We start from the raw sequence: 72,089 nt of genomic DNA on the forward strand, positions 1-72,089 counted from the left end.
TCAATAGACACATTGGCAGCAGTGGAACAAGCAGTGGCAGGAAGATCACAGAATCTGACTACTGAAGTCAGCGCAGTCATTCTGTAAAAGTGAAGGCACCTGACAGCACAGCCCTATTCTATCAGTGTGACTCACTACTACCACTCCAGCCCCCTGTGAGCAGCACAGAAAACAGTTTCTAATAAGTTTACAGCAATATTAAAATTTAGGGCAAACATTTAGAGATCTGTGGTAAGGGCGCCCAAATAAAATCCCGTTCAAACTCCCTGCTGTCCAAATGTAGACAGCGCCACGTGCAGGCACTCACTCTATGTAGCTGAATTGTTTGTCAGCTTGAATTTGAATTTTTTGATTAATGTGTGAATTGTTCCAGAGTAATACGGAACAACTTAAAGGGGTTAGGGTTTTCGGCCAACAGCACTGACCATGCCTGCCCTAGTATGTGCTGACTTGTAAAAGAAAATGTGAAACTACATGCCCCAGCATGCTTAGTGCAGTTGACTAATGTCTGACTGATGATCAGGATGGTTGACTGATGATTAAGATTTGACTAACTGAAAGTCACCTTTGAGACGCAGGTGAAAGGTGTGTTTCATCCAATCCTTTTCACTTAGAAGCAAGGCAGAAGAAGATTGAGCAATTTCTTTGTCATTTGTCAATTGTTAATTGAACATGTCTCTGTGTAAAGCTCTACATTGTTCGTTCAAGATCTGTGAGGTGTCATTTACATCCAACACAAACCTGCATGTAACATGGAATCATCACCCTCATTGATAGTAGCAACTTTGTACAGAATACCACCTAAACTCTCATTTGGGGAGTAAAATATAACAATAATTGGACTGCAGAGGGTCCCTGAATGCCATGGCTCTGGGAAACGATACCTCTAGGGTAGGCATGCACCCAAGTGGGAGCTGGGGTTTGGTGGAACAAGGGCTGTAGGGATGGGAAAACACTATGGATAGTGCAAGGAAAAATAGCAAACTGGTGTGCAGATGGAAAAAGGACACAAGCGAGACTGCTAAAACATACACACTCTCAAGGAGTGCTTAACACTAACAAAGTAAGGGCGGAGGGTATATAAGCAATACAACATGGGGAGGGGAGAAAGTAACAAGGATGACAGAGGAATAAGAAAAAATATATTATCACAATCACAGTGTGATCTGCAGAAAGACAGTGTTGGACCTGGCCCATTATGCAGGGTCACCTTTTTTTTGGCTTTAGGACTCTATGCCTTTTATCACTGCTAAACAGTGCTAAAGTGCTTATGCTCCCTCCCTCAAACCTGGTAAAATTGGACTACACTGAATAGATAGTTTCAATCCACTTGTAAGCCCTTCGTAAATGGTACTACATGAAACCAGGGCCTGTAAATGAAATGCTACTTGTTTAGTCCACAGCACTAATTTTGCCACCCACTAAATTAGACATTTAAAGCATGTCTTTAGCCTATCACTACAGCCTGTAGTGCAGTTTTAAACTTCTTTTTCCACCTGGCAAAATTAACCTTTTACCAGGTCTAGATCTTGTTTTTTAATACATATCAGTCATCCCTGGAGTAGACCTTAAAGGTTCATGGGGCAGGGTGCATTGCATTTAAATGTAGGTCACGTGCACTTAAGTTATACATTTTTTGGGAATGAAAACTCCTACAGTAATTTTCACTGCTGTAAGGCATAACCCCCTTGTTATGTGTTTACATTTAACCCTTTTGATGCTCATGACGGAACGGTTCCGTCATGAGCATCGGTCGCGCTGTGCTCATGACGGAACCGTTCCGTCATGACCACCCCCATTTACATTAGGGCCCAGCACCGGGGGTAAATCGGCACCGCACGGATGAGGCTAATAAGTGATAACTTTGAATTGGGAGCAGATAGAGATATTTTCTTTACAGTCAAATGAATTGTAACGTAAAACACTCTTCAATGGTGAAGTTGGATATTAAGTCACAATTCTGAAAATATAAGTTTCAGAATGGTGGCATTTTCATGTCCTAAACATTTGTGCCATCTGCCAGTATTCTGGGTCACATAACTGTAAATGCTTCTGTTGCTGGGGTTTCTGTGCTGGGTTTTGACAGTGACTCAAAAGGTGATTAGGTGTGGACAATGTAGGCCATCCTGCAGGGATGATTGGGAACTGAGATTTTACCAGGCCCATTTACATTTCAAAGGCCATTGTCTCCTGCACACAAAAAAACGACCTGACACTAGTGTTTTGTCATCCCAGACTTCTTGGAGCCTTGACAAGGGAAGTGAAGTTCTTTCCTGAACCAGATATGAAGGTAGCATAGGGAATCTTGACACTTCAAAGGGTGGTAACAGGTAAAAATACTGGACCTCCAAAGCCACTCTCCAGTACTTTCCTGGACCTGTGGACATTACAGAAGAAAGACTGTTTTTTTCCCAAGAGGCATTCCTGCTGTTTGAGTCCTGCCTTGTTTCCCAGGTAATTATCCTGTTGTTTGAGTCTTGCCTTGACCCTCATATGGCTGACCTGCTGCTTGAGGTCTGTCCTGAACTCTATGAAGAAAAACTGGACTTTTCCCCTCATGCCAGACCACCAGGGTGACTCCAAGGGTCAGCTGTCTGAGCTAAAGGGACACAACAAGCTTTAGGGGCCTCCCTATAACTACCCAGCTGACTACTACAACTTGACCTACCTGGACCTACAGGTGTACCTGCCTGAGCTCTGCTGTCCTCTGCTAGAGTGAGTTCTTGATCTCCATAACGTACCTCCCAAGGTCGTGGACCCTTGACTGGCATCACAGTGCACTTATCTACAGGAAAAAATACAATTCCGAAGTTTTTGGCTCTTCGCCACTGAGAAAGGTAACATTTGTGCGGAAACTCTGTGACCCGCGACAAATGCCAACGCGAATCACAAGCAGCTTCCAATGAACCCAGTTGAATAACAGGTGCAATGCTAGATGAGCAGCTTCCATTGTCTCCTTCAGCCAGCTTGCATCACATGCATTCTGTAATACAAGCTGTCTGAAGGAGACAATGGAAGCTGCTTCCTGAAAGCACAATGTACTGAATATATTTTAAAAGAAATGAACAGAAATTCATATGACTAAAGCATCTAGCATTGCACTTGTTATTAAACTGGGTTCACTGAAAGCTGCGGATTAAATAATGATGTACAGAATGCATTTAAAAAAGGAACTTATTTTGGGATGATTTAGGCATCCAGCATTGCACCCGTTTTTCAACTTGATTTTGTGATAAATACCCTTACTGAAGTTATGTCACCTAGTGGATATCAATACTCACTTGACGAGTATTGACTTCAAACACTCTATTATCCCTATTAGCCACATTTATATATTTTTATACATAGCACATATGCACTTTTTCACTATTGAGCACTCTCACTGCGCCGCTACTTAAGAGGAGCACCTTATCTTTTTAAAGATAGAAGTAATGCATAATAAACGCTAAAAATTGATATGTATATTCATGACAGAGAAGATACATAAACATAAATGCACTAAACACAGATTTTAAAACCTATTCCATTTTAACAATCTTTATTTTGCTATTTCATACATAGCATAAAAAGCATTTGCACACAATTGAATACATTTAAACAAAAGTTAAAATAACACATTAATGAAATTCAATAGCTATTTGTAATCCATAAAATATATATTAAACATTTTAGACACAGAAACTGGTTAAATTTAAATGTATTCTGTGTTTAATGAATACTATTTTGCACCCTAGTTCTTCAACTTCTCCGCTTTCAGTATTAGGGATGCCGCCTTCTCCTTTTTTTAGCACATCATTAAAATGAAGCTAAACAATGGCATGTTTAACATCTGTAAAAAGTATATGACTGGGTGACATTTTGTAAACTTAAGCATGCTTAAAAGCGGGAAAAAAATAAAATATTTTCCTTTCCTCTGTATACAGTTTGCCAAACAAGTCAGACTGGTGGGATTGTTTGTCACACGGACAAACAGGAAGGTCCTCCAGAGAGTAGGTATCAGTGGGATAACCTAACATAAACGGGACATAAATCAACCGAAATCTAACTAGAATCAATCTATGTTGAAGATTTGTAACAAACGTTAGGTAAGAGGAATTATCAGTGATCATTCTGGGGGCTAACTGAAATTGTCTAACTTTGGCCTTATTATATTAGGTTCCCATCTGTCTCTTCCCAATTTAGCTAGTAGTAATTCCTTCAATTTAGCCATCGAGACAATAAAACAACTAAGGGTGGTCTCAAATAGATGTTGGTGGCCAATAGACTTTAAAGTACTCTTAATGTATCACAACCAACTAATCTTTCCTACTTGATCAAGCTCTAAAAAATCTTTCGGAATATCTGGGGGAAGGTTTAAAGTTTGCCTTCCCCAAACTGAGTGCCACAGCAACATCTGTGCTATGCAGATTTTATCAGTAATGTGGGGAAGGTCAGCTTGGTGTGGTTTTGGGGAACAGCCACCAATCTTTTTAGTAAACCATCCTCTGTGTGTTGAAGAGTTGATATGTCTGCTGTCCCTCACGCGGCTGCCCCGTGCATAGCAACAGAGATAGATGTTGCCACATGTACCATTTTTATTGCTTCCAGTGGATTGGATCCTTTCCTTTTTATAAATCTGTAGATGTTTTTTTCCTTTAGGAACCCTCTGTTGAACACCATATTATGAAAAGTGTTCCAGCTCATGCCATTTAGAGTTCAAACAGCTAGAAATGGCGGACGTGCTTTCTCCTACATGGCACCATTTCTATGGAACAAACTTCCTTTAAACATACGTAAACCATCGAACACATGAGTTTTTGAAAGTTGTTGAAAACATGGCTTTTTAGTTAAGCCTCCACTTGTAGGATCATTTACTTTCCTTTTCTGGGATTGTACGCATGCGCCATGACACTCCCTCTGGGGATGTGATATGTTTGCGCAATACAAATATCCAGACTAGACTAGACTAGACTTCTTCTTGTCAAATAAGACCCCTAAATAGGAGGAGGTATCCACCACCTCCAACCTTCTCCCGTCATTTTTTGGAGCTTTCTTCATTCTTGATCCTTGTCACAAGTATGAAAGATTTCGAAAATTTAACCTGAACTTCCAAATTACTCTGCAGTGTGTTACCAGTCCTCACTAACAGCACTTCAGCATCTGCATAGAGGAGTATCCTGACAAAGGATTACTTTTCTTTGGGGACATCTACAGTAGACCCAGCCATAGCCACTTCCACACCATTAGTGTAAATCAGAAAGAGGAATGGCACGAGTACATAACCCTGTATGACAACACGAAAGATGCTGAAAAGTCTTGTACATTGCCTATCACTCCCAAAGCAAACACAGGCAATAGCTTGTGAGTATATTTCACGTATTAACCTTAATATTGTCATCTCTATTCCCAGGCCTCCCATAATTTTCCATAACTTTCAGTGGGATACACAGTCAAAAGCAGACGAAATATCAATAAGGTCATACAGAGATTGCCTTTCTTGGTCACGGTATACTTAGAAATAAGCAGGTTTAAGTTAAGAAATTGATTGATTGTCCCTTTACCTATTTTAAAAATGTAATGTGAAGGAATTAGTATGTTCCTCTCTCAAGCACATATCTCTAGTCTGTTCAATAACAGTTGACTCATTAATTTTGCTGTTTCATGAAGTAACGAAATGTGTCTGCAGTTTTAGGTGAGGCCTTATACCCCTTTTTATAAATGGGGATTATTACTTTATTTTGCCAGTCAGGGGGAGTGCCCGATTTGGCTATGGCATTAAAAGGATTTGTCAATAATGGGACACAAAGCCCCAGGTTTCTAAAAAGAAGTCAATGAGAACCCCCATCAGGACCAGAGGCCTTGAATCTGCTACACCGGCCTAATCCCTGTCTCATCTTTTCCAGATCAAAGGACATACTGTCCGCAGAAGCCATCTGCTGGGCACAGGATAACTGGGGTGGTGAAGTGAGCTAAAGAATGATGATAGATTCAACCCAGATCTGTGACTGGGGTGAGTGTCTGAAAAGTTTCAGCACTCCATCCATAATCTCCTTGTGTTTGGTTTATTCGCCCTAAGTTGGCAGGGTATGCCCAGACATGGGTCCCTTGCTCACTTTGCCACTGAAATCAAGCTAGCCTGACTGGTGATGGGTGTTACCCCGAAACCGATCCCAGGATGCTTGTTTCCGGTCCAGGGAAGACTTCATCTGGCAGTTAGGCTGGACTGTTCCCATGAGGCACAGGGTCAAGACTGATTTGCATATAGCTGGGTCTGAACTGGGATACTGGGGTAGTGAAGTGAGCTAAAAACAATGAGGGATTCAACCCAGATCTGTGACTGGGGGTGAGTGTTTGAAAAGTGTCAGCATCCGTCCATCATCTCCTTGTGTTTGCTGGGTACAGGATAATGGAATATTTCCTTCCTCTGACTTCCCAAAAATCTTTTCAAAATGAGCTACCCTCATTCACATGTAGTTTGGGATTAATATCTGTGTCAACTTTGAAGTGTGGGGCGTTGATGACACTCCAAAATTCCCTGCTATTCTGTGACACCACTGCCAGTTTTAACGTATCCAAAGCCTCCTCCTTCATGGCTCTCAACATAGCTTCACTTGCCACTATATATAGATGGCGCAGCGTCCTTACTAAAGAGATGTCTCTCGGCTTAGTCCTTAAGACTTCATAAAGATTTTGTGTGCCTTTGCACAGGCACCAACAAACCAGCATAAACTTTTGGACCTTTTGGGGCAGTTGGGCCTGAGCAAGTTATATTGTATTACACGTAAAATATGCTGAAAAGCTAGCGGTATATTCCTTTCATCAGGATTTCAATCTAGACAGGTCATTACCTCCTGATTCATTTTAACTATGATTCTGGTGGTGAGTTCCATTCGGTCAATCTATCCCATTTCAGGACTATCCCGTTCGTTTTGGCTATAGAGGCCTTTATTATTTTTTCCACAGGAGGGTTTTGCCTATTTCCTTCATTTGGGATGTAATGGCTACATGATTGCTAAAAACAAAGAATTTGGTCCCAGGACAGATAAATTCTCCTCTAAAGGATTCCGAGACAAGAATGTACTCAATGGTCGAGCCATAAGATCGGGAACAAAACGTGTGCTCTAAGAGGCCTGTATTAGGCTCATAAGTATTATTTATCTCCAGATTGTTGACTGTTAGTAATCTGTTAAGCACATTGTCATATTCATTGTGGGTACAATTGGGAATAGCTTCCCCTTCCTCATCAGTCAAACCCCAGACTGAGGTACCCATCTTATTGCAGCTATGAGCATTGAAATCACCCAGTCATAGTATATTAAGACAATTTTGATGGGCTTTTATAAGGATGATGATATCCTTCTCCAGTAATTCTACCACTGTTGCCATATTGGCTTCAAAATTATTGTTATAGAAATTAATCAGGATCCAATCCCATCCCTTTTGACCTTCACAGAGCAGTATATGATAGTAGGAGGGACATTTAAAAAATGTAGAACCTTGAGCCTAGTTGTCTTAGCTATTAGGGTTATTATGCCCCCACTTGAGCGACCAGCTCTCGAAGGGGCCACTGAGCTCTGAAAGGAGGTAAGGCCATCCATATGGATCTGGCCTATTTCCCAAGATTCATGGAAGCACAGTATATCGAAATTCATCACCAAAGCTAGCTAATTTGGATTGTCCATTTTCTGTCTATAACCTGCCATATCCAAGTAATTATTTTTCATCTTTCAGTACCCTCCACTAATAGCTTAATTCCCTTCTGTAGTTTTAAAGCACTACTAATATTCACTGATGAAACAATTGGGGCTTTGGCGAGTCAATCGCATGCTTCAAGACCTTCTAATAAGGCATATCTATTACTCATATCTATAGTCACAGTAATGGGATCAGAATGGAAATTAGGGAGGTGGAGAGCCCTAGCTAACCTATCCCTATTCCGATCAATAGTGTTAGGCCTTAGCTGTTTATAGAAGAAACCTAGGGGAGTGTGAAAATGTGACTGCCTGACGAGGGAAAGTTAGGTAGTGTACTCAATAGGTCCCGTACCAGTCGTCGGCTATTGAAATATACAATTATTCAGTCTCCCCTTATGGATTTTGGTGGGTGACTCACCCAACTCGCTCATACAGCCACAATAATGTGACTCTAAAGCTATTGACTCCCCGTATTGAATTTAGTCCGCCAGTGTAGAGCCTTGGCCATTAATTGATATATAGACTTTAGTTTGGTGTTTCCTCTGCAATTTCGTAAACCCACTAACAGGTCCATCAACCCTTACCCTTCCCTCTTTTTCAATAGTCACATTAGGGGTATTTAAAGCCCTTATCCCCCTGTTTGAAGCTCCTCTGATGTTATGGAAAACTGCTGCTGTGAGGGGTAAGATATCAAGGGGGGAATTATTAGGGTCCTTTGAAGGCTCACAGCCTGCGTTTGTCTAGTTAAATTATTAGGAAGCCCACCCTGCCCCTCATATACCCTTGCTGTATTTAGCCCCCTTGAAAAATGAGTAGGGGCTTCCTGACACCCAAGAACTGATTGGCCTTGAGTATTTCTTTTCTTAGAGCGCTCCCTGCTCAACACAAACCCCCCCTTCTTGGAGAGTATAGCTAAACACTCCTCTATTTTAGTCAATCTATATAGTACCAGTTTCAAAAGTAATGTAATAACCTATTCCAATCTTTGGCAATGTTTGTCAAAACAGAACAGAGGGTTGGGATTAACTGTAGGTTACGGCTGAAGAGTTTTACTGGACTTAGATTTGGCCGGCATGGAAGTCTCAGTGTTCACAAAGTTCTTGGTATTTCCTCTTTCCTTTTTGCCCGGGGGTTCCGCGAAAGGGCTATTGTCAGCATCAGGAAGGCGTGGAAGAGCCTTTGAGGGTCGAAAGTCTCCCAGAGTCAAAGTATTGAAGCGTCACGGCTCAGGTAAACTACACAGTCCAATAGAATCGGGGGACATTTATACCGCTTCATTTGAAGGGTGGCGTTTGGTCAGTCGATTTCTTTAGATAATACACTCGCCACTCAAGTCAAAAGAAGTCCAGGGTGTTGATGATTTCCTCTCCCTTGCTTGGCTGCTTTGGCTTAACGTTTGCCCATTCTTGCATTGAGAGGAACCCAGGAGCAGAGGCGAAAATGATAGAGGGGTGGCCCGGCCTCTTCCAGGTACTGACTGGCATGGATGGGCCTGCCCTTGTGAGAGGTTATCTCTATCTCTGTTTTTATACTATTGCAATAGAAGTCAAGGGCTACACTTCCCCAATGGGGACCACCTTTAACATATTATCCTCCGATGTTTAGCCCTCCCCGAGTACAGCGCCCAACTTATTTTAAACCTAGGCAGCAGACTTTTGTATACATTGTTTCAGGACACCTTTATTTATTTTATTTCAAATGGGGATGTCATCGCACCACACATTAGGAGTGCTGTTGTTTTAATTAGCGCCAAAATGATGCGAGGCATGAGGCATGTCATTGTATGGCACAGGTGACGTATTGTTAAAACCGGCTGTCTCTAGTTGGCAGAGGTATACACTTCTGACAAATAGGGACACACCTTTTCTAGTCAGGGCAAGGGGATCACACCCTTCGATAACCCCTGCTCACCCCCTTGGTAGCTTGGCAGAGCAGACAGGCTTATCTCAGAGGCTGTGTGTTAAGCATTTATGACCACATACAGTAATAAAGTGAATACACTACAAATGGACACGACGCAGTAGTATTATAAAAATAAGTATTTTTATATAAGGCTTAGCACAAGACCAAATAACGACAAAAATGTACACAATCTTAATAAATACTCTGGGAAGGGAAAAAATAGTTCAAAGGTAGTTTCTTCTTTAGCACAAAGTCTTTCGTATCAAAGCAATCTTCTTCTTGGAAACACAGTTCTTAGCAACAGGGTAACCCACACGGGGGTTACACGACGTCGAGGCAAAGTTAATCCAAAGGTTCGGCGTCGACCGCGAGGAGCGCTACGTCGAGCCCGGAGTCACACGGACCCCCAACAACACAGTACCTTTAGGAAAATGAAGCACACGATGATCAGCGGCGTCGAGCAATCCCGCGTCGCGTCTTCGGTGTCGATCAGGCCTCAGCAGGCGTCGTCGTCGATGATGCGGTTGCACAGAGTGAGCAGCGCTCACGGCGTCGAGAGGGCACGAGGGCGTAGCGATCAGCAGCGGTGCAGACACGAGGTCCCTTGGAGCTGGAGCCGTACTCCCACTCACTGGCGTTGCTGCTGGCATCGGTCGGGCCCGGCGGTCGTCGAGGAAGCGGGACACTGGGGCCGTTACCCACTACGTCGAGCTGGATTCGGCGACGTCCGTCGGCGTCGAGGTTGCTGGCTCTTTCAGAGGTGCTGGATTCACAGGTTCCAGCAAATAGCACTGTAAGCAGATGAAGTCCTTTAGCCCTTTGACTTCAGCAGGAGACTGGCACTCTTCCAGTCCTTGGAGATTTTCTTAGCAAGCGTGAGAGTACACACACAATTCCTATCTCCTGGTTTCCTTGGCAAAAATAAAGAAGCACTGCAGGATTCTCCCAACAAACAGCACACTGGCAGAAGGGGTAGGCAAGTCCTCAGATCAGCAGGCCTCTTGTCCTTGGTTACAGGGTTCCTTGTCAGAAGTGATCTAAATTCTTGGTTCAGGGGTCCTTCTCTTATACCCCTTTCCGACTTTGATCCCTTTGTCCATGCAGGGGAATTTCCCAACATCCTGGGTCTGTTGTGGGCGGAGCCAGGCAGAAGCACCTGGCCTATTCACTGAGCAGGGCTGGGTCCTCAAAAGCCCAGCTGGAGGTGGAGCCAGCATTGACACTGGCAGGAGCAGAGCTATCGGCCTCCTGGCAGGAGGTGGGGCTAGGATCGTCCCTGGCAGGCACAGAACCATCAGCCGCTTGGCAGGAGGTGGAGCCAGCATTGTATCAGGCAGGGCAGGCTATCAGCAACTACTCTCCCCCTACTCTCAACGCAAATGTCCCACTCATCCCACACTGACTCATCCAGACCTGTGGAGACACCCAGCTCCTGTCACACACACGCAAGACCAGCAGAAACCAGATATGGTTAGACAAGAAAATAGACACTTTCTAAAAGTGCTATTTTCGAACCCAGAGTCCAAAAACCATCCACACCAACGGATGCGTAATTAAACCCCGAGCTCAGGGATACCAAACTCGACATTGCACCATGCTCCCCGAGCCAGCTAGGATCATAGCGTTAATAATCCTGGCAGCCCATTCTAACTAATGGAGAGCAGGCGACCTCGCAACAGTGAAGAACGAAGATGGCTGTAATTCACTATTAGGACATGCCAACTTGGTCAGGCGTGTCCTACCTTATACTTACAATGCACCCTGCCCGCGGGCCTACCATAGGGGTGACTAACATGAAGTCAAGGGAAGGTTTGAGGGGCTGGCAAGTAGGTATACTTGCGCAGCCTGCGTGACAGCACTAGGCTGCACGTGGGTCTCGCAATGACCGACCCTTAGACATTCTTTTACGAGGCCGCTCCTGTGGGTGGCACAACACGTGCTGCAAGCCCACGAGCGGCATTTGTATTTACAAGCCCCGGCACTCCTGGTGCACTAGACTAGGGACTGACAGTAAACCAAATAAGCCAAACATGGATACAATAGATACATCAATTTAACCTAGGTAGCACTTGCGCTATGGCACTGATCAGCAGTGGCACGGCGCCCAAAGCATATACCAGCAAAACATCGTAAAACAGTGGAGGCAAAACAGAAAAAATGGAGGAGAGACTCAAGCCAATGATGTCAGGTCTGAAACGTGTCCCCTCCAGCTGAAATGTGGGGAGAACTACCCTTGACCTAGGGAGTCCTCTTCACTAAGGCGGAAAAATCTGGACAGACCATCAGCATTGGCGTGATCGGTACCAGGGCGGTGTTCCACCGTAAAGTCCATCCCCTGTAGGGAAATGGACCACCTCAACAGTTTCGGATGCTCACCCCTCATCTGCATCAACCATCTGAGGGGCCTGTGGTCTGTCTGAACCCGGAAGTGAGTCCCAAACAGGTAGGGTCTTAGCTTCTTCAGCGCCCAGACCACTGCAAATGCTTCTCTCTCTATCGCACTCCACCTCGTTTCCCTGGGAAGTAACCTCCGACTGATGAAGGCTACAGGCAAGTCTCGGCCCTCTTCATTTACCTGAGCTAGAACAGCCCTCACGCCATGCTCTGAAGCGTCCGTCTGGACAATAAATTCTTTTGAAAAGTCGGGTGCCTGGAGTATAGGTGCTGTGCACATTGCAGTTTTCAGGGTGTCAAAGGCCGTTTGACAGGCATCAGTCCAGATCACGTTTCGTGGCTGCTTCCTGGAAGTCAGCGAAGTCAAGGGGTGCACAATGTTGCCGTAATCCTTGACAAACCTCCTGTAATAACCCGTGAGTCCTAAGAAGGCTCTCACCTGAGTTTGGGTTTTGGGCGGCGCCCAAGCCAGGATGGTATCAATCTTGGGATGCAGGGGGGCAACCTTGCCGCTCCCTACTTGGTGCCCCAAGTACACCACAGAACCCTGCCCAATCTGGCACTTACTGGCTTTGATTGTGAGGCCTGCTCCGCGCAGGGCCAACAACACTTCCTGGAGGTGGCGCAAGTGTTCCTCCCAGCTGGCGCTGAACACTGCGATGTCGTCCAGGTAGGCGGCACTGAAATCCTCCAGTCCAGCCAAGACCTGGGTGACCAACCTCTGGAAGGTGGCAGGGGCATTCTTCATCCCAAAGGGCATCACCCGGAACTGGTATAGCCCATCTGGTGTGGAGAATGCGGACCTCTCCTTTGCCCCATCAGTCAAGGCGATCTGCCAGTACCCAGACGTTAGATCAAACGTGCTAAGGTACCGGGCAGCCCCCAACCGATTGATGAGCTCATCAGCTCTGGGGATGGGGTGCGCTTCAGTCTTCGTGACCAAATTGAGTCCTCGGTAATCCACGCAGAACCGGAGTTCTCGTGAAGCACCAGGCGCTGCAGCCTTCGGGACCAAGACCACTGGGCTGGCCCAAGGACTGCTAGAGGACTCAACCACCCCTAACGCAAACATTTTGGAGACCTCCTCCTTAATGTATGCTCTAACCTTGTCAGTCACCCTGTAAGCCTTGTGCTTCACAGGAGGGCTGTCTCCGGTGTCAACGTCATGGACACACCAATGAGTGACACCCGGAACCAAGGAAAACAGATCCGGGAATTGTCCCAACAGGTGGCGACAATCCTGTTTCTGCTCAAGGGTCAGTGTGTCAGAGAGGACCACACCATCCACTGACCCGTCTTGCTCTTTAGCACACAGGAGGTCAGGAAGAGGCTCACTCTCCTCCTCCATTCCAGCATCTGTAGCTAGGAGCATGCCCACTTCGGACCTCTCTAAGTGGGGCTTTAAACGGTTGACATGCAGGACCCGCAAGGGGTTCCTGGGAGATTTCAAGTCCACCAAGTAGGTGACATCGCTCTTCTTCTCCACAACCTTAAACGGTCCAGTCCACCTCTCCTTGAGCGCACAAGGTTCCACAGGGGACATGACCCACACTTCCTGACCAGGCTGAAGCTCTACCAGAGTGGCATTCCGGTCGTACCATCGCTTCATCTCCTCCTGGCTGGCCTCCAGATTTGCCTGAGCAAGTTCTCTGAAGCGCCGAGTCTGGTTCCGAAAGGCCAGCATGTAGCTGTATACATCCTGGGGAGGTTTCCTGGGAGATTGCTCCCAGCCTTCCTTGACCAGACTCAAAGGCCCTCTTACCGGGTGACCGTACAAAAGCTCAAAGGGGCTGAACCCTAGAGACTTTTGCGGCACCTCTCGGTAAGCAAACAACAGGCATGGCAAGAGGACTTCCCATTTCCGCCTCATTGGTTCTTCAATACCCATGATCATGCCTTTAAGGGTCCGGTTGAATCTCTCAACCAGCCCATTTCCTTGAGGGTGGTAAGGAGTGGTGAACTTGTAGGTTACCCCACATTCATTCCACAGAGACTTCATATAGTTCGAAATGAAGTTGGTGCCTCGGTCTGACACCACCTCTCCGGGGAACCCCATCCGGGAGAAAACACCCATCAGTGCCTGTCCCACCACGGGGGCCGTCACTGTTCTGAGAGGGATGGCTTCCGGGTACCGTGTGGCATGGTCCACCAAGACCAGGATGAACCTGTTGCCCAGGGCTGTCTTGGGGTCCAGGGGCCCAACAATGTCAATACCCACCCGGTCAAAGGGGGTGCTGACCACTGGAAAAGGTTGGAGGGGAGTCTTCTGCTTCCTCCCGCTTTTCCCACTTGCCTGGCAAGTGCGACAAGTCTTGCAATGGATGTCTACATCCCTACGCATCTGAGGCCAATAAAAATGGGTGACAAGCCTGTCATAGGTCTTGTCCTGCCCCAGATGTCCAGCTAACGGAACGTCATGAGCCAAACCCAGTAGGAAGGCTCTGAAGCGCTGGGGTATCACCAGCACACGGGCTGACCCAGGCTCAGCAGCCTTAGGCTCGCTATACAGGAGGCCGTTCTCCCAGTACACAAAATGTGACCCTGACTGATCACCTGAGGATTGGGCTGAGGCCTGCTGCCTCATGCCCACAAGAGAAGGGCACGCTTTCTGTTCCGCACAGAATTCTTCCCTGGAGGGACCACCATCCTGCTGCCAATGGGTCAGCTCGGGCAAGTCTCCCAGTTCGGCAATTTGTTCCCCTGTGGGCTCCAGGGCATCCCCCTCAGGGTCTACCTCCTCCTGGACCACGGGAACTACGGGGGCCGGTTTCCCGCGCCTCCTGCCTCTTCTCTTCACAGCTGGGTCCTGGGCCGTACTTTCAGGCTCCGGGACCCCATCAACACCCTTACTCGCTGTCATCGAACGAGTGGTTGCACACACCCACTCTGGCACACCCAACATTTTCAAGTGCGCCTCTCTCTCCACCTTAGCCCAAGGGGAGTCTTCTAAATCATTGCCCAGGAGACAATCGACAGGCATGGCGGGCCTCACAGCAACCTGAAGAGTACCTGAAACTCCCCCCCATTCAAAGGAAACCTGAGCTACCTCACACTCTTTCTGGGAGTTGTCGGCAGCTATCACAGGGTAGAAAGCGTGGGGAACCACCTGCTCTCTGGACACCAAGTGACACTTGACAGCTGTCACACTCGCTCCGGTGTCTCTGAGAGCTTCCACTCTATGGCCATTAATGGTCACCCACTGCCTATATTTACTAGTGTTACTAGGCAGAGGGGGTGGAGGGACCATTTGCATGTCTCCTAGCGAGACCAGGGACATCTCTGCGGGACCCCTCCCACCATGGACAACCATCTCCTCCCCTCCCAGGGCTACGCTCGCCAACTGACGGGGGGGTGCACTCGGCGGTGCATTCGATTTCTTCATGGGACACTGGGGATCGTAATACCGGTGTCCCACCTGCCCACAAGTGTAGCAGGTTAGGGGCCCCTATGAACAGGTTTACCCGTCGGGGCCACTGGCTTCTTCTCAGGGGGAGGCTATGAACCTTTCCCTTGGTTCCCTTGGGGATTACTTTGGGGCCCTTTCTGGGACTCCTTCTGTTTACCCTTGTCCCCCCCACTCTACTGCTGGGGACCCTGCCCACCTTTGGCTGAGTCTCCAACTGGACCCTTGTGGACCCTGGTACTGACCCAGCGGTCCGCTTCCTCAGCAAGTTTTCTAGGGTTAGATATCTTTCTATCAATAAGATGCTGGCGCAGCTCTGGAAAACAGTTATTAGACAAATGCTCCCAAGCAAACAAATCATAAAGAGCTTCATAACTTTCCACTTTGCTGCCCTTTACCCAACCATCCATGGCTCTGCAAAAATAAGACACATATTCAAACCACGTCGTACCAGGCAACTTCTTACATTCTCTAAAAGCTTGTCTGTACTTCTCGGGGGTTAGGCCATACCGCAACATTAAAGCATCCTTCATATGAGCATACAACATCCTATCCTCAACAGGCATGTCTAACAGGGTATCTCTCCCCTCATTCACAAAGCGACCCCACAACCCCGCTCCCCAATTCTTCTCAGGGACCTGGTGGGCCAACAATGCTAGCTCATATGCTTTAAACCACTGACCAATATCTTCGTTTCTATGATAATCCTTTATCACATCTTTGGGAAAGTAAAACTTACTTTCTGCAGGCCCAGATGGAATGCTGCCACCAGAGGGATTCAATTCTAACTTCTTAGCCTGGATGTCGTACTCCCTCAACTTGGTATCACGCTCCAAAGCTAACTTCTCTCTCTCAAAATCTAACCTTTTGGTCTCCAAATCAACTTCCCTTCTACCTCTTGCATTTTCTAATTCCAACTGCCCATTTATCTTTAGCCTTGCCATTTCCATGTTGTATGCGCGCTCCTTCGCCCTTTCTTCTCGTTCTTCAGGGGAAAGACCTTTGGAGGAAACACTGCTTCCGGGAGAGGACTCAGGCCCATTCGCTGGCGCCTCCTCATCCCCTTCCACTGGCGGTACCACCACCGGATCAGTGGGATCTCTGGACTCCAACCAGGCCTCCAGAGCTTTGAGATATTCCTCCTTCAACGAGAGGCCCTTGGTGGGAACTTTAAACTGCTTGCAGAAGGATTTTAGTTTCTTCAAGCCGTAGTCGTTTATCTTCGCTCTGTCGAATTCCTCCACAACAACAACAACAGGGGCAGTGACTCCGGTGTCACTCATGGTCAAAACTGGCAGTGTTCAAAAAATCAAGCTTCAGAAAAGCGGAGAACCAAAAATAGGATCCTTCCAAATTAGATTGTGACTGCGTTATGGTCTGCTTTCACTATGTAGCGCACACTAATCACTGCACATGGGTCATAAATGCAAGGTCCAAATCCTCACCGCTGCATCCAATGTTAGAACCAGCTGTCTCTAGTTGGCAGAGGTATACACTTCTGACAAATAGGGACACACCTTTTCTAGTCAGGGCAAGGGGATCACACCCTTCGATAACCCCTGCTCACCCCCTTGGTAGCTTGGCAGAGCAGACAGGCTTATCTCAGAGGCTGTGTGTTAAGCATTTATGACCACATACAGTAATAAAGTGAATACACTACAAATGGACACGACACAGTAGTATTATAAAAATAAGTATTTTTATATAAGGCTTAGCACAAGACCAAATAACGACAAAAATGTACACAATTTTAATAAATACTCTGGGAAGGGAAAAAATAGTTCAAAGGTAGTTTCTTCTTTAGCACAAAGTCTTTCGTATCAAAGCAATCTTCTTCTTGGAAACACAGTTCTTAGCAACAGGGTAACACACACGGGGGTTACACGACGTCGAGGCAAAGTTAATCCAAAGGTTCGGCGTCGACCGCGAGGAGCGCTACGTCGAGCCCGGAGTCACACGGACCCCCAACAACACAGTACCTTTAGGAAAATGAAGCACACGATGATCAGCGGCGTCGAGCAATCTGGCGTCGCGTCTTCGGTGTCGATCAGGCCTCAGCAGACGTCGTCGTCGATGATGCGGTTGCACAGAGTGAGCAGCGCTCACGGCGTCGAGAGGGCACGAGGGCGATGCGATCAGCAGCGGTGCAGACACGAGGTCCCTTGGAGCTGGAGCCATACTCCCACTCACTGGCGTTGCTGCTGGCGTCGGTCGGGCCCGGCGGTTGTCGAGGAAGCGGGACACTGGGGCCGTTACCCACTACGTCGAGCTGGATTCGGCGACGTCCGTCTGCGTCGAGGTTGCTGGCTCTTTCAGAGGTGCTGGATTCACAGGTTCCAGCAAATAGCACTTTAAGCAGATGAAGTCCTTTAGCCCTGTGACTTCAGCAGGAGACTGGCACTCTTCCAGTCCTTGGAGATTTTCTTAGCAAGCGTGAGAGTACACACACAGTTCCTCTCTCCTGGTTTCCTTGGCAAAAATAAAGAAGCACTGCAGGATTCCCCCAACAAACAGCACACTGGCAGAAGGGGTAGGCAAGTCCTCAGATCAGCAGGCCTCTTGTCCTTGGTTACAGGGTTCCTTGTCAGACGTGATCTAAATTCTTGGTTCAGGGGTCCTTCTCTTATACCCCTTTCCGACTTTGATCCCTTTGTCCATGCAGGGGAATTTTCCAACATCCTGGGTCTGTTGTGGGCGGAGCCAGGCAGAAGCACCTGGCCTATTCACTGAGCAGGGCTGGGTCCTCAGACGCCCAGCAGGAGGTGGAGCCAGCATTGACACTGGCAGGAGCAGAGCTATCGGCCTCCTGGCAGGAGGTGGGGCTAGTATCGTCCATGGCAGGCACAGAACCATCAGCCGCTTGGCAGGAGGTGGAGCCAGCATTGTATCAGGCAGGGCAGGCTATCAGCAACTACTCTCCCCCTACTCTCAACGCAAATGTCCCACTCATCCCACACTGACTCATCCAGACCTGTGGAGCCACCCAGCTCCTGTCACACACACGCAAGACCAGCAGAAACCAGATATGGTTAGACAAGAAAATAGACACTTTCTAAAAGTGCTATTTTCGAACCCAGAGTCCAAAAACCATCCACACCAACGGATGCGTAATTAAACCCCGAGCTCAGGGATACCAAACTCGACATTGCACCATGCTCCCCGAGCCAGCTAGGATCATAGCGTTAATAATCCTGGCAGCCCATTCTAACTAATGGAGAGCAGGGGACCTCGCAACAGTGAAGAACGAAGATGGCTGTAATTCACTATTAGGACATGCCAACTTGGTCAGGCGTGTCCTACCTTATACTTACAATGCATCCTGCCCGCGGGCCTACCATAGGGGTGACTAACATGAAGTCAAGGGAAGGTTTGAGGGGCTGGCAAGTAGGTATACTTGCGCAGCCTGCGTGACAGCACTAGGCTGCACGTGGGTCTCGCAATGACCGACCCTTAGACATTCTTTTAGGAGGCCGCTCCTGTGGGTGGCACAACACGTGCTGCAAGCCCACGAGCGGCATTTGTATTTACAAGCCCCGGCACTCCTGGTGCACTAGACTAGGGACTGACAGTAAACTAAATAAGCCAAACATGGATACAATAGATACATCAATTTAACCTAGGGAGCACTTGCGCTATGGCACTGATCAGCAGTGGCACGGCGCCCAAAGCATATACCAGCAAAACATCGTAAAACAGTGGAGGCAAAACAGAAAAAATGGAGGAGAGACTCAAGCCAATGATGTCAGGTCTAACACGTATGTACAGTACCACTCACTATGAGGAAAATATGCTGTTTTAACAAGGAACTTTACTGGCAAATTTCAACGCTGACTAGGTTGAGTCATGTGGAACATTGTGGTAAGCTGAACATTATCAGTAACTTCACCGGTGCCTCCACTCAGAGCCTTTCCACACTCCCTGTGCAAGTTTGGGGCCATTTTGTCGAAGCAGTCACTGCAATGGGCGAACTTGTGGTTTGTGGAGAAGGCGTTGAGGGTTCTGCTGTGCCTGTGGGTGACCAGAGCACGAGTCTGGGTACCACGCGGGTGGACGGCGTCCCCCACTTATTTTACCAGGGGGATGCCGTCCCCCCTGACAAACAGCTGGACTTCACTCTTTGGCCTCTCTGGGATGAGGAGCTCAGCACCTTTCTTGACGTCACTTCCTGTCGTGAGGTCACTTCCGGTGACAGCGTCCCCCACTTCTTTTTTAGGTCTCGCCTGTCGATGCGCATGCGCATCGAGCAAGCAAGACTATGGGGGCTTATCCACTCTTTATCCACTGCAAGGAATCGTGGCGATTCCTTGCAGTGCCCGTGACTTTTAAGCTCAATGCGCATGCGCATTGAGCTTAAAAGCGCGTGCACGTCCGTCTTGTTTTACCCGCTCCGCCCCCTCCCCTTCCCGCCGTGTCGCATTTCTCATCCCCCCTCCCCTCTCCTCCGTCCGTCTTCTTTGTTTAATTTAACCCGCTCCGCCCCCTCCCCTTCCCGCCGTGTCGCATTTCTCCTCCCCCCTCCCCTCTCTTCCCTCCGTCTCGTTCGCATTTCTCATCCCCCCTCCCCTCTCCTCCGTCCGTCTTCTTTGTTTAATTTAACCCGCTCCGCCCCCTCCCCTTCCCGCCGTGTCGCATTTCTCCTCCCCCCTCCCCTCTCTTCCCTCCGTTTCGTTTTTTTCGTCATTGCGCTGATAATTACTGAGACTTCTTTTGGCATCATTGCATATTGGGCATAGATGAAAATTATGCCCATGTTACGCTTGGCGAGGGGAGCTGCTAATTTACGCCGGGGCACCTCTACTAGAAGTTAGGAGCGAGAGAAGAGGGCTGACCTAATACTCCGCCCTGCAAGAACCCCCCGACCACCCCATAAGGTTTAATCAGGGGAAACCTCGCCTGCTGCACTGAATCTACCCACGCACGACAGCGCTCACAAAGCGCGTGCCCCTCAGCGTAGCATCTGTTTACCCAGTAGCCGCGGGTGCACGCATTAACTGTGCGGGCAACAATGTTCAAGCTCGATAAAACGAAATCTCTCATACAACTATCCATACAACTTTTGAAGACTGCTAAATAATAAGCGGCTTACCTGGAGGACATGGTGCTACCATAGACTGTAACCCTTTGTTCGACTCACTGCTGAGCAGGATGCACAATGTAAACGTGACACTTTTCACAGTGGGCGGGGCGCCGTGGGTGTTGGCGCTCATTTGCATCTTTGTAGTGAAGTGTTCATTTTGCATAGGAGTCCTATTGGCCAATCACCAGGAGCGTATGCCAGCTGGACTCCGTTATATCACTTTTCGAAGTGAAAGAACATGCAGAGTCTGCATCGTTGTTCTCGCGAGATCTCTATATAACAGAAAAGTCAAAGAACGCTGTAGCTATGTATTCTCTAAGCATCTCCGGACGTATAGTTAAAGATGAAGGGAACTATTGTTTTATGACCCTCATGTGACTAAAAAAATGGAGGCGCTGTTTGCTGTCAGAGACAAATTGACAGAATACAGAAAGCCGGATTGGGTACTAGATTGTACGTGGGTAAGGTTCCCAATTGATTCTGAGTTATCATAGACATAATATTTTAAACGCCGGCCAGTGTCCTATTTTGCAAATATTTGTTTTCACGGGTTTTGTCCAATTGGCTCATTGAAATAAATGGCTAATTCCCACAAAGTTTTAGCATACTTGCTAAGACAGTAACAACAACACCCCTCACACACACCCTCACTCACGCTCTCACACACCACCTCACACACCCCCTCACTCACCCTCTCACACACACCCTCACTGACCCTCTCACACCCGCTCAGCCTCACCCTCACTCTCCCTTACACTCCCTCACCCCCTCACCCTCCCTCACCCTCCCTCCCCTCCCCTCACCCTCACCCCCCTCACCCTCAACTCCCTCATACTAACCCCCCTCACCCTCACCCCCCTCACCCTCACCCTCACCCTCCCCCCTCACCCGCACCCCCCTCACCCTCACCCCCCTCACCCTCACACCCCTCACCCTCACCCCCCTCCCCCTCACCCTCACCCCCCTCACCCTCACCCTCACCCTCACCCTGACACCCCTCACCCCCCTCACCCCCCTCACACTCACACCCCTCACCCTCACACCCCTCTTCCTCACACCCCTCACCCTCACACCCTTCACCCTCACACCACTCACCCTCACACCACTCAGTGCTACAACACATTTTGGGTTACAATATGTGTCAGATTTACGAAACATAAAACTATTGGCATTGTAAATAACAAAGCAATTAGTTTCGCAATTTAAAAAAAAAAACATCCTCACCCTCAAACTTTCACCCTCAACACCTCACTCACCCTCACTCTCACTCACCCTCACTCAGCCTCAACTACTCCCCCTCACCCTCACTCACCCTCAACACCTCACCCTAACTCACCCTCACCCTCACTCACCCTCAACACCTCACTCGCCCTCACCCTCACTCACCCTCAACACCTCACCCTCAACGCCTCACCCTCACCCTCACTCACCCTCACCCTCACCCTCACTCACCCTCACCCTCACTCACCCTCACTCTCACTCACCCTCACTCTCACTCACCCTCACTCTCACTCACCCTCACTCTCACTCACCCTCAACACCTCACCCTCACTCACCCTCACTCACCCTCAACACCTCACCCTCACTCACCCTCACCCACCCTCACGCTCACCCTCACTCACCCTCAACACCTCACCCTCACACAGTGCAATAGGTCTCAGACCATTTCAGTTAGAGCTTTTAGAAATGTTTATGGCTTTTTTTATTTGTAATTCTTTAGCATTGGCTACAGGAAACAAAAATGCTAAACATTTACCAAAAAAACCCATAAACAATTCTAAAAGCACTAACTCTAATGGTGCGGGACCTATTGCATTTCCAATGCTTGTTTACGACTTGTGCCCTGTGGGTGACACTGACCAAGCATGGATGCATCGGCCATCATGTGGGTGTGCCTGCTGTGGCATCCCAAGAAGTCAGGGATGTGCCCTCACACACCTGGGTCTCCCTGTAGAATGAAGCCCCAGCAGTCCATGACTAGTGGTCAGCTGTTGTGGCATTTTAGCTTTGTAGGGTGCATTGCACATATTCTTTGTGACTTTTATTGCGTCTGTAGTGTTTTTAAATTACCCCATTAGACCCTGCATTTTAGTCACACACGTTTTTGCTGTTAAGCTGATATATGAATGAAGATCCACTTTCCAATGTACAGGAAATGCATTTTGAATTAATTAAAAAAAAACATGCAGGTATGTGAAAGATCATATGAGGACTTAAACACTTGTTAATAATAATAATTATGATTTCTTTCTTTATTTGGATAAAAAGACATTCATAAAAGATACACTTATACAATCATACAATATAAAAATCATTACATATGGATAAAACAGTACAACATTAATGAAAGAACAATATGAGCTACTTAAACCTCCAAGATCTACGGCTATACTCTCCATCGCACCAGCAATAACTTCATAAGTACGAAATATTGGAAATCAATCAAACCTGGATAGCCTAGATCGATAGGCTGCCCGCAAAAAGCTACAAAGTAAATTTTATCCATTTTAAAATATGCCTGGGTCATGGTAATGGTAGTTCATGTGTCAACAGAGAATACAAAGCCAAACCTTCTATTTTTACAAATTTTTATCTGGGCTGTTAGTCCATTTGGTGTGATTGTAGTGAAAGAAAACTACAACCCCACAATGCATTGTTTTGCTAAATAAACGTACGGCGCTGGACACACGGAAAGAGCTGGCAATCTGAGAGGGTCTCACGGCTGCGCTTTAAAGTTAATCTCTACCAGGAAATATTGGCTCTTGCATGGATGTCTTTTTTTAGGGACTGTAAACAAGGACCATCCAGTTCCACCATGCCCCCTTATTTCCAGTCCCCCTTACCAATTCCTGGGTCCTTTTGAATGAACTACAACAAACCAGGCTAAACACATTGGGGCATCTTTTCAAGGAATTAACACCAAGTTAACAGCACTTTATCGCAGCCAAAGTGGTGATAAATGTATCGCCCCATTCACAAGCTAGTGCTAACAGCTGATATCACCAGTTTAGCAGCGATAGCAGTCGCAAAAGACATCTCCACAGACGACCCCGGTAACTATCGCTAATGAGATGCAGAGTAGGCATTCCCGTGCCAAAAGCTGTGACAAAACCACTCCGCAACATTCTCAACGACCAGCCAGATCGGCGAAAAGACCACAAAACATGCGATAAGGCCGTTAGCGGCAGGAAACTAACACCTGTTCTGACCTGGTATAAAGTCAGATAACAGCCTGCACCACAAAAGGGAGGCCAGCCCAGAGCCACACATGAAGAACAACAGATGATATGTTGCCACTGAACATGCGAGCCGGACACCCAAGAGGTCCACAACACCCACCGCCACCACCCCAGGACCCGTCCACACCCCTGGACATCCACGCCCCCCAGCAGCACCAACCTCCCAGACCCAACACCAGAGAATGTCATTGCCGACTAAATGCTCAAACAGACGACCCACCTCTGCATCCTGACCACCATTGTCCACATGCTGACGGTACCAACACAGCAGACAACCAACATCCCACCTCAGACAAAGCTGCTGGCTGTGATGCACCTGTTGGCCTCTGGTACCCTCCAACTAACATCTGCACAAGATGGAGGAGTCACATAGTGAGGCCAATCCAAGTCCTTCCCAACGGTCATGGATAAAACCATCATCTTGGTAACCTACTATCTATACTTCCCCCAGACTGTACAGGAACAGCTGGAGACTAAGCAAGCCATCTACGCCATAGCTGGCTTCCTGCATGTGTTGGGGGCAATTGACTACTCACATGTCCTACTCGTGCCCCATGCCGACAAAGCACACAATAAGCGCAACAGAAAGCCCATGTACCCTACGAATATGCAGGCACTAGTGGACCACCGGGGAATATCCGCCAATGTCACCGCCAACCACCCAGGCAGTGTGCATGATTCATACACCTCTGACAGTCCATCATCAACCTGCTCTACCAGGATGGCACCCACAGAAATGCACTGCTTGTTGGCCAATACCAAATTCACACACCACACACCTCAACTTCACAATCATGCAACTCACAACACAGGAAATCCACACGTCAGAAGCTCACATACAACATGTACACCCATCAGACATGACAGCACAACTCACTGTGGGAATGTGGCCCAGCCATGTACATTAGCCATCAACGGTATGGCGCCTCAGGCACACAATAGCAGAATGTCGGAAGAGGTGGGGACCAGGCATTTACGAAAGAGGCAAGTGACCGAGGCGCACAGAACTGCTTTCTTGTTTACGTACTATACCGGCTGACACAGCGGACTAGTAGGTCAGACATTTGTAACTGAGTCTTGATTACACCATGGCAGAGCACATTTAGTATAGCTGAGTTTATGTCACTATTATCCATTTGATGTGGTGCCACCAGGTCTTAGTAGTGCATCACAACTGCAAGATTCTGTGGGCCCACGCTGACTACTGGCATCGGCCTACGCTGCGCTCGAGTAGGCCACACAATTGGAACTGAGCATCATTTTTTCAAAGGCAGAGTACATATCATTGCACGCAAGGAGAGGTGTAAGAGAATTATGCTTTGCATTTGGGAGGTAAAAAGGATCATCGTTACAGAGGTGATCGAACACTACAACAACTGCCCTGGTGTCACTAACTCCGTGCATTGAGAGCCTACGACACGTGGCTGTTGGCCACTGCAGACTACTGCCTCCAGCCTACACTGCGATCCAGTATGTTGCAGAGCTTTGATTTAGCAATGGCGGAGTTCATAACAGTGTACCAACATCATCGCAATCTGCATCTCCTCTCAGCCCCGACATTCATGGAGACTCTCTGGTCGAACATTGGTGGTGTCTGACTATATGAACTAGGGGGTAGTTTTCATCCTCATGTAGCTGATACCAAATTGGTGGCAGCAATGAGGCTGAGGCACTCCACTCCTCCATTTGCTGCTTAAGGATAGCATCTGCCCTCTGCATCATGCCCTGGAGAACACCTTCCACTGTCCCCTGCAACCCTCTGCCACATTCACCTTCAACATCGACGGGGACCCACTCAGTCTGCGTGGCCCCACCTCAGTGGATCGCAAGTCACCATCCCGTGGCGTGGTGCATGTGCCGGCCACTGTGCATCTGGGGCCACTAACTCCGTGCTGCTCAAGTCAGGGGCCCTGTCCAAATGAAAATATTGGATGACCTCTGTGATGGTGATTTTGGGGTCATCAACGACATGTGTATGTGGCCCTGCACTGTTCGCTGCCTCCGGCCCCTCCCCCACTCAGCACTCCAGGTGCCACTGACTCGATGCACCGCAACCCATTGACCGTTGCTGATAGAGTTTTGTGCTGTGGAGAGGTTGCGCAGCAATGTACCCTCGGGCAGTGTGAGAGACCTGGGACGTTGATGATAAGATGATGCAGGTGTAATGCATTCCACTGCATATGCATCAGGAATATCCCAAATAGATTCAATCCTGGTCATTTTCATCACATGAGCGCGCTCAGCTCTAGTGCCCCAACCTCAGTGCACTGCAACTCATAGACACTTCTGTTTGCATGTTGAGTGACCTCTGTACTTGCTTAAGCTCCCTCCATGTTTCTCAGCAGTTGACTCTGTTATCCAGGTGTTTTCAGTTTCCTTTGCACTGGTGACCACTGTTCAAGTTGTTGCCAGCACCAAGCACTCCGTGCGGGCTTGCTTACACTCACCCCACACAAATTCAGCACAGGTGTCACTGTACATGAGGCCCTGCCAATAAAGGGGCCAGGTGCACGTGCCCGTAGCCGGTTCAACATAATATCTGCGGGTGTCCCTGTGGTATTGCATGTATGAGGGCTCTGGGCCCAACGACATTACATTGTGCTGTGTACAGCATGCGCAGACATGTCATAAGGGGAGTGACCTGGGCCATCGTACACAGAGCCAATGTGGGTGTGTGACTGATATTTACATGCCCCTTGGCGTGGTTCTGTACTGGGAATGTGCATATGCATGTGTCTCTATGGCAGTGTGGGTCTCCATTGTGGAGTGTAGGTGGTTCCTGAGGATGATACACACCCATGTATGTGATCTAGTTTGCCTTCCATGGGTTCAGACCCCACCCACACCTGTTCGGCCACATCTGTTTTGCGTTCTGACACCTCGCATTGGGGTGCCAAGTGTGAGTCGGTGAAGTGTTGTGAGCCAGCTGTGCTTGTGGGTGCTCCAAAGGTGTAGTGGTCCTCTCCGGCATCACTGATGTATGGTCTTCTGTGCTCTGTTGTGGGTGTTGTGTGTCCCTCTGCAATGTGAAGGGGAGATGCATGTTGACATTGCATTGACATTTATGTTGGCGTATTGTTCTTGTTTACATGGAGACTGTATGACAATTTACATTGTGACTGTTTGGAAGGTGCAGGATTTGGATGCGGGCTGTGTACATTTTAACTACAAGACCGATGTGAGGTTGTACTATTACATTATCATTTCACAGTTTCCAGCTCTGCCAGATGTAGCAGGCCTGTTTGTGCTCGTGTGCGGAGCCAGTTGTGTCCTCTGTTCTGCAGTGTCTGGTTTGCGCATTGTACCACATTGTCGTCAATGTGGGTGTGCTCTTCTTGCAATATGTGTGTGCTGGAGTGTGCCACGGGGATCAGGAATATGATCCATGGTCATGGTGGGTGTGCAGTGTGCTACACCTGATTATGTATGCCTGCCATTGTGCCCATCTCCCCCGTTCCCCCCAATCCCTGGTCGTCAGGCACCCTGTTGATGTTGTTTCAGGTCCTCCGAGCTGTGTCGGGACTCCATACTCCATGCACCGTCTCCACACTGATGACTGTGGCCACCATTTCCTAAAGCTCCTCCTATGGCACAGGACTCCCACCTTCTGTCGCCGTTGCTGCCTTCCTGTTGGTAGTGGCTTTGTGCCTAGTTTAGATTGTCACATCATGCAGCGCCTCTAGGCCTCCTCGATACTCCGATTGCATTCCCGGTGGTCCACTTGTGGGTCAGTTGATAGTAGTGTTCCGTCACCTCTGTGACGCAGATCTGGTTTTGCGGCGGACTGCACCCAGTCTTCCTCTCCCTCTTCTCCGTGGCCATCCCTGTCCCCGTTGTTCCTTGCTGGTGGTCTGTGAGGGTTGTGAGGTTAGTGTTGGCCTCTGCGCTCGGTTAGGGTGCATCCAAGTTGCTACACGCTTAGGATTGTTTCTGGTGTGTTGTTTCTGTAATTTTTATTGTGCATTTTCCCGCCAAATGCATGGGATTTGCAGGCCTGTTGCTAGTTTTCGCTGCTTTTTGTTCCACGATTGGCCTCATCGCAGGATTTTTTAAATTTGCGTTTCGCATTTTTGCGGCGTGGTGTTGATATTAATGGGAACATTTTACATGTTATCTGGAACTATTGCATGGTACCGCCTTGTTGAGAATGCTTCGTTAACACAGCATAATTTTCCAGCAATAGACTGCGATGTTGGAAGTTGCGTTAAGTTACTTTTGCAATGGTTATTACACATTCTTGAGAATATGGCCCAATTTTTTATGGTGGCTGGGGAACTTCCATGTGATGCTGAGTCACATGATCTTCTTCATACTGCAACCACTTCCCATTCATACACAATCAAAAAATATATTTAAAAAATCCACAAAACTGCTGTCTCGCATGTAAACAAGATACTAACATGCACATATGGTAGACGTGTTAAATGCAGTGGCAAGGCAGAAAATTTATATTTTTAAACATCGTAGGTGTGCAATAAATTCTGTAGAACAAAAACGATGGAAGCAAACTCCCTGAAGCATTCTTGCAGCAGGAAACATTTGAATCAAAATACAGCTTTGGGTTTTAGCAGGGGTGGGGCGATCATAAGAAAAAATGTATACAACTCCGTATGGTATAATGTAAATATTGAAAACAGATGATTGAGTAACAATGGAAATCAGTTTTATTCTACCATGAAATGTGATCGAGAGGTGCAAGACTTCATTCTGCAAGGCTTCATTCTGTCGTGGTATCTCCGTGCCTTTATTTCTTCTTGAAGATGAGGTAGGTGGCATAGGTATTGGAGTAGCGTTCTATTAGCTGTCCAGGGTAAAACCTCTTTGTTCTGCCTACAGTGTGTAACCTGTAAGGAAGGAGAGCAGCCAATCAATGTATATACCTTGCTTGCTTAGTTGCAACATCAGAAGTCACAAAATGGTGATCTCGTAGAGTAGACGCAATTCCTGGTGCCTCTTGCCACGGCTCATAATACCGTTGTCTTACTCAAGACTCATGCAGGAGTAAACTTGGTAGCCGGGTTTGTTTAAGGCCTATGAATGTCTTCTGTGTTGTCTTCTTGTGCCCCAAGTTCAAAGTGTAACCCTGTCTGTCCTGACCCAGTGCTTGCTGCAACCTCACTTTTTTCCCATACAATTTGAATAGGATTCATCATCTTCCCACAAGGTCCCAGGTTACTGTGACAAGAATTAACCATCCATACCCTCCACGTCTCCTTTGTGGATTCTATGTGTTGTTTTTTTCTGGAATTCTGGAGGTTAGCTTGGTATTTTCTGTTGTTTTAAGTTATTTTAATACATTGAATCAATTTACGGTGATAATCTTGCGCAAAAAACATCTCATTTGTTTTAAGGACTCCGCTTCATAGCACGGTCGTTCTCAGTCTTTCCCAAGTGGTAATAGTACGGTTTCCCAGGCAAGGGTTCAAACTCCAGTTTCAGGAATCACCGTGCTAGTAACTGATTCAGGTATTGCTTGCACTAAAGCATTACAGTTTGTTTTGGGTATTCTGTGAGAGCCCATGCTCCCCTTTAGTAGCTTTCATGTTATAAATCGGCATCACATCGGCGTGAGCGTTATAATGCTGCTAGTGTTGTAATACAATGTGGCCTCTGATGACATGTTGGTTGGATTTACATATTACTTGAGATAATGTTGGCACCATGAAAGGACAGATGTTCACCTGTTCCTCCATGTTTATGAAGGGGTTTCACATCTAAAGAATGTGTAGTATGGGTGTTGTGATTTTCTTCATTAACTAACATTTTATTTCTGTGGAAGAAGCTTAAGCACAAGCTGAAATACATGTTCTTTAGCCTAAACAGACTGCAAAATCCAAAGTGCTAGTAGGTATGTATTATGCATAGGGTGCTCAAAAGTGTGGCGTACAACTTGATCAGACAGGGAAGGGCACGATCAATTTGCAAAGCCACACTTTTGTTGAGTTCAACATGGAGATGAGCCATGCAGGTCAGGTTTGAACCTTAATAGACCAGGAGCAGTCTGTAGAGGCATACAAATAAAAAACATTCACATTGACAACGCCAAAAGCTCAGAGATCGGCCACTGTTGACCTATATACTTTGCCAATGCTTGTTGTTTTTATAACTGCTGTCAGGAGCGCCGGAGACAGACATGGTCTGTGAAAAATTATGTAAACTTCTTCCCCGGTTAAGCTGTAAAAGCTGGGGGTTCAATGTGTCACTGGTAAGGGTTCATGGACCCTAGCGGGCACCGAGCAATACCACGGTGCGCTGCATGGGTGGTGGTCGGGTTTGGGCCCCTGGGGGCCGTTTTTGTTACAGTGCTGTTTTTGCAGCATAGCTGCAAAATCGGCCCTGTACCATAATCATCTGAAAACCAACCCCGGGAAAGAACACAGTGGCACCTCCAACCTCCCCTGAGTAGGGAGTGGGGGGCGGCCAAGCACTTTGCCAGGGCCGGTTGTGTTTCCCAGGTCGGCCCTGACCTTAATGCAAGCAGAGAAATGGGACCTTCTATCCCCGCTTACGTAGTAAAATACAACTGCAATTGTGGCCCAGAGGGCCCATCAGACTCCTGTGCCTGGTACCACTGCACCTGCTGCAATAATGATAGCTACTTCACTGGGTCTTTCTCTGACTTGCATTAACTTACATAACGTTGCCAAAGACTCCTACTTTCAAATCCTACTTGTGTGGACATATTTGAAAGACTGTAAGACTTCTTATTGTTTAGTCGATAAAAGCCATAACAACCATACAGAAATGTGTAATAGAATACATTAGTAATAATAAAATTGCCTGGCCAAAACAACAGAGATCAATATACCTGTAGTATGTTTTCAGGTGCAGGAGCGCATAGATGGAACCTTGCTAAAAACAAAATGTACTTTCCCTCTAAGAGGTACTTAAAAAATGTTTTATCAAAATGCGTTATTAAGATACAGGGCGTTAGTGAAAGCCATTCCTAAAATATAAAGAACAGAACTAACATTGCAGTTATGCCCTTTTTAAACTGTTAGAACTAATTCAGTAAGGCTATTAAAAATGTCATGTTTTACCAAACTAATAATGTCTTATTACTTACCAGTAATCTTCATTACCCCGATTAGGTTCCTCCCTGTCCCAGTCCATACTACGCGAGGGAGTCCTGCCTCTACCCAGCCAATCACAACACCAGTATTTCCATACTACATAAGCCGCGCCCACCTACCGCCATGCCTGATATCAACAAGACTCAGCGCAAACACAGCGTGAGGAAGGGAAGAGGACTGGGACGGAGAGGACCCTGATGGGGGTAATGAAGATTACCGGTAAGTAATAAGAAATTACCCCCTCATGGGTCCTTCCCATCCCAGTCCTTACTACGTGAGGAACTCACAAGCAGAGAACCAATGAAAAAATACGCAGGACACCAGGGATCCATGCAGAGTAAAAAACTGTAATCAATAAAGATCAATGAACAACATTATTCAAGACGCCAACAGAAATACTGTCAGCAGAGGCATGTAAAACATCAAGCTGATAATGTCGCACAAATGTGTGATGAGACTGCCAGTTGGCCACCCTACAAATCTCCTGGATAGAGACCCTCCGCCGCCTCAGCCCAGGAAGCAGACACAGAACGCGTCAACGGACCCTGCACATGAGACGGAGGAGGCAAATCCAAAGACTTGTAAGATTGACAGACCACCAAACTGACCCACCGACTGACCGTAGACATGGAAATCTTCTTCCCTTTAGCCAAACCCCCACAGGAGACAAACAGGGCAGGAGAACTCCGGAACCCCAGGGAACATTGGAGGTAAATTTGGAGAGCCCCGCGAACATCCAAAGAAGGGGGAACAAGGGAATCCCCCTAATCAGGCAAATCAGGAAGAACCACCTCCTGCTGCAAATGAAAACTCGAAGAAACCTTAGGCAGGAATGCCAGATCAAGCCGCAAAACAACCTGATCCGGAAGGAACTGCAAATAGGCAATGTAATGAGCAAGGCACCCAACTCACACAACCGGCGAGCGGAGATAATGGCCAACAGGAAAGCCACATTAGCGGACACCCACAACAAATCTGCCTCCATCAAAGGCTCAGAGGGGGCAACTGCAGACCAAGCAAAACAGTAGGCAAATCCCAAGAAGGAATGAGAACAGGAGAAACCGGCCGAGGAAGCCGAAAGCTCTAAAGAAGCTGACTATCCAAAGGGGCAACACCCTCCAAGGAGGCCCCAGGACCCCGACAAGCACGAACCGCTGCTCACTTAGCAGACAATGTGGAAGGGGAAAGGTCTTTAAAAAAAAACATCTCTGAGAAATTGCAACACAGAAGTGGGAACCCCCAGTACAGGATCCACCCCATGAGAAGAACACCAAGAAACAAAAGAACCCCAAGGACGACCATAGCAGTTAAGGGTCAAAGGGCGGCAAGACAACTGGATGTCACGAGTCATAACCAATGAACAACCCAAAGACTCCAATGGCAACCTCTCAAGAGCCAAGCCGTCAGCTGCAAACGATGAAGACAAGGCAGAAATAGGAGTGGAAACTGAACAGGAGACAGACACAAACAAAGCCGGACAAACCGACCCTCCACCAGCCGTAACCAGAGAGGAAACCAAATGTGGCGAGGCCAGAATGGAGCAATCAACAGGACCGAAACTTTCTCTTCCCAAATCTTCTGCAGCACTCTTGGGAGTAGGGGAATGGGAGGTAATGCATACAGAAGGCCCGAAGGCCAGGGATTTGAAAGAGCATCCACCACCCAAGCCTGAGGACACTGCACCTCCGAACAAAACTGGGGTAGGAGAGAGTTGTGAGGAGATGCAAAAAGATCGATCCAAGGAGTCCCGAACCGAAGGCAAAGGGACAGGAACAGAGGAAGATAGAGATGGTACAGAACAGAAGATGGAAGGTTGTGGCTCAAATCGTCCGCATGACAATTCAACCATCCTGGAATGTACATCACCCTCAAGGCCAATAGATGAGATTCTGCCCAAGCACAAATCATGGTGGTCAACATGTTCAGAGATGCGCACCTCATCCCTCCCTGACGGTTCAAGTAACAACGAGCCACCTGGTTGTCAGTACGAACCAACACATTTGCCCTGAGGAGAGGAACCTGAAATAACTGCACCGCCTTCCAGATAGCCGCCAACTCCTGCCAGTTCGAGGAACGGGCGCTGTCCCCCTGAGACCACCGACCCTTGGCTTCCAAAGACCCCCAAAGTGGCCCCCTAACCCCAGAGACTGGCATCCATTATCAACAAAAGGGGAGGAGGAAGACAAAACCACACCCCTTCTCCAGATTGGAAGTGCAAAGCCACCAGTTCAACTCCTGCATCAGAGCAGGAGAGAGAGGAATCAGAGTCTCGTAATCTGCCTGGGAGGGGCCCCACCGAGCCAACAGATGAGTCACTAATGGCTTGAGATGGAGGCGAACTCAAGGAACCACAGCAGTGGTCGCAGCCATCAACCGTTGGAACCGCAACCAAACACGAGCTGGGGCAGAGGGACGACTCAACAGATGCCGCAACAGAGTTTGTAAGGAAAGGATTCGAACAGGAAGGAGAAACACCACCCCCAGAGAGGTGTCAAACAGACCCCTGATGAACTGAAGTCCCTGAACAGGATCCAGATGAGACTTGGCCAAATTCACCATGAACCCCAGCTCTGGAAAAGGGACAACATAGCCTCTACCACCAGAAGAGCCTGAGGGAAAGGGGAAGCAGAAACCAAACAGTCATCAATATAGGTAAACACAGAGAAACCCTGATGTTACAAAACCCCCACAGCAGGAGCCAATAGCTTGGTAAAAGTCTTGGGAGCAGTGGAGAGGCCGAACGGCAGAACCTGAAACTGGAAATGTATCCCCTGGACCACAAATCTCAGGAACCGCTGACTGGCAGGATGGACCGGAACGTGAAAATAGGCGTCCTCTAAGTACTGGGAATCCAAAAAATCTCCCTCCTGGATGAGGGGAATGAAGGACTGCAATGTGACCATCCGAAAATGATCCAACCGCACCAATTTGTTCAGGGAACAGAGATTCAATATGGGGCAGAAGAAACCATTGGGCTGTGGAACCAGAAACAGATGGAAATAGAATCCCAGGCCCTCTTCCTCCACTGGAACTGGCACTACTGCCTCTTCCCGTAACAACATGGCGACGCCGGAAAGCATGGCAGACCGTCGCACGGGGTCTCTTGACAAAGGGATAATGAGAAAACAATCGTGAGGGGGAGGGCCCCGGAAGGGAGTCTGGTAACCCCACCTAATGACAGCCAAGACCCATTAGTCGGAGATCAGAGCTGACCAATGGTCCAGAAACAAATGGAGATTAGCCCCCACAGTGGCATAGTCACTTTTATCCAGCACCAGAGGGAGGCTGCTGCTGTTTCTGCTGAGGCCCGTATTTATAATGGAACCCCTTGAAACCCCTACTTCTGGAAGAAAGACCTTTTCTTAGGAGCAGGCTGAAAAAGGCTTCAACACCTTCTTTTCCACTGCAGAGTGCTGCACCATCATATTCAAGGCATCTCCAAAGAGACAGAGACCCTCAAAAGGCAGTTTATGGACTCAGGGCTACTGTGCAGCTTTAAGACGCCAAGGCTTTGTCCACAGAGACCTCCTCCCAGCCACCCCCACCCCAGCAGCAGAGGAGAAAGCCCACAAGGAATCAAAAGTGACATCCAAAAGGAATTACGACAAAACTTCCATTTGAGCCAACACAGGAGTAGGGTCCCCTTGATCCTGAAGACAGTCAAACAGCTTCTCGAAATCCTTGAGCAGGACCTGTGACGCATTGGCCCCATAAGTACTAGCACACATCCCAAAGTGAGAAGGGGCGTAAGAACGTTTGAGCGCAGACTCCCCCTTACGATCCACCGAATCAGGCAGGGAAGCCTCCTCCGAAGATAAAGAGGAAGAGGAGGAAGCCATGGATGACAAAAGAGAATTAACCTTCGGAATCGCAGGAAACTGGGAATCAAAGTTCGCCAGGCGATCCCTCTTCCCCACGGAATACCCTGTTTATCCACCTCAAGCCACTCTTTCATGAGGATATCCTTCAGGACATCATGGAAGGGGAGATCATCCACCACAGAGGAACTATACTGTGCGTAAAATCCCTCCTCCGTCAGGGATTTAGGGTGAAACCCAAGCACCTCTCAAATATGGACCAGCATTTCAGAAAAAACTTTGCCCTGGACGTACTTTCCCTTAGGGGAATCGTCTATGTCTTCCTCATCATCCTTATCCAGCTTAGTCGCAGGCTTCAGCAGCGCAGACTGGACCGCAGAATTAATTAAGTCCTGCAAATCAGCCCTAGAAATCTACAAGACGTCGTCCTCCTGCAGATCCTGAACATTATGCTGCTTGGAAACAGCCTTAGCCGGTACAGGTGAAGAAGCCCCTTCACTCATGGCGAGAAAACCCAGAAGCAACCAAACAGGAAATCACCACAATAAAGGTAGTGCCCAGGAACCTGCAGTAAATACTGCCCTCAATCACTGAGTCAAGCAACGTGAGACTGAATTTACAAAAAAAAGGAGGGCAGCCCTGAAGTCTCCATCCACAGCCACAGTTTTAAAGAGAATGGCCCCAGGGGCTGGGCGCTGCGATAGTGCAGCAGCGCCAGAATGGCCCGAGGCCAGGACACCACCAAAACATCCCTTCTCCTGTCCAGCACAAGAGCAGGGAGTGCACCTGACCCCAGAACAGGAGCTCCGCCGACCGGAAAACCAGAGCGGCCACGCCGTGCATCAAGAAAGAAACAGCACAATGCACATCAAAGAAACACACAAGAAAAACTCACAAAACTGCAGCCAAAGGAAACTGGATCCAGGGACCGGAACCCGGAGCACCAGCGTTCCGACTGCCTTCGGAGCAGAAAAAAAACCAGGCATGGTGATAGGTGGGCGGGGCTTATGTAGTATGGAAACACTGGTGTTGTGATTGGCTGGGTGGAGGCAGGACTGCCTCACGTAGTAAGGACTGGGACGGGGAGGACCCATAAGGGGGTATTGGCCTTCTATTAACCATCGACCTTAAGCTAGGTTGGCTAGCGGTGGTGTTTGTGCTTTCTATTCATATCACCTCTGGCAGCCACACCAGTACTTGCTTTTATAAGTTATTCATTCCTAAACCATTAGACAATTACTCTTTTTGTGCCAAAACGCCCCGACTTCTGCTCAGTTTGCTTTCTCCCATCAGCCCTGGTGCGATTGATCAGTCCCTATTAGGTGGACTACTGATGTATCGGCTTTTGGAGTTTCTTTTGGCTGCGCATGCTGTTGGATTACATGTGAAGTAGGGCCCTGATTTCCTCAACAAATGTCTAATATCTCGTCAATACTAATGGAGCAGAGTGTGTAAAGCAGAGCGTGGATGCTTTCTTACACGTGCCTGCTGCTTGGGCAAGTAACATCCCCTTCAACAGTAGCCTCCTTGATGTATCGAATTTGGGGCAAAGGTAGGTGTAACCACAATTCATGTCTCTAGCTGCACAGCCTACATTCCCTGGACCCTCGCTGGCTGGCGCGTTTAAATGCTCTCACTGGTAGTCGTAAAAGCCGCTTGTACAGGATCTTCCTACGGACCTGCAGAAGCTATGGTTGTGGCTTCCCTAACAAGTAGCTGTCTAGCGGATGTACGATGCGAGTTATTTAATAGCCTTATATCATGATCCTTGAAATGTCCCTCAGTTGTCTGTTTATTACTTTTTTCCATGCTGTGTAGAATATGTCGATGTTCTTTAGAGCCATTTCCCCTATTTGAAGAAACACAGTGGAGCCTTGCAGATAATGATGCTACAGATTATCCAGGGTCTCAAAGATGAATTTCAAGTGTGCTTTAGTTAGTTAGCTGGGGCATTCTTAATCCTGATATAATATTTTAATAAGGCGGCTTTACAAACTGATTCACCTTTCCTAATTTCAGTTTTAATCTTGACCGTTGAATACAGCATGGCAGCTGGAATATTTTCCTTTAGGCAGTACAATTAATGTGCTCCAAGACCAGTGCAAAGACTCCTGGATAAGCTTGATCCCATACTGCAGCTGGCAGAAGAATAGCATTCATGACCCTGAGTACAGGGGTAGCTAATGGACTACTGACTATTGAGATCAGTTAAATAATACCATAGGTAAATGCTGCTCCTTTTTTTCAGAGTTTTCACATGAGTGGTGATGTTAGTATTTTCTGGGAACCAAACTCCAAGATGGTTATATTTCCTGGTGGTGTTAATAGCCATACCACCCAAGTGCCAGGTAACATACATTTGTCTTATCTTGGTTTACCTAAAGGAGAATTTTGACACTTTAGATGTTTAGGATGTTCAGCACTCATTGCAGTCTGACCTTGGTATGGTCCATTATCAGAGCATCATCTGCATATTTGATGATGTGGGGTTTAGTAGACTATCTCTTAGGGGGTACTAGGCAACCAACTTCCATGAGCTTCGCCAAATCGGCAGTAATACATAAAAAGGGAATGGTGAGACGATGCACCCTTGTTTTAAGCCACAGGAGGTATTTATTTTGTGTGTGATGCTGCTGACTCCTGCTTTCACATTGACCCATGTTCTCATATACAATGACATTGTAGCCCTTAATAATTGTGGAGGGATGCTCCAAACCTCAAGCTTCCTCCATAATGTTTACCGGTCAACCCTGTTGAATGCTGCACAGTAATCAATAAAACAGCAAAAAAGTGGTGGTTCAAATCTGTGTGCCGCTGGATGTCTCAAAATGACTATCCAAGTAATGTCATCTGGTGTAGAAGCTGCCACCTAGAAACCAGTAATAGGAAGGATTTCATGCTTTAGAAACTATGCCTCTAGTTGAATAAGTAGGGTGCAGGCATAGGCTTTAGCCTCCAAGTACCGAAGAGCACAATTAGGTGGTAGTTTGATGCTTTGGTCTAGTCCCCTTTCTTATTTTTAGGGAACAAGATTGAACTGCTCGATGCATCCTGTAACATTGCTGTTAAAAAGGAGTGATTGAAGACATGAGTTAACAACCCAAACCATGGGCCCGATTCACAGAATGAACTTAAGACTCAATCCTAAACTTACTACTATTTTGGTATTCACAGAATGCACTTACTACTTTTGGTATTCACAGAATGCACTTACTACTTTTGGCATTCACAGAATGAAATTACTACTTTTGGTATTCACAGAAGTTAGGATTTTGTCTTAAGTTTGTCTTAAGACAAACTTAAGACAGACTTAAGACAGACTTAAGACAAACTTAAGAGAGACTTAAGACAGACTTAAGACAAAATCCTAACTTCTGTGAATACCAAAAGTAGTAAGTTAATTCTGTGAATACCAAAAGTAGTAAGTGCATTCTGTGAATTCCAAAAGTAGTAAGTGCATTCTGTGAATACCAAAATAGTAGTAAGTTTAGGATTGAGTCTTAAGTTCATTCTGTGAATCGGGCCCCATGTTATTAGTTGCAGTATTGGAACTTGATTACGATATGCTGCTGACAATGCAGTATGGTGGTATGCAAGGGTCCGGTCTGTATACAATTCCTTCACATGCCTTACCCAGGCCCCCTCCAAGACTTTGTTTTCCCTTGTGAATTTACAATTTTTTTGTTTGTTGACATGTTCCCAAAAATGGGCCTGTTTTTTTCCTTGAACATTATGCAGATGCTAGACCAATACTTTTGCTCCCAAACAGTTTCTTTGTGCAGCATTGGTATACGGTTAACCACAATGATACTCTCCATGCATATAATTAGATGAGTGCATTAGTAGAGCCTGAGTGTTACATCAGTGCAAGTGTGTGCCTCAGTATTTCTATGTCTAAATAGGTTGTAAGTGGGTGTTTTTTGTGGCTGCATATGTTCTGCACAAATGTTATAATGATTGCATAGTTACAGCCTTGTAAATTTAGCAATATATTTAAAAAAGTGTAGGAGAGATATAGGGAAACATAAAGAACGAGATGAGAGACTAGTTGATAAGGCCTTTGCTTTAAAGAGGAAGCTTTTCATTTTGATTCTAAATAGAAAGACAACTCCCGACAAAATAGTGTGGTGCATGAGGAGACAAAACCTGATGAAAAGATTATTGAAAAGAACTAGCTGTTGTACAGTTTTTAGTATGGAATCAATACATACTTCTTGTAGAGAGCCTTTCCTTAATGAAGGATAGCATATTAGTTCATGCTATTGATTGAAGCGGATGATGTTATGAAATGAAGAGTGGTAGGCCTACAGCAAAAGAGATGATGGTACCTAGAAATGTAGAAGAATTTTTTCTGAAGAGGTACAAGGAAGGCGTAGTTAGGGTATTGTATACAAATGGAATTAAGCTAGTGTTTCTAGTATTAGACAGCAATCCATTGATATATTGAGAAAATTCCTATGTATCTTTCCAAGGCTAAGTTAAAAACACAAAAAAAGTTATACCATTCGACAATGCAAACTTTAGGTAGGAGGCTTTATTATGTGAAAACTCCTGCTTTATGCTTAGGAGAAATGAATGGAGCACGTTTGCATGGTAGTGTGGCAGACGTATTAAAGGTTAGTGGTGATGTGCAGTGTTTTTCTTTGGCCCTGAGCAGAATTGTAGGTAAAATGAAGAGTTGTTAAGAGGAGGAGTTGCAGAACAAGACATTACAGTTGATATTTTTAAAGAAGAGAATATAAAATGTAACACAGTATTGTCTAAACAAACCAGAGTATGTTTGTATATGGTGTCAGTGCACTTACTGGCAAAAGTCACCTGTATATTTATTTGTAGTGGGATGGTCTGACTTGTCTATATGGCAAGTTTTATGCAGGTTGTATTACAATAAATTAGAAAATGATAAAATGAATAATACATACATATTAGATGCCATTTAGGGTCAGATGTAGGTAAATGCATGTTTGCGCGATTCCTTGATAGTAAATTTTAGGGAATCGCTATTAAGGAATTTTCCTTAATATACCTTAATTGTGAATCACAAATTGTGATTTGCAATTAGGGAATCCCTTCCCATTCAATCCTATAGGCCAAGATGCCCATAGGAATGAATCGAAATTCCTCATGCAATTTGCGAGTCACCAAGAGGCACTCGCAAATTGCGGGAGCAATTTTAAGAGTGCCAGTCTTCCAAAAGGACACCCTGTTGCACCCCTGTAATGTGTATGTGTGCACAGGTGGCACACATACATGGCCTGGCTAATTTCCACCAACTTGAAGTTGGTGGTAATTAGCGATTCCTTAAGGCTAAAGTGCATTTTCTTTTGTGCTACTTACATTGCATTTAAGGCTTCGGAATATGCAATTCCTTAAATGCAGGAGTAAAATAAGGAAACGCAATTTTGCGATTCCTTATTTTGCTATTAGGTGTCAACTTACGTACATTGCTCGCTGCCAAATAGCGAACGCAAATGCTGAAATGTTGCCAATTTTAGCGACAGCGCTCGCTATTTGGCACCCTACATCTGGCCCTTAGTGAGATAGTAAAATGCCTGCTAATGAAGAAAAACTATGAGGAGCCAAAAATAAAACAAAACATCAACATTTATTATTTTTTGCAGCGTTGCGAAGGGCCATTATAACCTACACTCCAGCACTAAGTACAACTCCACAATCCATGCAGTGTGACACCATCAGGGAAAACTGTGGAGTCAAAATCTTGAAGTTGAGATTGGACTTTAGAATGGACTCTCTGCTTCAGTGTTTTTGTGCTGCTATTGAGGATGAGGGTACTTCACCTTTGAGTTGCCTTCTTGCTGCTCACAATGAACTCATCTTATGAACTGTTAAAAAAATATAAGAGCTGGAAAAAATTACCATGTCTGATTTTTGGCAATATTGCGAATAGCGCTCGCGCACAGCTCACCAGCTTTTATAACAACACTAGAGTCCATGCAATTTGTGGTCATTCTTGAGAACTCTGGAGCCTTATCTGTCATTGTAGTCTGTACCTCTGAAGGGACTTTCTATCCAGCCATTGTTGCTGCAGCCACTGATGTAGATGGTCCTCCAGCTTCCTTCTGCTTCATCCGCAGTTGGAGAGGTTTTCTATGACAAGTTTTAAGACGATATAACATGAACATCATCTTACATCTTACATGAGCCCCAAAAATGTCTCCAGCCAAAACTCTTCTACCTTTTCACAATAAACTTCTGGAAAAGAAGATGATTCATTTTACTGAACAGTAAATTATCTAATGATAGTTCTTACTTTTATGGTTATGTGATATTTTCAGATTGTTCATTCCCCTAGTCTGGCAAAAAATGTTAATTCCCCATGAGTGATTGGTGTTGTAGTTATGTTCTATTTGTGACTTCAGATGTTGAGTTATTTTTGATACTCTTCTTTTCCATAAACGTGTTGTTAAAATAAAGTTAAACCAATATGTTAATAAACAGCTAGACTCAAACTTTGAGTAAAATATGTCTATATGTATCGGTTTTCACTTTGTCATTTGTATTCATGTCTACTGATGTCATTGTGATCTCGGGTGTTGCTTTGAAAAAGGAAAATGCATTTTTGATTTAGTCATTTTGACAAATGAATAGAAACGGAAAGTTAAATTAGTATCTTACTAAATAGCTACAACGAAACCTTATGTAAAACATTTCTAAAAATGTCTACATATGTGTTTTATACTTTGTTAAAAACACCAGGTATTCACAGTCTGTCCTTGGCAATGACACTTATAGAATCATACATGCACTATTTGTGCAATCATCAAAGATGTCCTTCCTCCATCGCTCTGCAAAGGTGTCTCCTAAAATAGTACTAGTTAGGTAAGTCCCCTTGGCTATTGAGGGTATTTGGGGGCCAAGTATCCCTCCAGCAAGTTCCACACAGTCAGTTTTCTAACAGGTCTTTGGAGGCCACACACCCTTTCGGCACCACTCTGCAAATATGAAAAAACTAAAGGTTACAGGTAAGTTATAGTTAGGAATTAGCTTTTCATAAACCTTGTGATGACCAGTGATATCATTTGAGATGTCATCAGTGATGTCATGATAGATGTCACTGACCATGTCATGAGTGATGTAATATGTGAGGTCATAAGCAGTGCATTTATTTATTTTTACAACTTATAAAGCGCGAGCAAATGCTCGTAGGAGTCTTGGCGCTATGATTTCCTACAACAATTTAAGGACCTGCGGGTTGACACTGGGTAATAAAGTTATTGATTAAACAACCATGTCTTCAACAGTTTCCTAAACTGCAAAAGGCTGGGGCTGGTTCTGATGTTAATAGGCAAGGTATTCCATATTTTGGCTGCGGAGACCACAAAACGTCTGTCTCCCCAGGACACCGTTCTGCTGCGGGGAACCACAAGTTGGTGGTTAGCTACCGATCTTAGCTGTCTCCTGGGACAGTATGGGATTAGTTGGTCTTTCAAAAACTGGGGGTCTTGATTGTGGAGTGCTTTGAAAGTGAGGCACATGGTCTTGAATTTAATGTGATTTTTGATTGTGAGCCAGTGGTACTCCCTGATAATTTTACTGATGGACGCAAATTTGGGGGTTCCCAACAGGAGCCTCGCTGCGGCATTCTGTACGGTTTGCAGTTTAGCAGTCATTCGTGCTTGAGCATTGATAAACAGCCCATTACAATAATCCAGTGATGCAAGCACCAAAGTACTTACCACTGTTTTTGCTGCTCTTTTTGGGAGAAATGGCATGATTTTCCTAATTATTCTTAGTTTTTGAAATGCCTTTGCTGCAGTTTGATTTGCGTGAGACGCAAAATTAAGCTTGTCGTCAAAGACAACCCCCAAATTTCTCACCCTGGATACTGGGGAAGGGGGCGTGCCAAAGGACATTGGCCACCAAACGGATGACCATTCCGGAACAAGGTTTCCGAAAATGATAACCTCAGTTTTTTCTGAGTTTAATTTAAGACAATTACTTGTCATCCAGTCTCTGATTGCAAGCATGCCTTGTTGGAATCTGGCTGCGACCTCATCCCCATTGTTCTTAACTGCGAGTACAAGCTGGGTGTCATCTGCATAGGAGGTCAGGGTCATCTGATGTTCTTTGATGACCCTGGCTAAGTCCGACACATAGATGTTAAAAAGTGTCGGACTTAGCGACGATCCATGCGGCACCCCACACGGTAGCATCAGGTTAGGTGACTTATAAGAACCCAAAGCTACTGCCTGTGCTCTACCTAGGAGAAAGGAGGCAATCAGGTCCCTGGCTTTAGATTGAATGCCTAGGTTCCCGACACGGTCGATCAAGATGAAGTGATCGACCGTGTCGAAGGCCGCTGAGAGGTCAAGCAAAATAAGTATTGCTGTCCCCCCTTGATCTTTGATGACCCTGATGTCATCCCCCGCCTTGATCAAAGCCGTTTCAGTGCCATGAAGCTTTCAAAAACCAAATCGGGTGTTATCCAATAGGTTATGTTGTTCGACATGTTGTGCCAGTTGACAGTTCATGGCTTTCTCAAAAATGTTTGAGAGGAACGGAAGTCCTGCAATAGGCCTATAATTTTTAAGCACCTCTTTATCAAGGGAAGGTTTTTTGAGAAGGGGTTTAAGTAAGGTGTTTTTTAGACTGTCAGGATAAATTCCTGTCTCAAATAGCATATTACAGATTCTTGTGATAGTGTCTATAATAGACTCCTGGACTGGTAACAGAATCTTCAGAGGGCATGGATCAAGGGCCGATCCAGATTTAATTTGATTTATGATATTCTTAATGGCTGTATTGTCCATGTCCTTAAATTGAGCTAGGGCACAGTCGATCTGTTCCAGTCTTACCCGGGTGGTGTCTGCATTAGTCCGTGATGAGAACTCTGAATAGATATCATTCACTTTAGTGAAAAAGAACTGAGCCAATGAGTCACAGAGTCTGGGACAGTGGAGGGGCTAAATCCAAATTTTTGTCCGCCAGCTGCTTCACTACGTCGAAGAGTTGCTTACTTGAATGTTTGGCCAGTTCGATCTGTTGTCCATAAAATTCCCTCTTAGCCTGATTTATCATTTGTTTGTAGCAGTTTAAAGTCTGTTTGTTTTTAATTCTGCTGTCACTATCATAAGATCTCCGCCACTGTCGCTCCTGCTGTCTACATATTTGCTTTTGTATTCGCAGTTTCTCATGAAACCATGGGGCTGAAGGTCAGACTCGGTTTTTAGATATGGATTTAGTAGGTACACAGATATTAATGGTCTTTTCAATCCAGGCGGTGTATTGATCTACTGCAACATTGGGTCTAAGGATATGTCTGGCCGGGAGCTATCCAAATAGTCTTGGAAGACCTTATAATCAAGATCTTTCCACATTTTGAAAGTGGTCTGTTTGACGGTTGGTAATATATTCTCAGAGGGGGGTGTAATTGATAAACCTGCTAATATCAGAGAATGGTCTGACCATATTACAGGGATGACATCCAGTATCCTTAATTTCTTAATATTAGAGAAGATGCCGTCAAGCATAAGTCCTGCCTCATGAGTGGCAGTTTTTATCCCAGATGAGAGTCCTAAGGCCTCGAATTCAGCGAGCAGGTTTTGGGTATCCAGATCATCAGTTTTTTCAATATGAAAATTAAAATCACCTAGGACAATACAATCCTCCTCAATGGCCACTGATTCCAGCAAGGAACCAAGGTTAGACAAGAAGTTAGTGCGGGTGCCTGGGGGCCTGTATATAAGAATACCCTTAAGGTTAAAAGTAGGGGTTAGTAAAATGGAAAACTGAAGAGCTTCGCATGCTAAAGAAGGGATGTGGGCTGTTCTTACCGAGAGGGAATTTCTTGAGATAATGGCGATACCGCCACCTTTCCTATCCTTTCTGTCCATTCTCTGAATCTCATAGCCTTGAGGTAACATTACCACTAAATCGGGATCGGCGGCATCATCCATCCAAGTTTCTGTCATAAACAGAATGTCTAAGTTTTTTTCCAAGATGAGATCTGCAATGTCTTGTCGGTGCCTGCAAGCCGAGCGTACGTTAATAAGAGCAAGAGTCACTTCTCTAGTGCTTTTGCCAGTGTTTATGCCTGTCATGTTTTTATTGAAAGGTAAATGACCCTTACAACCTATACATATGGTCCTAGTGTTTCTATCGAGAGTGGCTGGATCATAATGAGAACAGCGATTATCGTGGTCAGGTCTTAGCTGGTGTAAGAATTCGGCTTTATATTTGATGTGGGGGTCTAGCCTAAATTATCCAGGCGTTCTGGCCCTATGCCCGGATACGGCGCGCGCGCCTTCGGCGCGCCGCCGGCGCGCCCGCTGCGCCCGCCCGCCCGCTGCGTGGGCGACATGACCTCATCCTTTTATGCGATGTTAGGAGGGTGGGATGCGCCGAGCAACTGGACCGCCACCCTAACTCCTCCCAAGATGGCGTCAATCACCGTCCCCAGCAGCGCCTGCAAATAACTCTACTGCGCTGTGTAAGTGGTATGGTGTGGTGGGTCCCAATGAGTAGGAGTGATATAAATGTTCCCTAAAGTTGCCACAATTTAAAAATACGAAATGCACACAATTTTTAAAAGCGATAAAATTGTAGCAATCACGCCAGTTCCGGCTATCCGGCAGTACAGAGTCAAATGTTGTTAAAGAAATCAGCCCGCTCGTGCTAATTAGCGGTTTAAATACCCCCGGGAGGGCGGGATGCGTCCAGCAATTGGACCGCCACCCTAACTCCTCCCAAGATGGCGTCAATCACCGTCCCCAGCAGCGCCTGCAAAGAACTCTACTGCGCTGTGTAAGTGGTATGGTGTGGTGGGTCCCAATGAGTAGTAGTAATGTAAATGTTCCCTAAAGTTGCCACAATTTAAAAATACGAAATGCGCACAATTTTTAAAAGCCATAAAATCGTAGTGATCACGCCAGTTCTGGCTATCCGGCAGTACAGAGTCAAATGTTGTTAAAGAAATCATTAGAAATCATAAGGAAATCATTAGAAATCATTCATTAGTCCTGCCCATTGCAGGGGCAGGACTAATGAATTTCTTTCTTTTTGTACAAGTGAAATATTAGCCTAACTATAATAGCCCTGCAACCTTTGGATTTCTCAGTGTGTGTGTGTCTATATATATATATATATATATATTCACTGTAAAAAAACATAGGTTTTACAGACGTTATAGTTAGGAATTACCATTTAAAAAACCTTTGAAAGTCATTAAAAAACCATAGGTTTCAGAGATGTTAGTTAGTTGGACATTTGACTCACAGAAACATGTCATGAGTGATGTAATATGTGATGTCATCAGCAGTGCATTGCGGGCGCATGAGTTATAGTTAGCTCAACTATCTATAATATCTATAAAGGGCGAATTTCTCTGGTTTTATATGAGTCAAATGTCCAACTAACTATAACCTCCCTGAAACCCATGGTTTTTTAGTGAATTTCAAAGGTTTTTTTAAAAGCTAATTCCTAACTATAACATCTGTAAAACCTATGTTTTTTTCAGTGAATTTTAAAGGTTTTTTAAATATTAATTTCATATTTTAATATTTATAAAAGCTATATTTTTTCAAATTTTTTTGGTAATATTATAGAACGCTATTATCCTTTTTTTAACTTGAAAAATTATGTAATATTTTATTTGTATCTTCAAAGAAAAATATGTATATATATTTTTTTTTTTTTACAAAACCGGAGCCCCGTACTGGTAGTGTACCAAGCTCCATCAGCATGCGAATTCTATCCGCCATATTGCTAACCTCGTAAATGATGCGCATTTCGTATCCAACATGTTTACGGCTCTGTGTCCTGCGTAACATCGTATACGTATGAGGTCACGCCAGCTGCTACTTTGGTATGCGACGGGTACGCAGTACCAAGGTGCATCATGTATGCTGCGTGTTGCATATGCGATGAGTGCAGGCTGCCAGGCCCTGTGTTACTTCATAGACGTATGTTGTCACACCGGGTATGCCTTTCCCTCATTTTTTTAATGTATCAAAACTATATCTAAATAAGTTTAAAAGTGTATATGAGAGCAAGCCATAATCTAAAATACTTTAAACATTTATATATTTCTAATTGTATAAATATTATGGTAAATATATTCTCTCAAAATTGTGTTGGGTGCGGCCTCCTTGCATTCTCGGTGGGCGATTGCCATGTGACCTTAAAAAAAACATTTGATTCATAAAAGTTCCCATTGTAACAGTTGGAGGACCCCACCCATTTTAGTCATTCTCTCTACAGCGTTTGATGAGAGACACCTCTTCTGCTTAAAGAGCTTTTTTGAATTTTTTTTTGCTGTGTACACATATCTTATACTACACACAACATCAATATTCATGATCTGTCCAGTAGCCTTCCACGTGTGATGGGCCTGCATCTGAAACGTTACATCAAAAAACAAATGTGTGTTACACAATGCCCCTGGTGTGTGTGTGTGTGTGTGTGTGCGTGTGTGCATTATTGTGCTGCATTCCGGCCTGGCTATTGGTGGCTCGAAGGGGTATAATCAGCCATGGGCAGAGTCCACATCCTAGATCACATGTGACAAACAGTAAAGTGTAATGTGTAGATTTGTGTTGCAGTATGCTCTTTTCAGGCTTTAACAGTATGGTAGTGTGTCATATGTGAGACTTTCAGATTCACGTTTGACATGCACTGCTTGACTGTAATGAGTGTTATCACTGTGTATGATGTAGCCTCACTGCTGATCCTCCCTCCAGCTGAGCACATTCACATGTGTGAGCTTTGCGAAAGCAACAGTTTCAATATTACCGCACACCATTGACATGCGTCCAGGTCCCCGGAATAATTATTCACACCCCTACGCTGGCCTGGCGTATGCAAACCCAGCCCACTCTGCATACGTATAAATAGGATAACGATGATGCCACATGTCCCAGTTCTTTCAAATTGCCTCAGGCGATATGGCCGCATTCACCTCGCATATCACAATGCGCAATAAAAAAAGGGATCCATGAGGTGTACACCATCCTCGCAATTAAAAACTGGATTTGAGTTGTGAACCCTGCTGGCCGTAGTGTTTGGACACACAACAATGACAGCAGGTGAGCAGTGGGGCCAGGGTGCATAGGGACTGCAATTGAGAGTGGTGTTGCGGGAGGGTTGGGGTTCATCAGCCTGGGAACGCAGGTGTGAATAAGCAATGTTGCTGTGCGTAATGATGTGATATCTGACCTCAATCAGTCACATCTCTGTCTCATTTTAAGGACATACTGGACCGTACTGTAGGCCTGAACCAGTGGGCAGCGCTGCCCTACAGACACGTGGCATTGGCTTTTGGGGCACTGTATTGATAAGTGTACATGCACAAAGGCTTGCACCACTGCATTACACGCAAACATTACGCTTCTAGCATGCGCTCTGTTCCTTTGAATGTGAACATTGGCATAACATAATATTATTTAGCCTTGTGTATTCTCGTACACTCAAAAATCTCTTTGAACCGCGATTACCACTAACAGTTGGTAGATCGTACTTCAAGAAGGAAGGATGCACTTAACTGATGTTCTTTATTAAGCTTGAAATAAACCTTCATTTACCTCAAGATGTTTCCAGCATTATATTATTTCTCCCTTTTCACACACTGAGTTAGTTGCACCAAAATGGGCGGAGCGGGTGCTCAGCCCACGACGATGCCCTAGCATTCTGACGCCTTCTATCGTGGTATCAAGACATCGTCCCAGACCGGAGACCTGCTGTGCCACCTCAGAGTCGGAGCTTGCACCGGCACGTCGTTGAAACACAGAGCTGGTGGCAGGTGAGCAGTGAAGCCTCAGTGCGCAGGAGCTGCAATTGAACACAGTGCGGGGGAAGGAGCTGGGGTGCAGCAGACTGGGTGCACAGGTGCAGGCAAGCGATATTGCCATAGATAATAATGTAATATCTGGCCTCATTCATATCTCTGTTTCATTTTAAGGACTTACTGGACCACACTCTTTCTCGCGGAGCCCAGCGTCTCAGACACAGGGGTGACAGAAGTTGAACAGTGAGGGCTGGGTGCTGGAGGCAGACGCTCTGTATCTTCCTCCCTCTGTTGTTTTGTCTCTCCTTCCCCATCTCTCTTCCACCCACTCGCTCAATGTCCCATTCTCACTTTCTTCCTTTCATTCTGACTACCTTTCTTTTTCTCTTGGACATGGCAAACATACTTATGTTTCTTATTTGTCTTGCAGGTTTTGTACGCTGCTTCTGGAGGAGCCCCACCCACTTATTTCATGCTATACTGTTGTTTCTTCGAAAAAAGCTGTGCTTCCATTTATTTGTGTTGTTTTAAGAAAGGTTATTTTTTTTACCAATAAATACGTGATTGTATGGCTCTTTTTTTTCTGACAACACTTGTCTGTAGTTTATTGTGAAAATCAGCTGTTTATAGGAGGTTATGAGGGAAAACATTTGTAATTTTGCGGTGCACCTACCAAATATAAACCAACAGACTATTACTTAAATGAAGCCTGCATTATACTACAACTGCAAGGGTTCCATGAGTGTATCACTTTATAACACCATGAGGACTGCCCCTGTGTTTACAGAACCAATAAGGCACTGCCTAAGGCTACCGAGGCTTCGGGGACTGGTGAGGCCCACCCTGCATATTTAAGTAAAGCCCCAGAGGGTGGCGATCCCCGGGCTTGAATTGGCCTCGAAGCCCCCCAAGCAAATAGTAAACAATACCGGGGGAGGTGGCGATACCCTAGGCTGCGAAACATCTCAGTGCCCTCCCGCGCCTAATTTACATGTGAAATTAAGGTCCCAAGTGCTGCAGAGACCCCGAATTATATTAACAGGATTAGCCCGGTACATTACCCACCGGGGTGCTCATTTAAATGAACGGGTGAGACCCTGCTACATTTTTTTTCTCCATTTTTACCATTCGGATCCGCTTTATTGAAGCGATAAGAGGTTTTCCTCCTCTCGCTTCAACGAGGCAAACAAGGATTTGCTATCACAGGGTGGAAGCCATACTCCTGCCCTGTAATAGCAAACATAATAAATGTCCCACAGATGCACACCCCAGATCACTATATGAGCTGTGCATGGGACGTGGCGCCTCATAGGGCCATGATGCATTTGTTACTGTAGAACTACAGAATTAGTATAAACGCATACTAACACTATTTGTACATGTGTAGTATAGCGACCAGAGTGTAGTGAAAAGGGAGAGGAAGCCCAAAATTTTAAAATATAAATCCTACCAGAGGTCGGATGAAATAGTTTGATGAGCAGACGACACTGGGATGAGTTGAAACAGCTTCACAAAGAAAATGGGTCTTCAGCAGAACGCAAGAAAGCTCAAAATATTGGTGCGTGCTGCCTTCTTTTTACCTTCTCCTGCTCGTCGCCAAATTTATGTAGTGAAGATGCAGACATCAGTGGATCCTATAAGCAGATTTACTTCAAGAAAAGAAGACAGCTTAAACAGCCACCAACAGAAGCAGACACCAAGGCAACTGTCTTCTCTAGCATTGTATACAAACTCCCCAAGATTCCCCTCATGACAGCCCTACATTCCAACATTGCATACTTACATTCTAGTAGCATTACATACTAACATTCTACTATGACTTACATTGGAATACTACACAGAGCACATGACTTTACAGCAATGAGCTCATGGTTTCATCCACGAGTCTTGAGGCCAGTAGGGATGAGTAGTTCACTTCCCAATCCCTGTATTGTATGTAATGTAATGTAATGTAATGATGATACTTGTAAAGCGCACTGTTACCCCATCTCGGGGTGTCCTGGCGCTGAAGACCGCTGGGGAACCCGTCCAGGCTTTCCCTGTGAGATGCTCCCTTCTGGGTATCTCCAAGGTGAAACCAGGCATCCCCGGCGTCTGTGGGGGGCCGTTGTAGAGATGAGGCAAGCTTAATGCCCAGAGTTGCCGAGTGTGATCCCTGGTTAGAGTAGGCACCAAAGCGAGAATTATCGAGTCCGTTGACCCTTGTCCACAACCCTGCCGCGTCGGGAATTGAACCCTGGTCCCAGGCCGTTCTCTGCTTCTGGGTCTGCCGCCTCTAATCAGTGAGCCACACCAAACTAACGCAAACTAACACTACTTCCCCAGGTATGCTTCTGCGCCCAGACCACAACACTTTACAGCAATGAGCTCACAGTTTAGGCTCACGGTTTAATCCCTGAGTATTCAGACGAGTAGGGATGAGTAGTTCGCTTTCCACTTTCTGTATAGTATAAACGCACACTAACACTACTTATACAGTTATACTACAGCAGCCAGTATGCTACAGTGCCCAGAGCCCATCACTTTACAGCAATCAGCTCAGTTTGATCCCTGAGTCTTCACACCGGTCGGCGTGAGTACTTCGCTTCCCACTTCCGGTATAGTATAAATGCACGGTAGGAGTGAGTAGTTCGCTTCCTACTCCCTGTATGGTATAAATGCCTACTAACACTACTTACACAGGTATGCTACAAAGACCAGAGCACATCACTTTACAGCAATGAGCTCACGGTTTAGGCTCTTGGTTTCATACCCGAGTGTAGCAGCATCTCATCTCAGTACCATGTCACTCTGAGCAACACAACACTTTCAGACCGGTAGGAGTGAGTCCTTTGCTTTGCACTCCCCCACAGAGGTTACATTGCTCCTATCCTCCTGTTTCCTTCTGTTTTTGCCCTTTTTTCCCTTTACTGTTTTCAATGGAATCACAAAATGGCTGCCAACACTTCCTAGTGGAAACAGCTTTCAGCCAATAAGCAGCAAACGCATGCTCGTAACGCCTCAGCCAATCAGATGACAGAATTCCCAAATATCAATATCTGTACATTTTGATATTTCTCTAAAACTACCGAAAGGATTTACACCAAAGAAACAAAAGCGTGCTTTCTAGACCAAGACCCTTTTACCTGCCAAATTTGGGGTAATTCAGTTCACCCGTTCCGTTCGACCTGTAGCCTGTAGCATTTTTTCTCCGCCCCCCCCCCTTGACGAATCACCCCCAAACTTTCAACATAGGAGCTGATATGAACAAAGAATTAGTTTGGAAAGTTTCATGAAGATTAATTTCAAATAACACCAAAATTATAAGCAAAACAAAAAATGTTCTTCCTATGGAAACTTGGTCCTAACTATAACTACCTACTAGGGACCGATAGGTTATACATTTATTGTTGCAGATATTTATGCATACGGTAGAATTATGTATTCATTTTAGCAACTGGGCGATTATTGTGAATATTTATTGTTTTAAAACGGATTACTAGCGTAGTTGTTTTTAACATTATTTATAATTGCCCCTTATGATTCTCCTATTTACATAAGATTTTACAAATCTGAGGGTCTGCTATCTTGAATTTAACAATTTACATTCAAACATTTTATGCTGTTTGTTATTGTAGATCACCTTATCTGGGTCCTCAAAATGTGAAAGTATTTCTTCAATTTCCATTATGTAAATTAGTAGTGTGCACTTTAAAAAGGGTCTTCAGCCCTCATGACAGTGTCATGTGATCAAGGCTTGGAGAAGCCGAAACGCGTCATGTCGGACTGGTGTTGGGTCTCTGAATAAAAGAAATTCTGCACTACCTATGGGTCTTGCTTCGTCTATCCAGCTGCTGGTTTTTGGATGTTTCTACATACCGAATATATATATATATATATATATTCACTGAAAAAACCATAGGTTATAGACCATATATAGTTAGGAATTAGCATTTACAAAACCTTGAAAATTCACTGAAAAAACCATAGGTTATAGACCATATATAGTTAGGAATTCGCATTTACAAAACCTTATTTTACTCACACAAAACCATTGAAATTCCATATATAGTTAGTTGCACTAACTATATATCGCGCACCCGCAATCCACTGCTGATGATGTCACATATTACATCATTCATGACATGGTCAGTGACATCACTGATGACATCACTGATGACATCTCAAATGACATCACTGATGACATCTCAAATGACATCACTGATGACATCACTGATGACATCTCATTTGACATTACTGATCACATCACTGATGATATCATTCATGTGATAATACGATGTACCTCTTCAGACTAATATAACCTTAGATACAATCAGTGTAACCAGACACTTACAGACTGTCACTCATCCATGGAGTTACTCACACACCTAGTCAGTCATGCAAAGAATCAATCACACCTCCATTTCCTCAACTATACAGTTATACAAACTTTACTTATTCAAACATATACTAACACATATTTACTCTCTTATACAATCCCTGATACAAGTCCACAATGATCCATACAGCCACTCACACATTCACTGGCTCTTATGCACAGTTATTTATATATGTCAACTCTCACATGTACTGTGTTTTACATATGTACTTACTTTGACATGTAGCACTGAGATATCCATTCACTCACCAATACACTCATGCACACAGTCAACCGCCCATACAGCTGTTTCCACATGCACTTTTGAAACCATACATCTAGTGAATCAACTGCTCACACATCTATGCACAGAGTCATACACCTCCCAGCCACCCACACACACACTCAGTCTCCCATACAAATACTTGGGCAACCAATCAATAACCCATATAGTTACTCATATAGCTACTTATCAACACATGCAACAGTTTACAGAACAACAGACATAATGATACACAAATTAAGACAGTTTAGTCACTAACCCATGCACTCAGTGTGACACATTTAATCACATTTAAGCACCTACTAAATCCTTCATCCAGACACTTATACATCCACTCATTCTTCAATATGTAAGACATATTTTAACTTTACAGAAACATACAGTCACTGGATGTTGTCATCAGTGATGTCATCAGTGATGTCATTTGAGATGTCATCAGTGATGTCATCAGTGATGTCACTGACCATGTCATGAATGATGTAATATGTGACATCATCAGCAGTGGATTGCGGGTGCGCGATATATAGTTAGTGCAACTAACTATATATGGAATTTCAATGGTTTTGTGTGAGTAAAATAAGGTTTTGTAAATGCGAATTCCTAACTATATATGGTCTATAACCTATGGTTTTTTCAGTGAATTTTCAAGGTTTTGTAAATGCTAATTCCTAACTATATATGGTCTATAACCTATGGTTTTTTCAGTGAATTTTCAAGGTTTTGTAAATGCTAATTCCTAACTATATATGGTCTATAACCTATGGTTTTTTCAGTGAATATATATATATATACATATATAAACATATATCATCTGTATATCTATATAAATACAAACATAAATGCATGCATACATATACTTATATGCATACAGATGCATGTTATTTACATGAAAGTTGAAAAAACACTAATAAAAGCAAAGCTAAAAAGCCACCTCATTACAAAAAGAATGGCTTTAACTTAAACGAGGGCGAGATCTATTGCATTTTCAATGCTTGTTTACTTTGGTTCCATCAAGAAGGCATTCAGATGTGTCACACATTTGCCATAAATTCTGAATGTTAGCACTCTAGTTGCACATTAGATCACTGTAGTAAAGCTACTGCTCACCAGGGACGTCTGCTGCTGGTATTCAAAGTGCATGTTTCTGTTAGATCCCCAACCGGCCCGAACACTGCAGGGATGTAGCATGCACCAGTCCCCTTCTCCTGCCCACTGGACACCCACAGGAACACACTGTGGGTGCACCTATGGACCTGAAAAGAGGGTGGCTATATGAAGAAGACACCAAGTCTGCCACCCTTGACAGCACCAGGACACTGCTCCCACGATCTTTGCGCTTCTGCACCTGCAGCACAAGTAGGGAAAAACAACACGTTGTACATCTACTGGGCACTACTGATATCAACCCCCAATGACCATGCCTTGTTCACCAGTTCCCCTCTCACCTGTGTATTATGCAGGATTGGCTTCGCAAGGATACTGTGCAACACGAAGAAACACACGTGATAAGGATCAGACTGCTGTTAAAACAATAGCAGTATCAAGGTGGGAGCAGGGGGCTAGACACTGGCGCTTTAGCGGTTAACCGGGGAAAAAGGTCAGGGAAGGCAAGCAACCTCTACCAAAAAACCCCGTTAGGGGACTACGTAAGTAAAAAGGGGCAGAGACAAGGGAACCCTCCGTGCGCTTTCCAAACAGCGCTCTGTGTACTCTGAACCGCCGCGGAGTGACCCGAAACGTCACTTCCGCAAACAAGGAGGCGGATAGCGCTGAGGAGGGGACGCGCTACAGTGTAGCGGCGGTTCTCAGCCCTACCGCGATATGCTGGCAGGCTCGCTAGAGTGACCGGGAGCCCCCGGTTCACTCAATAAACAAAACGGAACGTAAACTAAACTCCCCAGTGTATAACAGAGAAACGAAAGGGAAAAAAGGGAAGGGATTACCAGGATACCTCTAAATACCTAATAGTAGAGAGAAAAGACGGGGAAGGGACGGGAACAAGGTAAAAAAAACAGGAATGACCCTTCTCACGAGCCCGTGAGAGGGTACAGCTCAGCAAACAAGGGAAAGGACCACAGAGAGGGAAAATCAGCTCTGCAGCCTCCAGCATCCAACAACCAGGAAGGGAATCCAAACACTGGCAATATCGAGCAATGAGCTAAAGGTAGGACTGACTATTTATCTGCCTACCCCTGGTCACATGATCGCAAGGCATGGCCATTGAAACAGGACTAGCTCGATTCCTAACAGTACCCCCCCCGACAACCCTCCCCACCGGTCTGGGCTTTGAGGGGTGTGATCTATGGAATACACGAACCAACCGCGGGGCGTGAACCTCCCCGGCAGGCTCCCAGGACCTGTCATCTTTCGTGTACCCCTTCCAATCCACGAGATAGTACAAACGTCCCCTGACGCGCTTCGAATCGAGGATAGCCTGGACCTCATACTCCTCCTGTCCGTCAATCATGACCGCAGGGGGGGGTGGTAGCACCTGTTCAGTTGGCACATAGGGCTTAAGCAGTGAGGTGTGGAAAACAGGGTGCACCCTGTACTCCGATGGTAACTCAAGCTTCATGGCCACCGGATTGATAATCTGGAGGATGGGATAAGGCCCCACAAACCTGGGCTGCAGTTTACGTGGACCCTGTAATCTCAAGTTGCGGGAAGACAGCCACACTAGATCCCCTATTTTGTAAGTAGGCGCGGGGACTCCGTGCTTATCCGCCTGCATCTTCATAGCCTCCTTTGCCTCCAAGAGACTAGTCCGCGCCAAAATCCAAACTCCCCCAACTGCTTACATATACTGTCAATGGCTGGCACGCGACCCGTGGGTTGTATCGCCATAGCCCTTGGATGGTACCCCAGGGAATAGAAAAAAGGGGACATGCCCAAGGCGGAGTGCACACTGTTGTTATAGGCAAACTCCGCGATGGGCAATGCAGTGACCCAATCGCACGACAAGGATGTTATCAGACACCGTAAGTATTGCTCCATCGTCTGATTGGTGCGCTCAGTCTGACCGTCAGACTGGGGGTGGTATGCTGAAGAGAGACAGATCTTGGTCTTAAGCACCTGACATAACTCAGTCCAGAAGTGTGAAACGAACTGGGCCCCTCTATCAGATACAATCACCTCCGGTAGCCCATGCAAACGCACAATGGAGGACATGAACACCACTGCCATCTCCTTTGCGGTAGGAATCTTGGGAAACGGGATAAAGTGGGCCATCTTGGTGAATAAGTCTACTACCACTAATACAGTAGTAAGACCTGTGACCGTAGGTAGATCTGTTACGAAATCCATGCTCAAGGAATGCCAGGGACCAGGTGGTACTGCTAAAGGCTGTCAAAGTCCTGAGGGTTTGCAATGCGAGGGCTTATTCGTTACACACACTGGGCATGCACTTACATAACCCTGAACATCTCTTGACATGGACTCCCACCAAAACCACCTCATGCACAGGTCCTTCGTCTTTCGTATACCCGGGTGAGCTGCCAAGGTTGAAGAATGACACCACTCCAACACCTCATCCCTTAGCTCAGGGGGAATAAACAACTTGCCCTCCTTGTACAACAGACCATCCTTCATCTCAATTTGTGGCAGGGATAACCAAGGGGCCAGGTCCAAGTGACTTAACTGATCTTTCACTACCGCAGGGAAGTCTTCCAGTGTCAATGCCCCTACGATTCTCTCCGGATCTATCATGTTTCTACTGGCACTCAAAGATTCTTCTTCCTTCTTATCCACATGTATTCTAGAGAGTGCATCAGATTTCACTTGTTGGGCTGCAGGTCGATATGTTATAACGAAATCGAATTCATTAAAAAACAAAACCCATCTCATCTGACGCGGTGTCAATGCCCTTGCAGAACGAAAGAATTCTAGATTCTTGTGATCTGTGTAGATGGTGATCACATGGCGAGCACCCCATAAGTAATGGCGCCATTCTTCAAACGCTAATTTGACCGCCAGCAGTTCTCTCTCAGCCACCGTATAATTGCGTTCTGCTGGCAGTAGAGTCTTGGAAAAGAACGCAATGGGATGCATATGGCCAGTAGCTTCGTCTCTCTGCGACAAAACACCCCCTACCGCACACAAAGACGCATCTGTTTCAACAAAATACGGCAGGGCAGGATCAGGATGCACCAATACAGGGGCAGACACAAACTGTTTCAACAACATCCGGAAAGCCTCCTGAGTCTCACCAGTCCAAACAAAAGGAACGCCCTTTCTCAAGAGACGAGTCAGGGGGGCCACTATCTCGGAGAAATGGAGGATAAATCGCCGATAAAAGTTAGCGAAACCTAAAAGCATCTGAATTTGTTTTACATTCGTCGGCACTGGCCAGGACACTATAGCTTGAATCTTCTTTGGATCCATACGAATGCCTGATGCTGAAATAACAAATCCCAAGAACTCCACTTCAGAAGCCCCAAACTGACATTTCTCTAGCTTGGCGTACAAATGATGTTCCTGTAATGTCCCTAACACCTGTCTCACATGCTCTGTGTGATCAAGACCTTTTTCCGAATAAATGAGGATGTCATCCAAATACACTATGACGGTTTGGTCCAGATATTTACCGAGTACTTCATTTATGAAGAACTGAAACGCCGCGGGCGCGTTGCATAGACCAAACGGCATCACAGTGTATTCGAACAATCCGTACTTTGTCTTAAAAGCCGTCTTCCACTCATCCCCTGGCCGGACTCTGATAAGATGATATGCGCCCCGCAAGTCCAGTTTAGTAAATACTGTAGCCTTGCGGAGTTGGTCCAGCAACACGGAGATGAGCGGAAGAGGGTAACGATTTTTAACCGTTGCGGAATTCAAGGTGCGGTAGTCCACACAGGCCCTCAAGGACCCCTCTTTTTTGGGAATAAAAAAGATGGCTGATGACACAGGCGAAGAAGAAGGGCGTATGTACCCCAACGACAACATCTCATCTATATAGGTCTTCAGATGAGCCTCTTCTGGTTCAGATAATGCATAAACCCGACTACATGGCAGTGGGGCACCCGGTATGAGGTCGATCTTACAATCGTATGATCTGTGGGGAGGGAGTCCTTGGGCACACTCTTTGTCAAACACCTCCTCATAGGTTGCATACTGTGGAGGGATTCTACACGTCTCAGTAGCCGCACAGGACAAAGGGTTAATCTGCTCTGCCGCCACTACATAACAGTTCTTTAAGCAGTGTACCGAATCTAGGGTGACCAATCTCTGTACCCAGTCAATCCGGGGGTTGTGTGTTTGTAACCACGGGACCCCCAGAACTAGGCCAAACGAGGGGGCATCAATCAGATCGAAAACCACGGACTCCACATGCCCATTATCACATACTAAACCCAAGGGCTCGGTCTGTCTGGTGATACACCCCGAAGTCAACTCGGTTCCATCAATGGCCCTAACTGGTTCTGGTTGTTCCTTTAGCTGACAAGGAACCTTCAATTTATCCGCCATTGATATATCCATGAAATTCCCGGTTGCCCCGGAATCAAGCAACACCGACACCGGGACACGACTCTGCGCGGATATCAATAGCTGCGCATTTATCACAAAATGCCTAGGGGCCTGATCAATCGCCCCCACCACTTCATATTGTAAAGTCTTTTCCTTCTCCAATTTCCTTTCTATTTGTATACATGCCACCTTTTTCCCAAACCCTGCTCCAGAAGGTTTCACGGGACAATCCCGAGCGAAATGCCCCCCTTGTCCGCAATACAGGCACAGATTTTTCTCTCTCCTTCTCTTCTTTTCCTCTGATGTCAATGGGCCTCGTACACCACCTATCTCCATGGGCTCTGGTGTGGTTTTACTCTCGCCTCCCGCCTTTACCTCTGGTCTCACATAACCACCTCTTGAGTACTGAAATCTGCTACGCTCACCTCGCCTTTCTGTCACCCTATGGTTAAGTTTCACTACCAAGTCTATGAATGCCGCACAGTCTTCTGGAGGATCCACCACTTGAGACACGATGTCCTTCAATTCTTCATTTAACCCTTGATAGAAGAGGGACGTCCTCTTTTCAGTCGGCCAATGCGTCTCGGAGACCAAGCGATTGAAGTTGGCGATATATGACAACAAGTCCTGCCTGCCCTGCCGCAGTTTCAACAGCTCGGCGTCACTGGCCTGCATAAACGCATGTTTGGCAAATAGACTATGCATTAAGACTTTAAACGCCTGGTAGTTGTACAACACCCGGTCGTTATTTTCCACTAACGGGATTGCTCATTGGGCCGCGTTACCAGCCAGATATGACAATATAAAAGCGATTTTAGCGGAGTCGTCAGGAAAGGCATTAGTTCTGCACATAAAGTGCAGTTGACACTGGTTCATGAAGGTGCCAAATTTGTCACTGTCACCTGTGAACCTCTCCGGGGGGGCCAAGGGCACTGCCACAGGAGTGGAGACTGTTACCGCTATTGGTGAACCGCCGCTAGCTGTACTAGATCCCGCTCCTCCAGTATACTGGAAGGTAGCTGGCTGAATCACTGGAGCAGCGCCCCTCTGCTGTGACTGTTCTCGGGCTCTTACTGCTACTAACTCCTGCTTCAGCCCTACATTCTCCTGCTGCAACTCTTGCACCTGTGCCTGCAGGGTATGAACAGCTCCCATAATATCCTGCATTGAGGGGCCCCCCGTTCCCCCCATGGGATTCCCATCCTCATCCATGCTAAGTCCGGGCAGTGTTATATTAACGTGGGCTCGATATTCTGTTAGATCCCCAACCGGCCCGAACACTGCAGGGACGTAGCATGCACCAGTCCCCTTCTCCTGCCCACTGGACACCCACAGGAACACACTGTGGGTGCACCTATGGACCTGAAAAGAGGGTGGCTATATGAAGAAGACACCAAGTCTGCCACCCTTGACAGCACCAGGACACTGCTCCCACGATCTTTGTGCTTCTGCACCTGCAGCACAAGTAGGGAAAAACAACATGTTGTACATCTACCGGGCACTACTGATATCAACCCCCAATGACCATGCCTTGTTCACCAGTTCCCCTCTCACCTGTGTATTATGCAGGATTGGCTTCGCAAGGATACTGTGCAACACGAAGAAACACACGTGATAAGGATCAGACTGCTGTTAAAACAATAGCAGTATCAAGGTGGGAGCAGGGGGCTAGACACTGGCGCTTTAGCGGTTAACCGGGGAAAAAGGTCAGGGAAGGCAAGCAACCTCTACCAAAAAAAACCCCGTTAGGGGACTACGTAAGTAAAAAGGGGCAGAGACAAGGGAACCCTCCGTGCGCTTTCCAAACAGCGCTCTGTGTACTCTGAACCGCCGCGGAGTGACCCGAAACGTCACTTCCGCAAACAAGGAGGCGGATAGCGCTGAGGAGGGGACGCGCTACAGTGTAGCGGCGGTTCTCAGCCCTACCGCGATACGCTGGCAGGCTCGCTAGAGTGACCGGGAGCCCCCGGTTCACTCAATAAACAAAACGGAACGTAAACTAAACTCCCCAGTGTATAACAGAGAAACGAAAGGGAAAAAAGGGAAGGGATTACCAGGATACCTCTAAATACCTAATAGTAGAGAGAAAAGACGGGGAAGGGACGGGAACAAGGTAAAAAAAACAGGAATGACCCTTCTCACGAGCCCGTGAGAGGGTACAGCTCAGCAAACAAGGGAAAGGACCACAGAGAGGGAAAATCAGCTCTGCAGCCTCCAGCATCCAACAACCAGGAAGGGAATCCAAACACTGGCAATATCGAGCAATGAGCTAAAGGTAGGACTGACTATTTATCTGCCTACCCCTGGTCACATGATCGCAAGGCATGGCCATTGAAACAGGACTAGCTCGATTCCTAACAGTTTCAGTCTGCATGTCAGAATTTTTTTTATGAAATAGAAGAGGATTTGAGAAGTCACTCAAAATGATCCCTAATTTTTCTTTCTGAAGCACTAATCATACTTTCTATGGCAAAATTAACCTCCTCATGTTGTTCCTTTTTAAATTGAGTGTTTTCAGACTTACCACTTCATTCCAATCAAGATGGCTTCTGGTGTGCCATACTTTTGTCATAAGTAAGACTGTTAGCGCTCTAGTTGTTCTTTAGAACACTCTGGGACATTCTGTCATTGGGCTATACTTGGGCTACATCTGGGTGATATTTGGGCTACATTTGGGCTCTTTTGTCTCTGGTGGCCATTTTGGGAGACTGCATGTCAGAATTTTTTAATGAAATAGAAGAGGATTTGAAAAGTCACTCAAAATGTGCCGTAATTTTTCTTTCGGCAGCACTAATAATACCTTCTATTGCATAATATACCCCCTCATTTTGTTCCTTTTTAAATTAAATGTTTTAAGAGTTACCACTTTATTCCCATCACGATGGCTCCAGGTGTGCTATACCTTTGTAATAAGTAGGACTGTTAGCGCTCTAGTTGTTCTTTAGAACACTCTGGGACATTCTGTCATTGGGCTATACTTGGGCTACATCTGGGTGATATTTGGGCTACATTTGGGCTCTTTTGTCTCTGGTGGCCATTTTGGGAGACTGCATGTCAGAATGTTTTAATGAAATAGAAAAGGATTTGAGAAGTCACTCAAAATGTGCCCTAATTTTTCATTCTGCAGCACTAATCATACTTTCTATGGCAAAATATACCCCCTCATGTTGTTTCTTTTTAAATTAAATGTTTTAAGAGTTACCACTTTATTCCAATCAAGATGGCTTCAGGTGTGCCATACCTTTGTAATAAGTAGGACTGTTAGCGCTCTAGTTGTTCTTTAGAACACTCTGGGACATTCTGTCATTGGGCTATACTTGGGCTACATCTGGGTGATATTTGGGCTACATTTGGGCTCTTTTGTCTCTGGTGGCCATTTTGGGAGACTGCATGTCAGAATGTTTTAATGAAATAGAAAAGGATTTGAGAAGTCACTCAAAATGTGCCCTAATTTTTAATTCTGCAGCACTAATCATACTTTCTATGGCAAAATATACCCCCTCATGTTGTTTCTTTTTAAATTAAATGTTTTAAGAGTTACCACTTTATTTCAATCAAGATGGCTTCGGGTGTGCCATACCTTTGTAATAAGTAGGACTGTTAGCGCTCTAGTTGTTCTAGTTGTTCTTTAGAACACTCTAGGAGGCTGCAGTAGAACACAAAGGAATCAACTGACAGTCTCTGTCCTTGTTGGATGTACATGTTTTACTGAGAATGTCAGACTTCATTTTCACATGACTGAGAAAGATAATTTGAATTTACAGAAAATATGCTTTCAGTTTAGCTTATAGATCCCCTTCCAAACCACTGTGGGAAAATCATGAGATATTAGTTTTCTTTCAAACAATATTTATGATATCACAGCAGAAGGTTTTTTCACATGGTAAAATCACCTTAGAACCCACCACAATTCCTAAAACGAGTATGGTACCATCAACAAATGATTTATAATGTAACTAAAGTCCTAAAACCCTCTATTAACTACAATGCTTTTTAATGAGGTGCTATCATGTATATTGTTAAGTAAAGTGAGCTACCCAGTAAACCTTTGGGGGCTGGGTGAAGAGTGATCAAATGGGTAAGAGGGCCTCCAAAGGAGTTTGTTTTAAGATTGACTTGGGTTGTTTAGATGAATTAGATATAGATAACTGAATTATCCTGGGATAACTTAATTTCAATAAATCAAATGGCTCAAACTAACTAGACACGACAATACTCAACATTAAAACAAATATTGACATGAAAACAAATAGACAAAACAAGAAGTGGCCCCCCCTTGATGAAACCCCCCCAAATTGTCAGGGGCTGCTCAGAAACAAAATGTTCAATTTTCCTGAAAATTTCAGCCAATTCCGTCCACAAACGCCAAAGTTATTAGACATAGAATTTTCAAAAATCCCATAGAGAAAAAATCCTAACTATATATACCTACTGGTACCACCAGTAGGTAATATATATATATATATATACATATATATATACATATATATATATATATATATATATATATATATATATATATATATATATATATATATATATATATATATATATATATATATATATATATATATATATATATATATATATATATATATATATATATATATATATAATATTACCTACTGGCGGTCGCTATAGTTATAGTTAGGACCTATTATCCATAGGAAATCCACAACATTCTATTTGAAATAACTTTGGCCCCGGTTGAAGAATCTTCGCGAAATTTTTAAAACGTATGACCCGCTCCAGTTCACTCCTATCCTGGAAGTCTTGGGGTGATTCGTTAAGTGGGGCCGAAAAAAAAGGGGGTCCCAAAACGTGTTTTCCCCGTGCAATTACCCATAGGAACCTTTAGTTGCAGTTACAGTCCGAACTGCTGACTGGAATTACTCCAAATTTGGCAGAAAGGTAGACCTTGGTTCAGAATTATGCCTTTTGGTGTAAATCCGTTCAGTAGTTCCTGAGAAAATCAAAATTAATATCACATATATATATCAATGGCCGTGGTGGATTTGCGCACCCTAAGCGCACCCTGCTGAGCACGAGCTGTATGTTATTTGGCTGTCAACACTCTAAACCAGGAAGGGTTGGCAGCCATCTTGTGCCTCGGTAGAACCGAAGCACAGGAAAGCAGAAGAAAAAACACACAGAACACAAAAAGGGGGCAGGTTAGAAACACTGTGACCCCCTAGGCCTGCTCAGGGGGTCCCACAAGGACCCCCAAGGCCCCCAGGGCTTGTTATTCAAATGTTGGGGTGGGTCTAATGCCCGCAATCCCCGAGGACCGACACCTCCCCGGGGCTCAATTTAATTTTGATTGCGGGGGATCGCTCCCACCTGGGGCTTGTTATTCAAATGTTGGGGGGGCTCTAACACCCCCCAAGCCCCGGGGACCACCCCTCCCTGAGGCTCGAAGTAATGTTGATTGCGGGGGGCATCTTAGCAGCTCCCATGTGGAAAAGCAATGCCGGCTCACAAAGGACGCGGGGAGCCGGTAGGACCGTGGGGGGATTGGGGACCCTCCCAAGGTCCCCAACGGAGAGGGCCAGCCCCAGGGGATGGGGTACCCAGGGCTACAAGTGGCCTGGGAGGGAAGGCCACGCGACCCCCTCCCCAAAAGTTAAAAAACAAAAAAATAGAAAGACTCGCACCGGGGGATGGCGTCCCCGGGGCAATAAGTGGCCCGGGAGGGGGGCCACGTGGCCTCCCTTCCCAAAAGTTTAAAGTTTAAAGAAAAAGGCCATGCCTCGGGGAACAGGGTTCCAGGGGCTGATTAAGGCCTCGGGAGGGGTCCACATGGCCAAAAAAAGAGAAAAAGAAGCCCCCCTTCTTAATTGTTTTTAAAAAAAAGACCGGCATCGCGCCGGAGGCCATGCCCCCTCCTTTCATCAGTCTGCAAATGCGCCTCCTGGTGCGTTTGCAGATGGGGAACAAATTCCCCTTGAATACTGGCGGTCCCTGGGGGCCAACTAGCCCACCAGGGACCTCACAGACATAATGACACATTCCTGTTTAAGACCCGGGTGACGGCACCACAGCAACACGGACACCCAAATCACTTGATTTCTCAAATAGCTCACAGCGGAGCCACACCCATAGCTCCGGAGTCATTTTTCACATCCTCGCTCAGCACTGGCATACATCAGGCCAGCCCACTCCGCTTACAGGAAAACACAACAACGCTACATGGCATAGATTTTCATTGTTGTGATTTCCTAATTCCAGGTCTAGTTGTCAGAACAGCACACACACACACTCCCTCATGGCTAGTATACATCCGCACTACACCCATCCAGCACAGGCGTCACAACACATGTTACCCTACCAATTAAAACGTCCGGGTGCACATGCTCTACACCATTTTAGAGTTGCTCGCATCCCAAGCGCTGTAATGGCCCGTCCTGGTGGTTCGGACGCTTCATGTAGGCCCGAACCACCAAACAGGGGGCCTACCACCTCGCGCGTGGCCTCTTTGGTCAGTGAGTTAGTGGTACTGCCAGGACAGGGCAGGTGAGAAACCTGCGATGATGATGGGTGCACAAGTATGTCCGTTTCCATGGCAAAATCAAGACGCAGCAACAAATGTAAGACTTCTTGGTGGCACAGTTGGACTGTATGATGTAGAAGGTGTTCGGTCCGCAAAAAGGTGAGCAGTGAGGCCTGGGTGCACACCAGAGGGAGTAGATGCGATACAGCAGACTGGATAGAAGAAAGCAATGCAGCGATTTAGGCGTACGCAGTCCTACATAACCTACCTTATTGCATTAGTAATTTTTTTTCCTATAGCAGGAAAGTTTTTATAGTCGGTCAAATGTCCGTCGCTCCCACATGCATAGCAAAATAGATGAGTATTTTTTTTTATACTATGTATACTGAAATTTACCATTTTATTTTGACAACCTTTCCTTTCTCAATTCATTTGGCACTCGAGCCTCCGTTTCTGTGCGCAGTACAGCTTGTGCCTTTGTTGGAGTGCACTGCAAAAACAACAAGTGATGGACCGAATGTGGATCAATGTCACACACTCCCCCAGTCAAAAGATCTGGGCCCAAATCCATCGTTTTTTTGCACTCCACACCACCCTGGGTTAGACAATGGCGATATGCAAATCAGCTCTGACCCTGTTGCCCCATGGGAACAGTCCAGTCCGAACTACAAAAGCCATGTCCTTCCCAGAACGGAATCAAGCATCCGAGGACCGGACCGGTTTCGAGGTAACACCTCTCATCAGCCCGGCTAGCTTGACTCCAAGTGGTGTGGAGTGCCTGGGACCCACGTCTGGGCATCCCCAGCGCACTTAGGGCGGCAACTGCAAAAACAACAAGTGATGGACCGAATGTGGATCAATGTCACACACTCCCCCAGTCAAAAGATCTGGGCCCAAATCCATCGTTTTTTTGCACTCCACACCACCCTGGGTTAGACAATGGCGATATGCAAATCAGCTCTGACCCTGTTGCCCCATGGGAACAGTCCAGTCCGAACTACAAAAGCCATGTCCTTCCCAGAACGGAATCAAGCATCCGAGGACCGGACCGGTTTCGAGGTAACACCTCTCATCAGCCCGGCTAGCTTGACTCCAAGTGGTGTGGAGTGCCTGGGACCCACGTCTGGGCATCCCCAGCGCACTTAGGGCGGCAACTGCAAAAACAACAAGTGATGGACCGAATGTGGATCAACAGCACTGGCGGTGTGGAGTGCAAAAAAACGATGGATTTGGGCCCAGATCTTTTGACTGGGGGAATGTGTGACATTGATCCACATTCGGTCCATCACTTGTTGTTTTTGCAATTGCCGCCCTAAGTGCGCTGGGGATGCCCAGACGTGGGTCCCAGGCACTCCACACCACTTGGAGTCAAGCTAGCCGGGCTGATGAGAGGTGTTACCTCGAAACCGGTCCGGTCCTCGGATGCTTGATTCCGTTCTGGGAAGGACATGGCTTTTGTAGTTCGGACTGGACTGTTCCCATGGGGCAACAGGGTCAGAGCTGATTTGCATATCGCCATTGTCTAACCCAGGGTGGTGTGGAGTGCAAAAAAACGATGGATTTGGGCCCAGATCTTTTGACTGGGGGAATGTGTGACATTGATCCACATTCGGTCCATCACTTGTTGTTTTTGCAATTGCCGCCCTGAGTGCGCTGGGGATGCCCAGACGTGGGTCCCAGGCACTCCACACCACTTGGAGTCAAGCTAGCCGGGCTGATGAGAGGTGTTACCTCGAAACCGGTCCGGTCCTCGGATGCTTGATTCCGTTCTGGGAAGGACATGGCTTTTGTAGTTCGGACTGGACTGTTCCCATGGGGCAACAGGGTCAGAGCTGATTTGCATATCGCCATTGTCTAACCCAGGGTGGTGTGGAGTGCAAAAAAACGATGGATTTTGGCCCAGATCTTTTGACTGGGGGAATGTGTGACATTGATCCACATTCGGTCCATCACTTGTTGTTTTTGCAATTGCCGCCCTAAGTGCGCTGGGGATGCCCAGACGTGGGTCCCAGGCACTCCACACCACTTGGAGTCAAGCTAGCCGGGCTGATGAGAGGTGTTACCTCGAAACCGGTCCGGTCCTCGGATGCTTGATTCCGTTCTGGGAAGGACATGGCTTTTGTAGTTCGGACTGGACTGTTCCCATGGGGCAACAGGGTCAGAGCTGATTTGCATATCGCCATTGTCTAACCCAGGGTGGTGTGGAGTGCAAAAAAACGATGGATTTGGGCCCAGATCTTTTGACTGGGGGAATGTGTGACATTGATCCACATTCGGTCCATCACTTGTTGTTTTTGCATTTGTTGGAGTGCACAGCACTGCTCAGGCAGTGCGAAACATTTTAGATATGAAAAAACGGGGATATGAACCAAACCTATGAATCACACACGCTCGTGTGTGTCTGTTTCCTTCCGTGCTAAACCATTGACCTTTGCATGCAACTTATTCTAAAAGACTGCACGTAATAGGCCAGAGACAGGGGCATTGCTCCAGCCAAAGCCTATTGCTATCTATTATGCGCTTCCTGCGCATAATACACTCCAATAGCACATGAGGTTTCAATGATCATGGCCAGACAAGGGCATGATGATTGAAACCACGTGTATGACTGCGCACCACTTCTTTTCTATAACCGGATGGAAAACATTACTACTCTACTATTTGTTCATAAATCGAAGCCCATTAAACAAGTTGGAACCGTACAAATGGTTGTACTTTTAATGGGGGAGGGAAGGTGTGTGAAAGGGCGATGTTATTCTACTCCACATTAAGATAGTGGCAATTACCTATCATAACATCCTTCTTTTACTATCTTTTAGATGTGGAGCTTCAGGGTGCAATACTAAGTCACGGCACGTGGTGGAAGACACACCGGTGACAGAAAGGTGAGCTACGAATATTCTTTTCAGTCACTCTCTCATTTCCTCTCTCCTTTGATGAACAAATGACACACAATCTCCAATGACACAAGGTGAGCAGAGAAGCTTGTTTCCGAAGCAACGAGAAGTCACCTGTGGGCGGAGAGAGTGGATAGTGCGCAGCATCTTGAGTGCGTAGGAATATACAATCCCCTCTGGTCAGTGGGAGTGGATAGGTTACAACACAGGAAGGGGCACTCACCTCCGGACACTGGGAGTCAATGAGGTGCAGCAGTCTAGGTGCGCAGTAATGAGAACTCACCGCAATGCAGTGGGAGTGCATGGGGGTATAGCACCTTGGGAGGAAAAGAGCGCACAGATACCTCCTTGCTTTGGGAGTTGATGTAATGCAGTAGCCTGGGTGTGCAAATGCGTAACACAGAAAAATACATGTGCAGTTGTATGTACTCTGCAATTACTAATTTTATACTATCTTTCAGATCTCTAAACTTGAGGGTGCACTATGAACCGGCACGTGTTTGGACGCACACTGGAGGCAAAAAGGTGAGCTACAACGATTTTCTCCAGTATCAACACTACCACTCCTGCTCCATCTGTTACTTTCTCTCTCTCACACACTTTCAATGTCTTTTTTTCTCTCTTTCTCTCTCTCCCTCTCTCTCACACTGTTTCTCTTTCTCTTTTCAAGTTATGAACGCTGATGTCCACTATAGAGATAAATAAATCAACGCTGAATTTAACACTGTTTGCAGTATAGATCCAAAGCAGTATTCAAGTTGTGAGCTCTGCTAAAAGCAGTGTTTGCAAAAGGTAAGCAGAGTGGCTTAGATACACAATGCCCCCAATTAAACGTGCTGCAAACAAACTATATTGTCCTGCATAATGACGTGATCCCTCACCTCATTCTGTCTCATCTCTGAATCATTTTAAAGACCTGCTCGACCATACTGTAGATGTGAGCCAGTAGGCACTTCCCTACAGACACCTCTTCAGTGCAGACCTACGAGAGGGGTGAGATGTATCAAACACACTGCACACCTGCGAATAATCAATATTGCCAAGTGTTATGTTAATTTGTGATCTTTGACCTCATTCCGTCACATCTCTGTCTCATTTTAAATACCATCTATACCATAAGATAGGCCTAAGCCTACAAGCAGCAATGCCCTACAGACTCCTGTTGAGGGCGAATTTGCAGGAGGGGTGGGGTGCACTACCCTGAGTGTGCATGTGAAAAAACACAATCTTGCCTTTCATAATGATGTAATTTCTCACCTCATTCAATCACATTGATCTGAAAGACTTATATTTCATTTATGTTTTGCAGGTTACCTACGCTAGTACCACTGCAGTCCATCTTACGTTTTGTTTATTCTACTGTTCTATTAAAGATACATTCATATTTATTTCCATTTCAATAAAAGTTAATTAAAAAAAAAAAAAACCTGAGTGTATACGTCTTCTTTTTCTGCCAACATTTGACTATTATTCAGTGTGATACCGAGGCTAACTCTTTACCAGCTCTTTACCAGAAACTGTAGCTGCGATCAACAGTTCCTATGGAAATTTTTTGTTAAAGTCCAGCACACTAGCTGTTTGGATTAGTAACATTGTGTGCTGAACTTGTGACCTGTGTGCTCAATTAAGTGTTCCATGAACTGTTACTATGGTAACAGGCAGTAAGCAGTTTGGGAGTAGGGTTCAAAGGTGCTGCCTGTACAGAAGCTGTTATATTTACCCAGGATCCTCTACATGACAGAGGGAAAAACAAACTGAGATGACAGAACACTGTGTACATTAGGAGCAAAAGAAGTACACAACTCTTTGAATTAACCTCAAGATAGGGCTCGAGCCATAACCACTGGCGTTACAAAACCCCATGTACAATTTGCCGACTCTGTACTCAACAATGGGCAATTCTTTATCAATCCCAATCAGACACTGCTGCTTCACGATTCACAGTGTGCACTTCACTAAATACTTCGTGGCAATTTAAATGGGAGACGGGATTGTCGACATTCCAAAACTTAGGGGCATATTTACAAGGACGGCGTTAAAATTATCGCCGCTTTAGCAGCAGCAAACTGCTGCTAAAACGGCGATAATAGACTTCAAAATCCTTTGTTGTCTTACCAGAAGATTTTTTTCTACACTGCTGTTTGCTATGGCAGGGTGGGATCCGAGGCTCCCGCCCTGCCATAGCAAACTTGGTTTGCATTTTGAAAGAGAAAACACAAAAACCTGCTCTCTCTTTTAAAATGCAAAGCAGATGGCTTTTCCCCACGGGGAGCTGCATATTAGCAGGTCCCCATGTGCAAAAGTAATGGCGGCTTCCGAAGGACGCAGGGAGCTGGATGGGACTGTAGGGACATTGTGGCTCCACCCATGGTCCCCAATGTTGTATATACGCCCATGGGATGGGATCCCGAGGAAGAATAAAAATTAGTAGTAGGTGATTATTTTTCTTAACTGTAAAATTAGGAGTCTGTAATGGGCATATTTACAAAAACAGCGTTAAAATGTTCTGGTGTAAACCTGGGATTCTATTGGAATTCTTAAAAGCCTATTATTAAGCCTATTATGACTGCTTTAGCTGCACTTTCCTAACACTAAAGCGACAATCATTTTCTCGCTGTCCTTGTAAATATGCTCCCAATATTGCGAGACATACAGCGAAAAATTCATGTATGCAAGTGAAAACCTTGTTAATATAAGACTGTGGACTTAAAATATCAATTCACCTCGCATATTCAACATGCTTAATTCTACTCCAAAACAGATGTTAGGATCTGGCATAAACCGCAATTAGCGAGAATTTTGCTATCGGTCCTCAAATCCAGGGCCGCCTTGTAAATACAACGTTGTTGTCCTACCTCCCTCTTCCATTTTATGTTGTCATCGGAACACCTACCTTGCCTCTGGGAACACCTACATTGCAACTCATTGGGGATGCAAGGCGAGCCAATAGCAAACAGGCTGCTGACATGCGTTAATGCATCTTAGCCTCGCTCAGTAAACAGGGTGATATAATTTTTAATGCATTTTTTTTAATGCGGCCAAATGGCTCTTGTCAATATGCCCTCAAGTATGCTATGACAGAGCGGGATCCTCGACTCCCGCCCTGCAGTACCAAACATCAGTGTCCTTGAGAAATGGGGCCACGCGGACCCCTCCCAAAATATAAAAAGACCCGGAGGGTGGTAATCCCCGGGGCTTAGACGGACCTTTGAGCCCTCCCACCCACTTTTTGGAAAGCCCCCGAAGAGTAGTACACCCCGGGGCTGGAGGAGACCGTAAAGCCCCTCCTACCCAAGTATTTTACTGGGACAGTAGCCTTTGACCCCCCCCACCCGTTTATTTTGTAACACGAGGGATAGCGGTCCCCAGGCTACAGACCCCTCTGCACCCCCATAACATTTAATATTTTACACCCGGTGATTTGGCCCCCCGGTAGCTAATTTTTAAACAAGCACAGGAGCCTGCGCTTCATTTATTATTATTTTTTTTCGGCGGATCCATGCACACTGTGCACATTTCTCTGTTTTTTCTTCTGAGACCCCTAAGCAGGTCTAGAGGGTCAATATATTTCTACCCTGCCCCTTTATACGTTTTGAACACTTGTTCCACTAATTTCTTGACCCTCGCTTCTACCGAGGTACAAAATGGCTGCCAACACTTCCTAGTTTCGAATGTTGACAACCACTTGACAGCCAATTAGCATTCAGCGCGTGATCGGGACGGTGCGCTTAGGGTGCGCTCAGGATGCGTGGATCCACCGCGCGATAGATGTATATGTACTTTTAATGTGATTTTCTGAGGAACTACTGAACAGATTTACACCATTTAAGCAAAAGGCATGAATCTGAACTAAGGACTACCTCTTTGCCAAATTTGGTGTAATTCCGTTCAGCAGTTCGGGATGTAGCCGCGATGAATGGTTCCTATGGAAAATTGCATGGGGAAAACACATTTTGGGGCCCCCTTTTTTCTTGGCCCCCGCTTCACAAATCACCCAAGACTTTCAGGATTGGAGCAGACCGAAGTGCCCCGCTAGTTTTGAAAATTTCGCGAAGATTGGTCAACCGGCGCCAAAGCTATTCAAAATAGAATGTTGTGGATTTCCTATGGAAAATAGGTCCTAACTATAACTACCTACTGGCGAACACCAGTAGGTAATATATATACCTACTGGTGAAATGCAGAACCCAATGTGGGAAAAATCGGCTTTGAAAGCGGACTACAACTCCCAGTGTGCAAAGTGAAACAAATCCAATGGGAGGGGCACACCGTAAGCCCT

This window comes from Lissotriton vulgaris, chromosome 4_1, assembly GCF_964263255.1.
Source record: "Lissotriton vulgaris chromosome 4_1, aLisVul1.2, whole genome shotgun sequence".
Lineage (NCBI taxonomy): Eukaryota > Metazoa > Chordata > Amphibia > Caudata > Salamandridae > Lissotriton > Lissotriton vulgaris.